This window comes from Sipha flava, unplaced genomic scaffold (assembly GCF_003268045.1).
Source record: "Sipha flava isolate LNK unplaced genomic scaffold, YSA_version1 65_pilon_pilon, whole genome shotgun sequence".
In the NCBI taxonomy this organism is placed as follows: Eukaryota; Metazoa; Arthropoda; class Insecta; order Hemiptera; family Aphididae; genus Sipha; species Sipha flava.
In genome coordinates this window covers 1625282-1697370 of record NW_020273605.1, presented here as the reverse complement: position 1 = coordinate 1697370, position 72089 = coordinate 1625282, and the positions used below count along the sequence as shown (strand labels likewise).

The 72089-nt window shown below is 29.7% G+C and overlaps 4 protein-coding genes across 5 annotated transcripts in view; 3 read left to right on the top strand and 1 right to left on the bottom strand.

Moving 5' to 3' along the window:
- Window positions 1-20826: 20826 nt before the first annotated feature.
- On the bottom strand, window positions 20827-30115 carry LOC112691635 (protein penguin). The gene is made up of 12 exons (XM_025565971.1): window positions 30007-30115; window positions 25975-26624; window positions 25694-25908; window positions 25392-25622; window positions 25110-25318; window positions 24077-24260; window positions 23886-24014; window positions 23650-23804; window positions 21940-22085; window positions 21221-21388; window positions 21062-21152; window positions 20827-20994 (listed from the first exon to the last, which is right to left on the bottom strand). The coding sequence occupies exons 2-12, from the start codon at window positions 26600-26602 to the stop codon at window positions 20865-20867; spliced, it is 2286 nt and encodes a 761-aa protein (XP_025421756.1). The 5' UTR covers window positions 26603-26624; window positions 30007-30115; the 3' UTR covers window positions 20827-20864.
- Window positions 30116-30281: 166 nt separating this feature from the next.
- On the top strand, window positions 30282-36636 carry LOC112691637 (small glutamine-rich tetratricopeptide repeat-containing protein alpha-like). 2 transcript variants are annotated; one of them, XM_025565973.1, is made up of 7 exons: window positions 30282-30552; window positions 31873-32091; window positions 32685-32806; window positions 34128-34277; window positions 34736-34984; window positions 35085-35147; window positions 36031-36636. In XM_025565973.1, the coding sequence occupies exons 1-7, from the start codon at window positions 30454-30456 to the stop codon at window positions 36167-36169; spliced, it is 1041 nt and encodes a 346-aa protein (XP_025421758.1). In that variant the 5' UTR covers window positions 30282-30453; the 3' UTR covers window positions 36170-36636. The 2 variants fall into 2 exon arrangements, with proteins under 2 accessions (XP_025421758.1, XP_025421759.1); XM_025565974.1 differs by lacking the exon at window positions 30282-30552 and adding an exon at window positions 30660-30869.
- A 5-nt stretch (window positions 36637-36641) lies between these two features.
- LOC112691636 (pickpocket protein 19-like) lies at window positions 36642-55153 on the top strand. The gene is made up of 10 exons (XM_025565972.1): window positions 36642-36753; window positions 36823-37026; window positions 38466-38625; window positions 39332-39474; window positions 41707-41863; window positions 44397-44688; window positions 45441-45494; window positions 45649-45784; window positions 52024-52145; window positions 54887-55153. Exons 1-10 carry the CDS (start codon window positions 36659-36661, stop codon window positions 55057-55059), a joined length of 1536 nt encoding a protein of 511 aa, XP_025421757.1. The 5' UTR covers window positions 36642-36658; the 3' UTR covers window positions 55060-55153.
- Window positions 55154-66214: 11061 nt separating this feature from the next.
- Window positions 66215-72089, top strand: part of LOC112691681 (sodium channel protein Nach-like) — an 8197-nt gene continuing 2322 nt past the window's right edge. Inside the window, exons 1-8 of the mRNA XM_025566032.1 lie at window positions 66215-66288; window positions 66411-66528; window positions 67046-67249; window positions 68331-68490; window positions 68573-68715; window positions 68799-68952; window positions 69205-69499; window positions 69566-69619. Of these exons, the coding sequence (XP_025421817.1) occupies window positions 66431-66528; window positions 67046-67249; window positions 68331-68490; window positions 68573-68715; window positions 68799-68952; window positions 69205-69499; window positions 69566-69619 (1108 nt within the window). The 5' untranslated portion in view covers window positions 66215-66288; window positions 66411-66430. The remainder of the gene's footprint in view (window positions 66289-66410; window positions 66529-67045; window positions 67250-68330; window positions 68491-68572; window positions 68716-68798; window positions 68953-69204; window positions 69500-69565; window positions 69620-72089) is intronic.

The window sequence follows — 72089 nt, the reverse complement described above, 5'->3', positions numbered from 1 at the left end:
ATAATAATGTATTTTGTATAGACGAATATTATATATATAATTTTAAAGTTAATTGTTACATTCATAAACTTATCTTATCGCACGTTTATGTGCTCGAAAAATAACCAGTAAATTTTTCGACCGAAACGCGTGATATAACGTAAAGTTTATATATATATATATATATATATATATATATTATAAAAAAAAAAGTGTTTTTATAAATGGATTTTAAAGCTATTAATAGTGATTAAGTTGAGAGACAGGATAGTTTTAAAGACCCAATAAACCCTAAGAAAAAGAAGAAGAAGATAGTCATAAAGAGGGCAATTTTAATTTTTTTTTTTTTATTTATATTTTAATTTTTTGAAAATAACGTCGGCAAAAAATTTTAGCCACAAACATTTTTATATATTTTTTTCAATTTTATATTTTAAATTTTTTAATGCCTATATACATTGTACCTCAATAAATTGTTTTTGAATAAATATGTAGTATTAATAATTATATATCATTATAAAATGTACGGTTTTTGATTACATGAATTTAAAAAAGTGTGCGGTTTTTGGAGTCGTCGGTGTAGGCCAATCGTGATTCACGTAGTGTAATCCACCGCGAAATAATTAATACGAATATTATATTTTATGTTTATTCTTTACTTCGATCCATGTGTTCGTTCACATATCTAGTACTTGTTATATTATTTTTCAAACCCACTCGTCCTATAACAACATTAGTAGAAAAACAAAAACAAATTAAAGTGCATTGTTTCATTCCGAAAAGACATTGTAGCGTTTTAGAGATGCGATTTTTAGTGAAAACCATTAACTACGTCAAAATGAGAAAAAAATGTCATTATATTTTTGCAGCGTGCTTCAGGGCGACTCGTAGAGTTTCAAAAAAATTACGAGACAACGCGTCTTTTGATAGAACGCCCACGATAGCGGAATCGATCGATTCGTCAAGTGGACGTTTAAGCCGACGCAACGAATACAGTATTATTACGAACAGTACCAATACAGCGTATATACGTCATAGGACGGTTATCGATCCGACGGAAACTAATGCGAAACAATAATAAAAAAATAAAAAAATTGTAAACAACACTCCGATCCGCACTTGACAGTACGATTGTCGACTACGTATACGCACTGTATGCGTATATTATCCGCTACTACGGTACTTCACACGAATACGATCGCGTATCGCACACGTGGACCGCGATCGAGTGTTCATCGCACAAACGTCATACTACATATTGTAAAACTGTTGTGTACGACTGTTAATCCGATACCGAGCACTTGCAGATAGAATGGTTATACGAGAGCAAAAAGCTGCGTAATAATTCGTTTAGACGAACGGTTCGTTTACAAAACTCTTACAACGCGTAGACGTACCCCAAATGTACATATGTATTATAATGGACATAAATGTATACAAATGTACAGAACGACATCTACGTTGGCATCGCGTTCTTCAACAGTAATCAAATCGAAATGTTACCGCGTGAAAACCCGATTCAAATACGTACTCAGCGGATGTTGGATGAACGAGCGTTCCAACAAAATTTACTGTCACATTACCACCCCCCCCCCTTTAGCCACCCATAATCCCGGAAAATCATTAATCCATATAATATAATATCTATTATAATAGATATATCTATGGCATAATCACGTACATTTGTTTATATTTCATAATACAATTTCTTATCACTATATTTTACGGTAAGGAATATTAACAATCAATTTATTTCTCGTAGTCGATACAAATGTACAAATATTATGGGCTAAAGGTTATAGGTATATTTTGTAACAGAAAAACTGATGTTTTACTGATGTGTTATGTTTTTAACGCCATCACGTTGCGGGCGTACGTATGTAATGCGTCACCGACGAGAACGGTCGTTCCACCTCGTGGATCCTCGGGGAGAAAAGGGAAAAATTCGATTAAAAACGCGCCTTGATAATTAATCGAGAAACGGTGTGCACCCATTACGGTGCATTTTGTACTGTCCGGTCGTGGACGTTTATTGTTTTCGGAGCGCTGAGAAAGCGGTGCGCTCTGAGGGTGAGATTTTTATCTCGCGTAAAACACCGAACATCGTATTGTATTCTCCGCACTTGCATTATTACCAACGCCGCGCGCGCAAGAATCGAACGAAAAAACGAAAATCATTACGGTCTCGGAACAGACGATAATATCGTAATCGAACCCGCGAGATGACTTTTACTTTTTTTCTTTCTCGTCGTCCCGCATTGCAAACGCGCGTTATTTTTGCGCGCACGTCGTCCGATCGATTAAAACCGAATACTACACTCCCGGATCGCGAAAAACCGACGGAGAACGCGACGCGTACGTACACGCGCAATGGCGTCGCGAACCATGATTTTCAGTAGCAGTTGCTTCTGGGACTTAGTGGCGTCGGGTGTGGTAGAATGTGACCGGGTCACTTATTGGCACGTCGGCAGTAAAATCCGTATGAACCTTAAGATTTAAGGTGTAGGATGAACGCTAATACTGAACCGATTGATGGGGTCGGGGCGGGTCATTAATGAATTGTTCGCTTCTATGTTCTTTGTACGGCACCGCGGAGATTCGCACGCACCGAAACCGTTTACGGGGGGGGGGGGGGGGGCACATGCGCGTGAATAAATTACACGCGGTCGTTAATCAACGGTAACAATAACGATTGTGATAGTAGCAACGAATTCAGTTCGATATGTTCAGTGATATATATGTACGATCGATTGAAACGTATCACCTGACTACACACGCGCACGTTAATAATATCTGCCGAGCGTACGTGGTGTGCGCGTGTGTAACATTATGTAGGTGGTGTAACTGCAGACCCGCGACGTTCCCACGCCGCGGACGACGGTCCGTGAAACGGTTCGCGCAGTAGTTTTAACCTTTTGGCAAAAAAAAAAAAAAATCGACGGTTTCCGTGAGAATATGGTGTATCGTTTTCGCGGCGGTTTTTGTCAATAACTTCGGGACACCGTTCGTCGACGGCGGCGGGGTAGCCGGCGCACAATAATGCACCGACTATTAAAATAACACAATGCGCTCGCGGTGTCGTGCCGTGAGATCCGCGTAGGGCGTGTGCGCGCGCGTAAGAGAGTGTTTGCACACGGACAAAACGGTACGAGAGCGACGGACAAACCCGTCCTGGATTCCCACACCCTCTGCGCGCGGTAAAAGGATAACACGGTTACGGTGCACGACGGTGCGCGTGTGTCTACACAATGCGTACACGGTGTAGCGTGTGTTCGGTACGCGTCGTGTGCACGCACTACACGTACCGTAGGAGTGCGGAGACCTTGCCGACCCGGGGGAGAGGGAGGGCAGTATATATGTATGACAATAAATTCATTTGGCCAGAATACAGTTTATACAGTTAATTTCAGATACAAATCGTGCGAGTACAAATCGATTGCCCGATTCGCCCCGATTAACCCGTATTAGTGAAATTGGAATCTTATCAAGTTGTACTGTTTAATTATTCGATAATTGTAATATCTAAAATAAGAACAAAAGTGGATGGTTATTTAATAATCATAAAATAAACGAAAAAATGAAAACAAACGAGTAGAGGAAAAAGAGAGAATTTCAATTAAATTATACAATTATTTGCATACCGAAAAACAAATAAATATTACATATACCTATATGAACATGTTAGAGATAAACAATATTGCGATAGTACACTTAACATTACATAATATATAGTTATATAATTTAGATATACATAATTATAGATGTATAAGTTTTGCTCCTTATTCAATTATATTATGGGTTGTACAAATATATTATTTCGGTTATTGGTCAGTTCAATTGGTTTTAACGATAAATGTAACTGCGTAAATCATTAGTTCAAACACAAATGATAATTGAAATTTCACGGGATATCTGTATTTTAATAATGTAATACTTGTACAAAAGTAGCAGAAAAAACACATCGTTTACAAGTTCTAAACGAAAATTGACCGTTTAGCTTTGCACAACGCCATTCTTCTTTCAGGGGGAGTTAATATTTACTGTTGATAAACCACCGTGACTGCCGCGTACCTATCCATGCGGATTCATTGTCACTACCAGTGACGTATACAGAAAATATTTTCGGGAGTGGCCACTATGGACAGAGTTAAATTACCACTGCTACCTAAGAATTACTAACAAGACACAGTAGGTACTTATTTACATTTTATTTACAGAATGTCCCAAAACGATTTGACCTTCTTGGTCTTTGATTGACAAATTCTAAATAAGCATAAAGCATCATTATAATATAACAAACGTTTAAAATAATTTTTAATTATTTTAAAACGTTTCGGGGGGAGGGGGCTTTAGCCCACTAGGTCCCCTCCCTATATACGCCACTGGTCACTGCGGTATCTCGTGGGGCGCACAATACGTGAAGATGGACAGCACGAAAACATCGTGGTACACGTAATGTTTACACATAGTACAAAAAATTATATTATAATTTTTTTTTTTAAACCGTGAAAGATAACAGCGTCGTCTCGTGTGCCTACGTCGAGTTCCCAGCGACAAACGTGATTGCGCTGCGCGGTCGATCGCCGTGCACAAAAAAAAAATTAAAAAAATACGTTATTTCTTGTTGCGCGCCCGCGAGAAATTATAATGCTGCGTTTTTATTACGCTTAAAACGTGCACGCAGGTGTTCGAAAATCTCATATTTTATGTAAAAATGTTTTCAGACGCCGAAAACGACGCGTTATCGGCTCGCGGTACATGTGCGTTCACCGCGATGCGAACAAACGTTATTATTACCCGAAACGCATACGAAATATTTAAATGGTTACCGTGCGTGTAATAATGCGTTGTTGAAATATTCGATTATTTTCGGTTCAACACGTGTATAGCTGCAGGCATACACGCACGTAAGGGCCGTGCGTGCACCGATGCGTCTCGTAGAGTGCCTCTATTTGAACAAAAGTAAAGGTGCCTGGAAACATTTTTTTCCCCCCATCGGTTCTGTAGAACTTCGAAGTCTTACGTAATCATTTCAACAGTATTCGAATAACGGAATCGGTATTCCGAACGAAATTAATTAGTGCTATTACGCAGCTTAAGAATATTGCACACGTTAAAATGTTGTTCTTTTGAAGTCTTATTACTGTAACAAGTATACGTTACATAATCGTACATAATTAGAAAACGTTAAAATCTATTGACGTAGGTTTGTTTCCGTAACTAATGATGAAAACCTTATTATAATATGACCTTTTTTTTTTTTTTTCAATGTAATATAGTTAAAACAGTTGTTAAGTATTTTAAATTCGAATATGCTAATGTTCTATTTTTATATAATTAACTGTTAAATATTTAATTGCATTATTAATTAGTAAAAATAATATTCAAATGCACTAGATTACACAATTTTTTCCTTTGAATACTTTTTATTTTTTATTTTTTTATTCGAATATATATTTTAGATATATTTAATTAAAATTATTATCTACAGGTCAGACTGCATACTCTAATCCTAGACCTAAAGGTTGTATATATTATAATAAAATCTAGTGTTTGTTGTGCTCTCGTTGTCACTCTAGTGTTTAGCTATTTTTTCTTCTTTTTATTTTATTTTTTTTTTCATACGCCCAATTATTTTGGATTAATTATAATAATAATTATTGTATCGTAAAAGAAAAATAAATGATATAAACGCAAAAAGTGTATATTTTTTCTTCTCCGATTACTCATGCAACGATGACGTGTATACAAATCAAAATGTATATAATTTAGTTTCACGCGACGCGTTTCAGTAATTGGATTTCGAGTAGAAATCGCAATCGAACAAATTCGTTTCGTCAACTTCCCTAACCTTAGATTACATCTCAGCTTCAGAACCTTGTTCCTCCTATATTAATTAATTTATAATTACCTCAAAAAAACCATGTTTCACTATAAATATCATTCAGATTTATAATATTTATATAAAAATAAATAAAATAAAACGAAGAAACAACAATAATAATATAATATTAGTTTAAAATTAAAAAATATATCAACAACAGTAACGATTTTTAACCTTTTTTCTTCGACGGGCCCACTTAAGTAAATAATTAATATTGAGTAGTCAAATAATCAAATAATATAAAAATGTATTCCAATGCAAATCGCAAATATTCCAACGAATGAAACTAAAAATCAGTTCATAGATCACGGATAGCTATTATGAGCACCCTCATTGGAACAACAAAATTCCAACTAAACATTGTAAACGAACAAGCGTGAACGCATGGGAGAATTAGGGGCTTGGATCCCTCGAAAAAGAAGCAAATATGTTATAGAAAAATGACCTGATCAACAAATTTAATATTAATTACAAAGTTTCCCAAGTGACTTGCAAATAAAATATATAAATATATATTTGTATAATGAATAATAAAGCTATTTATCAACATTTTAAATTTTACATATTTCCAACCTCCCGAAAAAACATTTTTTTTCTGCATTTGCCCCTGTAAGCGAACGAAATACATTCCCGAATTTCACACGTGTAGTACCTATAATACATAAGTATGTTAATATTTAACATGTATACAATTTAGATTTATTATTATTATTATTGTTTTATTTTTGAAGTATTTTATTTTAGAAATGTTTAACTAGTCACATAAAATACTTTCGCGGGTCACATGGATGATCACCACTAAACTACACGGATAAGCGCACAGGCGACTTATGGAAATGTGTGATGTTAATTTTTTTACCATTATAACACTTATGGATAGATGTTAGATTTTTTTTTCAAGTGTATCTGTTCGTTTATATGTTCATTATTACCTTTTTTTTTTGTCCATTTCGCAAAAATGTCAAGGACATCTATGGAATTATGCGACTCCTTATATTTCGGAATATATTACATTTACTCTGAATTCATCATTATGATTTTCGTTTTTACATATTCTTTATGCGACACAAAATCATAATTATAATATTTGTCATTTGAATTTTCAGACAATAATATCAACAACTTCGATCTTGAATAGATCTCGTCATACGTATACTTTTTAGTATTTACTCGATAGTTTGTGACTCACCAGAACATCGAAAAAATGTATTCTAAATTTACTTTACATTTTGATTGAAAAATATAATGTTTGCAGCGTATTCAATTCACCGCATTGCATAACATATAAATTATTATACGCGATACAACAAAAAATACTACCGATTATAAATTCATATCTAGATGGTCTAGCTATTTTAATTTTAAGTACTAACACATTTAATATATTTATTTTGATTATATAGTATGATATTATGTAAGGTTAATTAATGGCTTTAGTTAATAAGATACGAAAAATTAGGATACATAGTTTACGCTTGTTATCTAAAACATTTTTTTATTTTTATTCATATAAATACTTATACATAATTTAAATTAAATTATATTATATCTTTGAGCGAAAACATTTTTTTGTAAAATTGAATTATTATTAGTTCACACGTATTTGCATTGGTATCCGAAAGACAATATAATCTAACATTTTTTTTTATGCCAGCTGTACTCAGTGGTGGCTTTTTCTCGACTCACGTTTTTAATACTTTTACACCACCCACCATAACATTTTTTTTCTGTTCTCCAAAAGGTAAATTCATAATTTTTTAGTGGATAAGTATTGAGTATTTAATTAATGTATACAGTAAATATATAACCCCATATCACCCTTAAATCAATAATTCTTATATTTTATGACAAATCTATCCAATAAATTTAATTTACCTATTTTTGTGAATCTCGTGATTCAAATATACCTCCTTCAAGCCATCACTGGCTGTACTTTCTTGAATATGCCTAAAATTCAAAGGATCTACAGTTCAATAGAGTCAATTGATAAGCACGTAATACTTATAATAATAATGTAATAGTAATACTTATAATGTAATACGAATAATATATCATGCAAATATTATCGATCGTGTTTTATATGTATGTAAATGTACAACGTGATGTGATCAAATAAAAATTTTAAGTGTCGATTTAAAGTAAAAAAAAAAAAAAAAAAACACAACTGTACGGCTATTATTCTCATAAATATCTATAATGATATCAAATGAAATATAGTCATAGAAAAATTAAAATCTTTTGTTGTTTATTTAAAATTTAAGAATATTTTATCAGGTTTATTTCAGTACGCACGTTATAGTGATAATTATGTTACATACTTATTATTACTAATGACCTTCATAGTTCAATATCAATTCAAAAAAACGTATTTTAAATGTGGTACAACCCGTTTACACTTCAGTAAAAAATAAATATACGAAACCAAGTAATATCGATAAATTATTTAAAAGTATATAAATATAACCTGGGTTTTAATTAAAACGAAAACTTTACCTTGGGGAGGACATTATATTATTATATTTGATCAAGTGCTTTATCGAGACTTTACGATCAAATGTTCTTGTTGTCATTTTACATATTACACGATATATTCAATCATATACTTTTTAAAGTATATTTTTTCAATAGCGTATTGGGGGGAGGGGGGTCCTAAGTCTCGATCTCCCCTAGAAGAAGAAAAAAGTTCGAAAAACAATAAATGACTTACTACTAAGGTACAAAGAATAAGAACATTAATTAATATCGTGTGGTTGTCAATAACTCTTTATTAGTATTGATAATTATAGAATAATATAATAATTAATTCATACATTATATGTATTTTTTATATTATAAAATCACTTATTTTTTCGAAAAATATAACCTCCTCCCACAGAAAATTTGACATATACTTGTATGTCATTGTATTTTTTTATGTTTAAATAATAATAATATAACGTATTATTGTAAATTTTGGTTTAGATTCTTTATATTTATGTTTTCATAAATATTTCTACTATTTTTCCTCTAATAGTATTTATATGTATACAGTATATGTACTTCAAAATTTTTTCATCCCTATGGGTGTACACATCTACACGTACATTATATAATATGCATACAGCATATTTTCCAAAACATTCCTTCAAAAAATGAATGTATGAAAATCTTTATGAATCATTTTGCTGAAATATATTATACCTAGCAGTAAAAATTAAAAATAAGACGAGACAACAACTGATTCTTCTGAAACTCTAAATTCACAATATTTTATTTCAACAGACATGTTTCATCCGTGTAATTACTATACGTGTATGGTATAAACGTATAAGTACTGTATTATAGTTATTGCAAAATCTATTGGTGTATTTATACCGGGTTTCATGTGGGGTACTGAACCATCTGGAATTCTAGGCACCAAAAAACAAAAAAATAAATAAAAAGGATAACTTCAAACACTCTCATATATGTTGATTAATAAAGATGTGTAGTTATACACACAGACAATTGTAATCTATTGATAATTATTTTCTTTCGTTGGGTAACTTGTTGGAACTAATAAAATTATTTGACATCCACCCCATAAAATTCGCCACCGTTTACCTGATACTTAATAGTGTGACAGTTTATATCATATTTTAATACATACATAATATGTTTACGCTAATGATTGATTTTAATCGCTGGCCAATGCTCATATAAACAAATATCAATTCATCGTACATTCGTATTACAATGCCAGAAGAGCAGTATTATTACTATAATCGATCCATTGTTCTTTTGCAGAACCGATAGCTTTATTTCTCTAACGGTTCTTACGAATAATTATAATACTCACGTGCTCAATCTCGCATTTATACATATATTCGATTATGACTACTCGATCGCTATTCAAAACCACGACGCCTCGCTGTAAAGAAATCAACACACACTGGGATATGTCACGGTCGATTTAAATATTTAATTGACTTCCAAAACGAGTTCGTACGGTCGGTCGTTTTTAGTGGGACGGCTGATCCCCATAGTGAATCGTAATCCAGAATCCACTGGACCGAACAAGTCGTTACACAAAGTACATGTATGCAAGTGCATCTATCTGACATAATTTCCCGACGTGGGTAGAACGTGTGTTTTTATGATTATTCTGAAAAATAGTAATATAATAATGACATCATCACGATTTTATAACTATCGTTTGCCATTGCATACGTTACTGCGTTACACGTACGTGATCGTGGTGTTACGACAAAATGTAATAATTTCGTGCAAGACGGTGCAGGTCATAGACGAGTTAACGGGAAGGGCTGGGTAGGTACTACTGGGCTCTCCGGCGGAATGTGCCTCCAATAAAATACTGGCAGAATGAAAAAAAAAGTCGTGCGGTCTACACTTACAGTACCAGTAAATACAGAGGCGTGTGCTATTAATAGTTCCTTTCCAGGGTATACAAAAGACCGTCCACCACTATTGAACATTTTTTTAAGTGTTCAAAATTCTGGTAAAAATATACACGCAAATATCTAAATAACTGCCAAATTTAAAATTTGAATTTTTTCCGTAAAAAAAGTGACTGAACAGCTATTTCTTTCTTGTTATAACTGCCTTTGTAATTAAAATTTTAAATAAATTACGAAAAAAAATATAGGTATATATTATTTGAAGTGGTTTGAGTAATATATTTAAAGAGTGTAAGTAAACAAAGGCATAATCGTATACTTCAACGAAAAAACAAAATAAATAATTATAATTGAATAATTAGTACATAACATATAATTTGTATATAATTTGCAATAAAATAATAAAAATAAAATAAAAACCATTAAATGGTCAATAAATTAATAAATAAACGGTTTATACATAGAAATAAATTAATAAATAAATACTTGGCCTTGAGTATTATTATACTTATAACGTACGATTTTTTAGTTAGAAACCGGTCGTACATTACAAACATAATAATTATAATGCAATACAAAATCATATAACATATATTTTAAGAACAGATATGTGATGCTTTTTATTTATTTCTGGTATCTTTAGAAACGAGACTCTGTGTTCAGGGCACGCAACTGCATACCCTTGAATACCAATAAGTCAATAAGTATAGTACAGTAGCATTGTGTATGTGTTTTTGTTTGAGTTTTAAATGTATTGTCATTGTTCTGATACGCCAACGGTTATACTTTTTGGTCTTAATTGAAAAGTATTCCTACCATTGCGAACTTTATAACATAAAAAATAAATATTTCTTCACGTCTAGAGAAAAAAAATATTTAAAAAAAAATAGGTGTCGCGATGTAAAAAATTGTTATGCCTCATCGGACACCGAAGTCTGACACGCCTGTAGTGCAATTAACGCTGCAGCTGTACATCGTTCAAATCGAAATGAGGAACATGCGCGCACGCGCGTACGGTGTTCGTAAACCGGCGGCGATTATCGCGCGTAAGAAAGCGTTTGTTTTTTTTCCGCGTCGAACAGTACTATTTCGTTTTTAACGATTTATCGGTGCGCAGTGCCGAGAAGCAACGTCGAACGACTGCTCGCTCGTGCGTTGAGAAATAAACAAACTAAATGGAATAGAAACGATAAAGAAACAAAGTGGTTCGTCCGAAGATCGGATCGCGACGATGAACACGAAAACACGACGCCGACAAAATGTTGAGCCCCGGCGAACGCAGGTCCGCAAATCGTACCACACGCGGAAACGATCGAGTATTTGTGTACCGTGTGCGATCGAACGTTACGACGTGCCGAGGTTCGGTTCCTCCGGAGCATGAGGGGGGCATTGGCGCACGTACAATGGTGCCAGGAGGTGTTCAGCACCCCCAAGTTCTAAATTAGTACCCCCCAGTTTAGTTTTTTGGTAAAAATATTGTTTAAAGCTGATTGCTTTGCGTTTGTAAGAATGAGTAAACTTCGGTTTGCATTGGTAATGCACTAACGCCACGAACGTACAATGTACGTACATACGTTATGCATGCAGTAAGAATAATTGGGTACTTGTGTTACCTGTGCATGTGACACTGTGATGATGGTCGAGTTAATAAAAAAATGGAATACCATTTAGAATTTTGGTTTTGTTTACCATCTACAGGTTTGATCGCTTGTTGATAAAAAAAATAGTGATGTTTAGTTATAATATATATATATATATATATATAATCACTGCGTTTACAATTAAACGGTGAAACTAAAACATTTTGTGCCGAACAATCGTAGGGGGTTTATAGGGAGGGGGACTTTGCTCTCCACGGACTAACCTTGGGGTGGAAAGTTTTAGCATTCCCGAGTTTTGTACTGAACGGCTACGGATTCGGAAAGACACCGGCCCGAACGGTTTGCATTGTATTGCGTTGCAAAAAATTTTATTTTCTTTCCGGCGGTGTGCGAGTCGACACGCCCGCGAGTACCGGCGTGTCTGTGTTCGCGTCGTTGTGTTCGCAAACCGGCGGCGGGCCGCAACGATTCCACCCCCTCCGTTACCGTGACCCGTTGGATCGTCGTCTCACCCCGGTACCGGAACGCGCTCCTTTTGTTTTCCGCGATCAAATAACTCTTTTGTGCGACTCTTGGATCGGTTCGAGACCGTTTCCGCCGGGTCTTCGTCTTTTAGATTCAACGTTGAACGTCCGTTGACGGTCATGCGCGTTCTCGTATCCCAACACAGAACCGTTAGGCGTAAGAGAAGAATAAATCGCCATCGTCGTATATTTTCACTGAACACTTCAGATCGCTCGTAAAAAGAATTCAGTCGATTTCGCGATGGCCGTTCCTGCGTCACGTAATAAAATGTAAGCGAACACGTGCGCAAACAGAGAAGTGATAACTGCTTGAGACCGACGGAAGTTGTGTATTTTTCAACCACTAATCTACTACCAACTCCAAAATAAAACCGAAACTGTTGAGTTATCGTTTTGTATTTTCATTCGACCGTGTTCGATAATAACGCCTAGTCGTGTTTTCTACAGAAGTATTTGAATTGCACTGTAGTGTTTAGGTTATGTGATTCTTCTTAAAATAATTTAATAGCGAAACCGAAAAATTTACATATAATTACTAATTAAATGCGTGATGGCAATCGTAGCGTTCATATAGTTTCAATGGCCACGTAGCTGTACAATATGCAGCACGATGTTTGATAACCATTTTTTAAATTCACAATTTTGTTTGAACAATAAAAATGTCGTTTCCTAAAGTCAAAAATATATGAAATCACTTAAGACTCAAGAAGATATAAAATATTGGTACTTCTAAAGACTAAAGGTTTGAAAAAAATGTATAACTATTTCCTTATACAGCCACTCGATTAATTTGCTATAATGGTTCTATAGTAATTTTATAAACCTGTTCAGCGGTTTATTTTTTAACTTTGACTAAATCAAGTTTTTTTATTAAGGACTTGGTCATGTTTTTTTATTGACTCCTTGGGGCTCAAAAACATAATATTCTATTTTTTATATATACACACAGGTGCATTAAATCGATGGTTTTCAACAATCGCTGACACTGGAAATAAGAAGTAAACCCATAAAAAAATAAAAACTACTTAACCGTACTAATATGTAGTTCACGCGGAGCAATATTTTCGCGGTCAAATAACTCACGATTTATTAAAATATTACAAGTAAGTGTTTTAGTTTTTCGAGGTTTGGTATTTTTTAGTCGTAAGATTGACAAGCTCCATCATGAATATCATTAAATTAAATTAATCATGAATATAAGAAAAAAAAATACTAAAACAAATCAAACCATATACTGTATGGTGTAAAATGGTTATTAAAAAAATAATTTTAATTATAATAATTTCTCGAAGTTTTGTTGCCCCTTTGACTTGCCTACCGTACTAAATACGTGAATGCTTACAAGTAGTATAGCACCAGTATACTAGAACCTGTTTATTTCGTACATTGCATGTACAGAGTAGTTGATTCTAACTTCTAAGCATTACCGCTTACCCTAAAGCGTATTTATTATATCACGGTTATAAATGGTGCCCTGCAATTTAAGTTAAGAGTTAGGATCCCATATTTTAACTGATGTAGCTCAAATTAAATGTGATTTATTTTACTACGGTATAACAGCTGAAATTGACTGCAAATGTAAAAATCGTTAATAATTGAATCTGTCCGTGAAAAATAAGCGATATCCAAGGAAAACGTATTCGTTGGGACTAATACACCAAAACATTAAGCAAAATATAACAGTTATGTTTATTCAATTATCTATTCGTTATGATCTATTAAATATAGAGTACACGTTAAGATAGGGCTCAAAAGTATTGTTGGCATTCCCTGAAATACATGCTGGGCACTAACCTACTGTCATCGTCGTCGGCGATGACGGATAAAAATTAAAAACTCTTATACCAATTTATAATTCCCGTTCTCCGAGAACAGAGTTTAAAGATGAACTATAATCATATAGTTCAATGTCATGAAACATTTTACTCGCCTGCGTATTAAATACGCATTGATGTTCGAATACATTTTATTCGAACATCAATCGATTTTAACGAATTCGAACGCCGACATCGAGATGGATCTCGACGCAATTGCTCTCCGGACGTTGGTTCTGGGCGGAAACCGAGTTATCGGTTTGTACGCGGTTTCAATATTTTCTTTTTGAGAAAACCTGGTCGCGACCCGTTTGGATTCGCTGTTCGCGGTACGTTCTGGTCGGAAGGGCACGCGTACCGCCATCAGACACCCGCGTGGTTGGGTTACGAAAATAGTGCGTTGTTGCGAATCGATCGCGAAAGGCTTCGCTCGGCCGTCCCGAAAGATTTGTCGAACGCATATGGTTCACCGGAAACGGTCACGTGGGCAGAAACGCTGGATAATGTAAGACTGTGTACCGGCGGATTGATCACCACGTGCTGCCGCGATTACACGACGCATATATTATTTTTGTCGGCGTAACAATAATAACGATAATATTGTATAACCGTCCACGTTTCGCAGCGCCTTTGCACACGATATACGTGTACACCGTGTATATATTTATCATATCGACGTCGAACGAACATTGTGTTACGTATCCTTTGCGTGCGTTATGTTTGCCGTATGGACAAAACACGATTATTACGTCAACAATCGTATGACATTTTAATCTTATAATTATTGTTTTTTAATAAAATGTCCGGTGGTGTACGGCTAAAGTTTGTTTGGGACTGTGAGACCATAAGTTAGGACGGACGTATTATTGTAAAAATAATCACAATGTAAAAAATTGAAGGTTGGTGTAAAATAATAAGTGTATCCATCATACAGTTGAAATGTAAATTTAATTCACGAAATTAAATAATTCTACATCCTCGTAATTTTTTTTTTTTTGTTTTTTTTTATTATTATTCAAATCTGTGTACAATAAGCTAATATAAATTAGTGTAATTAACAAATAAATATGTATTACAGTCAACGTATTAATTTAGTTGAGTTCCAAATCTTGAGCACTGAATAATCATTTATTTATTCAAACAGCGTAAATTTTGTAAAAAAAAAAAAATAATAATAGTTACCTATTACATAGAGAAATTCGTAATTCGTTTATTTTATTCTGAAACTATCGCAATTCGAGTCAATAGTGGATAACGAATAGTACAATTGAATAGGATAAAAATTTAAATTAATAAATCGCGTATCGATTAATAGTATGTGCTTTTTGGCGTGATAAATATGCAACAAGTCAAAATCACGTGGAACAACTCGAATCGGATTCATGATCGATTATGAAGACGGACGTGATGTAAATGAGCTCTCGCGACCGTAGTCAATGGAAAACAATGGGAAACCGTAACAATGGGATTTTTTTCTATTTCCAGTTCAATCATCATCAACACAGTCGCGTATTACAATTTGTACAAGATAAGTGTTACGTCGGTTTACGAGTTGTCCTACGATATCGTCATTAGAATTATTTATTAACAGGATTCGGATCTTACTGCATTTGCTAATTGTTTTAGGATACAGATTAAAATCTAAAAATGAGATATCAGTTTGTTTCATGCATCAGGGACTCCAAAAATGAAATTATATTTTACTATTTTTTACATACTTGAACTGTTTTAGATTTTTAGTACCATTTTCGAAGTTTTTTAGTTAGTTTTTGTTAATATACATAACGATATAATGCTTTATTTTGTAGTTTTCATAAATATTATTTATATTGAATGAAAAATAGTATGCACTTATGTATAATGAAGAATAATTCCCACATTTTTGTTTATTACCCAACTAAATCCAGAGCAGGATCGATAGGAAGGCTAGGGGGCAATAGTCCCTGGCCGCAAGTTGAAAGAGGCTTCAATGTGTTGAATGGTTTTTTTTTCTTTTTTTTTATAAAAACGATATCAAATAATAAATAAAATAATTTTTTTTTCTATTTCATATGGCGAAAATATGTATATTATATAGTTTCTCGGTATTATCAAATATAGAGCACTGTTTTATCAATGAATCGTGACTTGGTATGCTAAAACAGACATGCGTACTATACTGGTTTCGATGAAAATTTATTACAAGCCACTAGATCCGAGTAAAAATAAATGAAATTGTTTCGGGCAAAAGGGCCTCGGCCAAAAGCAATAGCCCCAGTGGCGTAGTAAGAGTTCGGCAAACTGTGCCTACGCCAGGGGCGCAAATTGCAAAGGGGCGTAAAATTGTGCAAAAATCATATTTTTATCTTACAATCAAATCGAAATTTGTACCATTTGTACACACTACGTGAGAATTGAACGACGAGATTATAAGTAGCGCGAGGGCATTTAAATAAAAAATGTCGTATAAAGAAAAATTATCGATGAATTCGCTAGTCATTAAGCGAGAAAAGCAAATGTTCAAAGTTTAAAATCAACGCTGTAATAATAACCCATAAATATAAATTGTATACTTAAAAATATTAGTAAAAATTAAAGGTTAAAAAATGTATCTTGACATCAGATATGAATTGGTTAAAAAGCGTTTTTTCCAAGTTTGCTGGGTGCGCTAGCGAGTCTTCGTACGCCACTGAACAGCCCTATCGTAACCCTGTCCCGGATAGGTACGTAAAGAACGGTGGCTACGCGGTCAGGTGCACCCGTCGAAACTCAATCCGTGTGGTGTTTCGCAGTTTCCGGTGCGAAAGTGCGCGCGCGGGCGCCGCTCGGAAAGGGATGATCGCGAGGCGGTCCGGACGAGCGGTCCCTCCGGCAATAATCGGATGTATCCTTTGGGGAGCGCAAACAGCAAGCAGCTGCTGACCCGCGAGAAGTTATTATGCGCGTTCTCGGCAGCGAGACGAAATCACCGTTCGGTCCCGCGATCGCAACAACAACACGGCGTGTATTATTGTGTTTAGACAAACGCGCATCGACGATATTGTACAGAATTCCGTGTTGTACCCGCGTCTACCGTAAAACGGCTACCTGCGCGCGAGGGAATCGAAACACAGCGTTCACTGGGTGCGTTATTTCTTTATCCTTTTACCGAACAAATACACATGTGATGTACGGGTACAACGACGAAAATCGAAAACGGAAGAAGAACCGTGAACATTTTCCCACGACGAAACGCATCGGTCTTATTTGTTTATTTTCGTTTTTATCGACCCCGAGTCGAGTTGCAAAAACAGTATTTTGATCGCCGAAACCTTGGTCACCGGTCGGGTACGGTTGAAGTTTTCCAAGATCAGAAAAACGAGTTTCACTAGTAAACGTGCGAGATTCGATAAAAAATCTATCGGCTAAACCATCGTGTACAAAGTGCTCGGAGTCTAAACACTTGAATGTTTTTTATCGAATGGAATGCGTACGATGAATTATTTCACGAGACTTTGTTAATCAACGGACAAGGACATAAACGTCAAATAAAACAAACGGTACGCAACGCCGATAATTATATCAATAAACGCTGTGATGTAAAAATGATATCGAAGAAATTTCTTCGCGCACTCGTCTACGAGCTTTCCGCGTGCCCCAGGTTAAGAGTCGACAGATTAAACGCAATGGTCAGTTCTTGTGATTTGACTGCGAAAAAAGTACATGTTTAATGTGAATCGCAAATATTATTGTTTCGACATTCATCACGATCCGTATAGGTAACACTCGTAGTTCCGGTCAGTCGGGCTGGGAAGATGTCTATGCACAAACGTAAAAGGTAAAAGACGTTCGTAATTTGAAAGGACTGAAACGCGTGTCGAGCAGTGTCGCCGAAATAGTCCGGTAACGCGGCCGTATAATCAATAGCGCTCCGTAACGTTACGCTCCACCCACGGGACAAAGGAAATTGGTCGACCGCCACTAATATCGAGAACGAAATACCTCACCGACGAATAGATGGCTCCCGTGCACTAGAATACCTTATTTTAAACATTGAATCGGAAAATTTTAACGAGAAAAGTTGACTTGTTGGCAGGGCCGTGGCAAAGGGGTGGCGAGAGATGCCTATGCCCCGGGCGCAATTTCTGGGGGAGCGCAAAATGAAAATCTCGCATTTAATATTAAAAATTACAACGGTCAGTGTCGTATATTTTGTTTACAAAATCTTTAACATCCTTAATATTAATACATAAATATTAATATTATACATTTTCTCAATATCGCTTTCAATAGCGGTTGGCTTTTTTTTTTTTTTTTGAAAATAACATCATCACGATTCACGTCTGAAACCGAACAGCCATAAGTGTAAGTACCTAAGTCAATTAACGAACGGAATGGAAAAAAAACTGGAAAAATCGATATTCTGTACATTATTCAACGGAGGTGAACTTAAATGCAAATTGAAGAATACAAAAATAATTAAAAAAATTACATGGTTTTCGCACAAAATATCGTGCATCAAAAATAGTTGAAAAAATATAATTCAATTAAACCTTGATGTTCTTAGTTTTTCATAATAAGCACGTCAACAAGAGTCTAGATTTCAGTTTATAGCTGCTTGAAACGGATAAGCGCAAAGTAACCGTAATAGTAAAATTAGTGAATGTATTTTTAAAAGTACCTACAACAAAAACATATGGTATGCTATACCGGAATAAGAGCATCGGAATACCTTGAAAACTCATAAGTAGCGTTGGACCCAGGCAGTACAAATAAAATTAATATGTTATATTTTGAAAACACTATTCATTGAAAAACATTTTATGAAATCAGATTATGTCACCTAATTCCTAATTCTATTTCAATAAATAATTAAATCCAACGTACATAAACTTTCGACTACGATAACTAGGGCTCGGATGTTTGTGCACTTAAAATTACTGTAGTATGTAAGTATGCATTTATTTACTAAAAAAATACTAAATATGCAATCAAAATATGCACTTTTAGCAAAAAAAAAAAAAAAAACAGAAAAATAAGCACAATTTTTATAAGTTATTTTTGTTATTATAAATCATTATAAAATTTTTAATATATAATTTTTTTAATATAATATAGCGTTTTTATTACACTATTACATTGCTAGCGTTACACTATGACAAAATGCATCTGTTATCTTAAAGTAAATTTGTATATCATGGAAAACTTCGTTCTACATCTACTGATGTCATTGGAACCCTATTTGAGGAATGAAAGACCTTTAACCTTCAAATCTTTTTCTATTTCTTTCATAGTATTTACTTCACCGGAAAGTATTTTTAGAATCTCAATCAAAGTTTTAACTCAAACATTTTTTTTTTGGAATTGCGTTCTGAAACTGTTCATAAAATTGTTTTCCTATTTTTTCAATAGCCATCTTGAGGTTATGTTGTAACAACAGCCGTAAGGTCATATAGGGTCATGGCCCGACCTTACACATTAAAATATGATCATTTTTAACAAGCAGAAAAGTAATTCACCGTGGAAAAATTAAAACACCTAATTGATAATAATTACTACTTATAATAAGATACTAGGCTCTGTAATGTTATATGATAACACTACCCATAAACTAAATTCTCATATTATATTATCTATATCTATGATTAATAAATGTGATCTCAGTTTTTTGAGGCACGATCTGATAATTGTCGATCTAATAAAATATCCTAGCATCATCACCAGCAACAACTAATCAAAATACTAACTTAGATTTACGCCACTAACAAGTTAAATTTAAAAATTAATTACATTGTTGTGCAATTCTCATTAGTATTAATCAATAATAATTATAAGTTATTTTTTACACAAATTTAATAATAAAAAATTGTTTTTTAAAAATGTTTACACAAATCTGTATTTTATTTTCCACATGATTTGAACTGAAAATACATCACAGTCACAAAACAGTAAGATTACACTATTTAGTTTAGTATTTTTGGTGAAAAAATATTTTAAACCTATTAACTTGAAATATTTAAATTATTTTATAACAAATTTTCCATAACGTTCATACTTCAAATTAGATGTCAAGGTTTTATAAAAAATTCAATATTAATGCAGAACAATACTCAATAAAATTCACAATAATAAAATATATAATACAATTATTAAATAATAGTTACAATTCGTTCTTTAATAGAGATATGCTTAAATATTTTAAGATTTTTTTCATGAATTATAAGTTATCATTTTATTACCTATAGCATAATAATCTAATGAAACTATTTAAGATGCTTACAAATACGATAAATAAATAAAAACAAATATGACATTTAATATGCCAAAATGTTAAGTTTTACTTGTTAAAAAATATTACTAGTAAATTAATTCAGAAATGTATAGTGAAAACTATTGAAGTAAAAATATATAAGATAAGAAAGGTTTTTATATTTAAATTATCTTTAGATATAACAATAATGCTGGGAGTTTATTTTAAACGTAAATAAATATCCATCTACAAAATCTATGTGCTCATCAGTTTTGGAATATTTATTCTAATTTATCACAACCATGACTAATATTTTTGGTAAATAATAACATTTAATAACCTTCTACAAGCATATAAATTTAATTTCCATAGAGTATTATTCTATCTGTGGTTTATTCGAGGTTAACAAAGACTTATTAATAAATAAATATATAAGGAAATTTGTTAAAATAAATGTTTATTAAAAATCAAATATAGATTAAGATTTCAATTTGGTGGCTAAAACTTTTGCACCAGAAAATGTTTGCTTCTGTAATAGTTTCATCATATCTGTTCCAAAAAGTGATTTTAAGGTTTTTATTGCCAGCTGGACATTTGATTCCATCATTCTGAAATATAAAATGTACATTAATTATCAAATAATTAAATTTTTTAACAATGTTGATTATAACTTACGCCACAATCAAAAAACATGCACGGTTGCACTTAATCCAAGATTTTAATATATCTTTGTTAATGACTGCTGACAGAATCTCAGAAAATGTAGCTAAAACAATCATATTTAATCAATAAATCAATTTAAAAAAAAATTTTAAGAAATAAAATTTGTCTTACTTTCATTGTTTTTTTCTAGAATTTGATCATGACCAATAATCTTTCGAAATACCATATGAAGACCAGCATGCTCATACACAGCAATTTTTTCATCTTTTTCCAATACTGTATTATCAGGATCAACTAAGTAATTAGCTACTGATGTCATTGCACCTTTTAATTTTTCTCCTGTAAATAAAATATTCAGCATTAAAAAAAAGATCTTATTTCCGTAATATAAACAAATGTTTATGATTTGTTCAAAAAAAATTTGGCTTATAATTTTAATTTATATAAACTCAACAAATAAAATTTAAAGTATCAACTTTGTAAAATATCATATTTAAAGAATTTTTTTTTACATACATATTGATTTTAAAACAAAAATAAATTATAAAAAATATTTAATTTTTAGAATAAAAAAAATGTAATTTAATAATTTATAATACTAAATTTAATAATGAATTCAGGTCAGAGTACATTGAATATAAATAATATGTAAGAAAATTTATATATATATTATTATATCATTATAATAATAATATATTTATATATATTTAAAAATATAAATTTAAATTTTATAAAAGAACTTCATTACGTTATAGCATACATAAAATATGCAAATTTCAAAATATTTGGTACCTACAATCATACTTAATACAGTAACAACTATACAGGAATATATATATATTATATCTACCTATACTATTTCTATAGTTCATATAAGATGAAATAATTACCACTGCCAGATTTTAAAATTCCAAGTAATAACATGGCAACTGACCCATTGCTTAACCAGAATTTAGGATTTTCTTGTATGTGTTGAAGAAAATGGTCAGAAACTGCATTTATAAGTTCTTTTACACGTAAATCATCATCTTTTTTACTGTAAATAATTTTAAAAAATTAGATTAATACAATTATTAAATTTAAGTATTAAATATAAATATTCATATTATTTATAGATTCCACCAGTCCTAAATAATTTCAATATATCATATTAGGCAAACCCAAAGGGATAAATAAAAATTAAATTATAATTCTTCAGTATAACAGAATTGAAATAAATATATATAAATATTATTATTATTTTATAATAATATAGGCCATCTTTTATTTTTATTTCAATTGTTTTAATTTAAAAACTGGATATGCAAACAAACAACAAAATTTAAAAATTTTTAACACAAATTATTTAACATCAATGTTTAAAAATGTATGTAATAAGTAAACTTGAGACACAGTCCTTTCGCAGTTCAATGAATTAAAAAAAGTAAAACAGTGATATTTCTAAATAGCAGAGAAAATATTTAGAATGGACAATTTAAACAAATTAAACATGAACCAAACCATTTTCTGGAAATAAAAAAAATTAACTATAAATACTATAATAATTTAAATCAGTGCTTCTCAATCTTTTTCAAACTGTCACCCCCCTAAGAAGCAATATTTTTCAACGCCCATCTTATTAAAAATAAAATTGTATGTATGAAATGATTATAATTGAATACTAAGTAATATAGATAAAAATGTAAACATAATAAAAATAAAATGTAAAATTTATGTTTAAGTATAATTTAAAAGAATAATTTATATGTTTTGAAATGTTTTGATCAGTGAAATGCTTGGTGATTCAAAGCCAATTAATTTATTGTTTGGTTCAAAATTTGGGAGATGAAACCATAAGTCTCCTCTTTTGACAATGTCTAGTTGATTTCTTTTTTTCATTATTAGATAATAACGCACTGCCTTTGATATATGTAGCTTATATTTCATAATCACGAATTTATTTTAAAAATCGATAAAAGGAAAACAATTATAAATAAAACTTGGTACATTGCATTGATCGGAAAAAAGTTCACCGCCCCTCGGTACTTCTTCATCACCCACTGGGGGCAATATCACCTCCATTGGAAGCATTGATTTTAATGAATACTTATATTATTTGCCACAATGTAAACACTTAAGAACCAAAAAAATTTAAGTTTGTTCAATTAAATAAAAATAAATTAAAAGAAAAATCTAAGGAGTTCTATATTATTAAACACTAAAATACGTGTAATAATGTTTAAGAATTTTACTTATAATTCCTATTAGTAAAAAATATAAATATGTTACAATGAGTTTTAATAATTTATTATTTATAAATTAAGACATACCTAATATATTATATTATATACATCATAAAAATAATGAATTTCATATTTATATAAATTTTATTATTATTTTTAATCAGCCAATATTTTACATTATTTTATGTACTCATATATAACTTTAGAAATGTTAGATCTATTTATTTGGATATTTTCTATTAATATAATTGTATCTACTTGTATTTAAAAAAAAAATGTATAGTTAAGTCTTAGGCAATTCAAACTTTTTAACAATTTAAAATTTAACAAGAAATTTACAGTTTTATTATATAAGCCATATTTATAATCAAATACTACCATTCTTTAATTAAATCTCCTTTTTTCAGCAAATCAATATCTTGAGGATGAAAATATGAAGAATCTCTCCATGCTACCAAGTATAATATAACCCTACGGCCATATTCATCTATTGCAATTGTATCCATATTATTTATTATTTCAGGAATGATTATCTGAAATAATTATATGCATATAAATATGTCAACACTTATTAGTTTCAGTAAAAAAAAAATTAAAAACATCAAATCACTCACTTTTTTAATGAGTACTGTATCATCAACACAATCAAAAAGTGATAGTAAAATCAAGTATCCATATTCTGATGTAGCCAAATCACGTGTAGAACTTGTGGTCTTGATTTGTTTTAATATTGACTTTTTCTCCTAGTTAAAAACATAACAGAGAATTTTAAATCATAATAAAGGTAAAATTAAATTAATGTTACCTTAGGTGTTGAAGACCATATTATGTACATAGCAAGAAGGCAGCCACTTTTAGATGTATAAAATAATTCTATTGGGAATTCTTTGAGAGATGCGAATAGTTCATCACAATCTTTTCCACCGGTATATAAAACATATTCATAAATTAAATTATGAACCAAAGTGGTTTGCATGGAACTCTTTTGTCTACAATTAAATACACGTAGCAAATTAAAATTTAGATAATCTACGCATTATATATTAATGTATATGAAATTAATCTTTCATCATTTGCATTAAATTATTAAGAATAAATAATTGGTGAGAACTTTAATAATAATATCACTCTAAAAATATATTAATCTTAAGCAATTTTTAGTTATACTTTCAAATCAAATTTTTTCCAAGGAAAAGTAGGATTCTTTGACTGCCATTCATGATTCTATTTATATAGAGCAAAAAAAAAAAAAAAATATGAGACTTTTAATAATTAAACTTTCAATAAACAAAAATGATTATATGATATGGATACATAATAAAACAATTCTAAGGAATATTTAATACTTTAGTGAATTTATTTTTTAATGAATCAGAATTATTACTATGAAAATGAGCAATTAAATTATATTCTTAATTAATTTTATTGTTAAAAATAAAGAAAGATTTTTAAAAGTAAAATTATGTTGAATTGCCTAACAAACCCAAATCAAATAGTTGTACTTATTCAATATTTAAATAATTTCTTTTAGACAAAAGCATCTAGTAGTCAATAAGAATTTCTGAAGATGGGCTGTATATTTTGTTTTTTACAGTATTACAATACATATATTTTTGAGTTTTGTAATAATTAAGTTAACAAAAAAAAAAAAAAAAAATAAAATAAAATAATTTTATTTTAAAAATTATATTAGTTATATCTATAATAACTTGAAAATATTTACAGGTCATGAAAAAAATATCTATAACCCTATTAATTGATAATATTTACATACATTGTTTTTAAATTTAAAAGGTATTGGAAAGAATGCTCTTATACCATTTATATTTAATATTTACTTTAAAACAAATTTTTTGATGTGATCTTTTGTCTTAGCCAATATAATATCTTTTGTATTGGGTGAATTCTTCAAAACGTCAGCAAATGATAGTATATTAGCTGAATCACATAAAATACTAGATGCCCCATATAATTCATGCATCATATTATTTTGCTGCTCTGGAGTCGCATAAGTTGTGTAAATTAAATCCATAATCTTAGCAGCATTCTAAAAAATATTTAAGATTTTAAAATTTAGTATATCTTAAGAAAATTAAACCACATAATTTTATAATATTTACTGAATGTATAGTCAGAGCATAAAATTTTCCCTTTAAGGAATTGATAATTATTTTGCGTTGTTCTGCGTCACCTTGTTTTAGCATATTTTTTACACATAAACATGCATACTTAGAAAGTAACATTTTAGGTACATGTTTCATAAGTTCATTTATTACTTGCGAACGGATTTCTGGAGTGCCTAGTTTTAACATCCATTGAACTATACGAGCGGTATCATGTGAGTATACCATCTATTTAAAACAGAAAAAATAATTTTAAGCACATAATCAAAATTAAAAAAAAAAAAAAAGGAAAATATTACCGTTTCTAGATGAGGTTTTGAAAATTTAAAGAGATCATTCAATAAAACGTCTTTGTTTTCCTTCGGACAATCATCACGACGCACCTTTTCCCAAAGTTGTTTTGACTTTAAAACAGTTTCATAAAATTTACATTTATGTTGTTTGCGCTTGATTCGAAGCTCTTGTTTTTCTTTCTTAAACTCTTTCCAATTGGGTTTTTCTGTAGCCTTAATATCTATAAATTAAAAAAAGACAATAAATATTAAAAATTTAAATTTATAAAAACTGTATTGAAATATACCATTAGTAGAATTCGATTTTCCTTTAGTTTTCTTTAATAAATTATTTTCAGAATCAGTAGAAAGTGATTTGTTTTGTAAACTTTTTGCTTTTTTTGTACCAACATTTTTTTCAGGTTTTTCAACCAATTTCATTTTTCCTCTGTTAATATTTTCATTCAACTTGGACAGTTTTAAATCATTAGACTTTTGAGCCATCTTTATTTTATCAGGTTTGTGAACTAATTCTAGTTCGTCATCTGATCCAATCATTTCTAAATCATCAGTTAGTGATTTAGTATAATCGGTTGCTTCTTCGGTATTATCTAATTTTGGTTTTTTTCTTAAGATACTTTTGGGTTTTTTCACACCTTTATTATTTTCTAGTTTTTCTGCCAATTTTATGTTTTTTCTAGTTTTGTTAAATGAATTTTCATTCAATTCAGTCAATTTCGATAGCTTTAAGTCATTAGACTTTTTAGCAGTCTTTAATTTATCAGGTTTTTGAGCAAATTCTTGCTCGTCACCTGACCCAATCATTTCTAAATCATGAGTCTGTGATTTAGTATAATCATTTGTTTCTTCGGTGTTTAATTTTGGTTTTTTTTTTAAGTTACCTTTTTTGGCAGATGAACTACGTTTCAGAGTCATTGTTTCGTAAAACTTGATATAACTAAAAAATAATAATATAATTTTTAAAAAACAAATATCAATATGTTAGGACAATTTTTTTTTAAATTATATAATAGTTTGTTAAAATGTATTTTAATATCAAAATAGTACATAAGCGATTCTCAATATTAATTATCTAAAGAAATCTTGTAATCAAATTATAGTATTGGTTACATAAAAATTTCACATAATAATGTATATAAAATAAATAAAAAATATATTTTGTTTTAATTAATGTTTAATAATCAATTGATCTTAGATCAGTATTACTCAGTCTGTTTAACACTTATGAGTAAGCACAGATGTTGATAAATAAAAACTGGTTGTGGTGTAAGCGATTTTAATTTAATATTCAAAATTATTTTAAGTCTATTTAATGTAAACTGTTAAAATTATTTTAAGTATTTTGATAAAATATATTCTTATGAAATATTCTAAGTCCAAATAATTTAAAACTGATGAAAGTCTTATTCCAGACCATGGCATACACTGGTGTGAAGGTACTCAGTGCTACATAGCTAGAACTCGTCTGATTTGCCATGTTTCTGGTATCTTTATGTACCCAATGTCTATAGTAATTGACACAAGTGTTTGTGCTGTCCCCTGTCCTACTTATGGCTACTGACGTAGAGATCTAGGATGTGGTTTAATGTTATTTTAATAATTATTTCTTTATTTGATTTTTGTGTATGAATATGTATAAAATTATAATGTGTATGACGTGTGTGTCCCTAGTTGTGGTCCAATAAGTACATGTGTGATACGTTGATCTAGTTTTAATTTATCTACAGATGTGGTTTTTGAGAATTTGTTTATTATAAACAAATTAATCTCTGTATTTCTGTATGCGTATGCGCTGTTGCACACTCATGTGAGAATATGTTATGCAGGGTGATTATAATACTTATTCCAAACTATTATTATCTAACTACACAGGACATGACATTATCATAAAACAAAAAAAAAAAAAAATAAATATGTATAGAATTCAATTTGCAACCTTTTTTTTTTTTAAAATTATTAACTAGACTTCATCAGTTTTTAAAGAAGTAAAAATTACTTCCTATTTGAGTTTTACCATCTTTGATAATTTTTAGCATTTTTTTTAAATTAAAAATAAATTTATTTAGAAAATATTTTAAAAAAAGAACAAAAAAAAAAGAAAAAATGAAAAACTAAAACATAAAAAAAAAAAATTATTACAATGGGCATTATTTTTCAGAAAAATAATTTTTTACTTCAAACTTTAATTTTAAAAGTACTTGAAAAATATACTAAGTCGCTCATACGTGGCAGTTAACAAAATCTGAGCTAGCTTTAAAAATAAGATCATTTTTGGCTGTCTTTCAATAAAAAAATTAATTTTTGCCTTATTAAAAGAATTTATTGATGATAATATTGAAAAATTTGAATGAAATTGAACAATATTTAAAAATATATTTTTGAAAGTTAAGATATACTATATATTCTTTGTACAAAAAGCAATATTACTATTGATTAAATATACATATAAAATATATACAATATATTATTATATATTGTATATTCAATAAATAGTATTACTAACAAATATCAATATTTGGATTAAAAAATAGTACTATAATAGATACTATATATAAAACTAAATTTTCATCATATGCATCAACAAAAATAAAATGTTGCAATAAATTAGATACTGATGCATATATCTAACTCACTCCAATTCAGCCAAATATTGGTCGATGAAAAAAAGAACATCATGGATCATATTAAAGTAAATAAATATTAAAATTTATAAATTACTTAAGTAAAATATTCTTTTTTCTACGAAATAAATTAAATACTTTTTATATATATTACACACACACACATATATATATATTTATGTATTTTGCATTCCTGATTTTTGGAGTGCCCTACATTTTTTAGAAACATAAGAACTTTCACAAAGAAAAAACTTTGAAAATTGATTTATAAATATTATATTATATTATATATAAACTATAAAATACTTCTTCTATTTTGATACTTTTAAATAGTTATTTTTTTGCAAATAATTCAGTTTTAGTGATGAGTAGTATTCATATTTTAAAAACAAAAAATAATGTTCTAATTTCATAAATAATAGAACAAATTTGATTTTTAACTACTGTATTTTTATTTTATTTTTAATAATTTTACTTATTATATATTGTTTACCCTAACTGAGACATACACTGCTCTAAAAAGTAACTTAATTTTGTAACAGTCAACAATTAATAAATTGCATTTGACATGGTTCATAATAATCATAAAAACAAAATACAAGTATTACAGTAAAAGGCGATGGAACATTAACAATTCTACTTGGTTCACTCTTCTATCCGAATAATAAGAAAGACGAGGCAGAAAATCAATTGTGCTGGAAAGGTAGTCCATCAAGAATAAACAATTAAAGATTAGATTAGGTTAAGGAGTGTTTAGCCGTGTATTAACATAGCAAACAATTGACTCATCGCCCAAATTTTTAACACATGAATATAACCATCATTCGTTTTGTCTTGTATGATTGTTAATATGATACACACAAGTTATTCACATTCACTTATTTTATTAAAATCTATATCCATCTGTAATATGGCAGTAACCATTACATATTTCGATGACTAATGACAGACATAATGGATTGTTTAAAACATTCACCTCCACAAGTATATTTCTAAAACAGTGCCACATACCACATAATTGTTGACAACAATGGCCATAGTCTGCTTATCAAGTCAAAATGTTTTATAAAATATCTAGCAGCTCAGTGTCGGATAATACATGTGTTCCTATTTATAAAAGGACTCAGAAAGCGATTAACTCTTGATTACTTTGCAGTATAATATAAAGTAAATAGATGATAAATTATAGAATACTAATTATAAAATGAAAAATAAGTCTAAAAAAACAACGGTAAAAAGCGCAGAGTACTATACAAGTATTATATTTTCTAATCGAGATTACATAGGAAACTAAAACAGAATGCAGCACATTGTTTATAAATACCATAGACACAATATAAATATAAAAGAAGTGTCTCTATGGCCGATTTAGTTATAAAAACTTTTGTATTCGTGAGGACGATCCGTGATCGGTGACGGTGGACGTGTTAATAGAAACCGTTTTACATTTACTTTGTGAACCGCTTGATATTAAATCCGAAAAACGTCGATGAGCAGTACGCTGAGACAATTTGTTTGGAAAATCGAGGACGAACGGCAATCGAAACAAATCCGACGGTAAATTTTAACGAGGGCGAGGAATTTTTTTTCTCCTAAACACGTGTTTATCATGTACAGATCGATACACGGTTGAGCGAACCGAAACAAAATCGAACGACAACGAGAAAAACGAACAATAAGCAGCGAAGTTGTACTCACTTGACTCACAGAAGTCGACCGCGTGCTTGCGCCGAACGCTAGGTGAAAAGGAACATCGTGAAACACGGGACGGCAATGGACATCGTTGGTTATCAACGTAACAATGCATGCGAAAGGATGATGCACGTTTTCCGCGACGTCGAGCCCGCGATGATAACGAGCACGATGCAATGCTGCTCGGTGGCGACCGTGGTCCTGATACTGAGTACATCGCGACGGTGATAGTACAATCTCCTTGAATTTTTCGTCGTCGGCACCGTCCGCCGGAGCGAATGTGTCTCACTCGTTGTTCGTGCGAGAGCTATTCGTCGTGTTCGCAGCTGTCATCGCCGCCAAACGAGATCCGTTCGCTCTGTCGACCGTTTTCCGAGCAACCGCCGAGTCGAATTGGATCGAAGCCGTTTGTCGCACGGCGCACCAGGTCGGTGTCAACAGCAGCGTTGGTGAATGCGAACGGTAGCGTTTCAGATGAATCAAGCGGACGGAAGGGAAAAGGGAAAAGTCGATAGCGGATCGAGTGAAACGCAGGCACCGGGTAGATTGAAGGTACGTGAATAAGTATCGACGTTCGTTCTACCGCGGCCAGCGGTTGTCCGCCATCCCTACTCCATCGGCTCGATCATTGTTTTCACGCGCGCTCGTTATCGCGCCGTCGACGTAACATCATTATTCCCGTTTCCCGAACGGACCCGTCATCGTTCGTAAGCGAACCATTATCGCCGTCGTTGTTTCCCCCCGCGGACTTCGCGCGAACATCTCTTCACGGCTGTCTCGTCGTTCGCTGTTCGCGGCCGATAATCGTCGCGTTTATCATTTTTCGGAACTCGGCAAAGCCTCGCGCGCAATACGCTCTGCCGAACGAGGTATGTGTGCCCAACGTTGGTCGATATTACCCTAAAATGACGTTTAGTTATACACGTTGCCTTTGTCATGGCGGAAGTGGTGACAGTGCCGTCGTTATCTTTTTGTCATGTCATGTTCTTATTGTTAATTGAATTGCATTTTAATTTTTTTTTTTTTTATTTGCATTTTCATTCGAATGTCAATACGACAAGAAAATTTTTAATTTTTTAATAACACTATAATTAACGTAAAGTAATACACAATTCTGTGTACTCTTTATTCCATGTGGCACAATTGTCCAAGAGTAAAAACCCAGAACCCACCGATTTAGCCTTAGAAAATGTTGAGTTATTCCATTCATGAAATTTATTTATGGATATTAATAAGATTTTATTCACATTTTTCACAGCAATAGTTCTGTTTAGACTTAATGTAAACCATGTAATAACTCTAAATTGTTCATGATAGCTATATACCTATAGGGTATTTTTATTTTATCGCTGGTCGAAATGCATTTCTATTGTCAGTTGAATTTTTTAATACTATATAAAATACTATATATACTATTTCATATAATATGATTTGTTTGATTTCATTTTTTTTTTATCTTCTGTAATATTATAAATATGTCTATATACTTTTTTATAATATTTATTATATATTTAAAATTATACAACTACTATTTAATGTTTAATCCTTTCTGTAGAACTATATCAAAATAAATTAAAGTCATTAAAATAGTTAACTAAATAGTTTATAAAAAATAGTATTTCATACTTAAAAAATCAAAAATGCATTATATATACCTAGATCAAATCATTAATGAAAGTTATTTCTGATCAATATTTTGCATTAATTGTATTGTTATAGATTATAATCATACCAACTTATAACAATTTAAAAATGTTTAGAAACCAAATTACTCATGAATTCACATTTTGTATTAATAAAATTCTTAAAATTAAGTTAAAAAAATACTTTATTTTATGTTTTAATATTTATATGTTTGTATCATTTTACTAGATGGACGATAGAAGGAGAATTGCTATAATTATTGTTAACCATCTGAAAAACGAACTAAAATCTGGTAATTTCTCTGAAGATTCCGTGGAGAGCTTGGAAGTAGCAGTTCAATGTCTTGAATCGGCATACAGTTTAAATCCACCAGATTCAGATCGTGTACATATCAATTTGGAAAATATCATAAAAGAATTTTATTTAAAGGCTAGTTCTGGACCCAAGGTACAAATCATTTATTCTCAAACCAATGAATTAACATTAATTAATATTTATAAATAAAATATAAATTGAGACTAGCCAATTTTTTTAAAAAAAAATATAAAAATATATTATGATCCATTTGTTTTCTTTCTATATGTATGAGTATTATAGTACATATTTAATATTTAGATTACTGATCCATGTTATGATATAGCGTACAACACTTATGATAATGTTACAGCAATTATGCATGTAATGCATAAAATATTTTATTTAGTGTGTAGAAATGCCTTAAATATTAATTTTGAAAAAGTTCTAAGAAAAATATTTAGAATAATTTTCAAAAAATGTTTTCATATTAGAATGTTGGTATTCAATTTTTTGTACTCATGTATATGAATATAAAGCTATTTATGGCAGTAGTTGATTAATAAAAATTTTATATAAAAAAATAAAAGTATTTACATACTTCAATATACCATTTATATATTAATATATTCATGAACTAAAATGTCATAGATTTATTATTATATTGAAAACATCATTTTTTTTTAAAAGCTAGTAATAATATTTTGATTCAATTTACTTAATATAATTTACTTGTTCATTTTTAGCCAAACAATAAGAAATCTGAAATAAGTCAAGCTGATAAGGATGAAGCTGAATGGCATAAGCAATTTGGGAATGATCACATGAGAAACCAAAATAATGAAAAAGCTATTGAAGCATATTCTGCGTAAGTTAAAAAAAAATTATTTAGTTTCATAAATTTTTTATATGATTTATTTTTATTTATAAAAAATATATTATATATTTATTTATAATTTATTTTTCTCCTCCGAGTACTCATATTTTAAAATAAATGAACAAAATTAAAAGTTGTCTATTTAATAATACAAAATATTTTCAATTTATATTCATAAAATTATTTATTTTTATTTTAATTTTAATACATTATAATAATTAGTCCATACTATATATTTCTTTTATGATAAAATAGTAGTACAGTTAATGCATTTTTTTCTAATGAAAGCTGTAAAAAACTTTATTTTTGTTATTTCTAACAAAACTTAAACATTCACAATGTATTAAATTTATTGTAATTATTATTATTATTATTATTATATTTTTAAATGTATATTTTAGGTAAAAAATAACAATCTTATTATAAACATATTTCCCAAACAGAATTGTTAACCTTTTCAGTGCTACTGTCGCGTATACGCGACAACAGTCTGTTTCTCGGTTGTACTACTGTTGCATATACGCTTTTGTTTTATCATAAAATAAGGTGTAATTACTACATTAACAAAATATACAGTGCTATCTAGGGAAGAAAGTAAAAAATCAATTGAAAAAAAAAAATTGTTTCCGTTCAATTCTCAAGATATTATGAATGAATTTATATTTTATCATTTCCAGTAATTACCAAAAAATAATTATGATACTGCATCATTGGCAATGATAATAATTTTTGTTGTTTTTGACAGTTATCTACAAATAAAAGTGTTCTTACTTCTAGGTAAATTTTTACTGTTTGTCCTACAAAAAAAAGAAATATTATAAATAATATCATACGTATATGGTAATATTTGAACAGTTTATACGGATTTGAGAACTACTGGTTTAGGAAAATAAAAAATTGAAAAATTCTGTCAAAAATTAATTATTTTTGTTAAAAAATTATTCCGATGAATATATGTTAATTAAACTTTTTGTAAGGAGAATATAAAATTCTTGGAAAATTTAAAATTTATTCAGCACAGCACGCATTATAGAGAAATTTATTTCTACATTGATAGGGTTAAATAATCATATTTTAAATAAACATTGAATAAAAACTATACTTACATAATATTTTGATAAATTTAATGTGCAGTTATTAGTTTTTTTTTAAATAAGTATTTTAAAAAATTTAATTTTGATTTTCATGACTTCTTTATTTTATTTACTTATTTATTGCCTTTAAATATAAAATTAGATTATAAAAGACAATTTCAATATATATTATTAATAGATTTAAAACATTTATAACAATTAAAGATTTTTATTTTCAGATCCATTTCTTTAAATCCTACGAATCCGATTTATTATTGCAACAGAGCTGCTGCCTATAATGCAATTGGCAAGTATAATGATGCCATTGAGGACTGTCAAAAAGCAATTGAGCTTGACTCAACATACTGCAAAGCATACTGCCGTTTAGGGTAATTATAACTGTCTTAGAATATTTTGAAGTAGGTTGAATTAACATAAAAAAATATTTTTTGTACATAATATAAAATAAGAACATCATTGAATCAAAAGTTTAGTTCCAATTGCTTTAAATTACTGTAATAAAAATATTAAAGTTTTATAGTTTTAATCAATTTAATATTATTTTCTATATAAAAAAAATAAGTTAATACTTTTGACAGTATATTTGTAATTTTATAAATAAATGTGGCTTATCTAGAAAAACTAAATTAAATTGTTTTAATTCTATACATATAAACCCTACTACGAAACATAAATTATAATTAATGAGTGAAATATTTGATTTTGAAGTGTACTGACCATTCAATTAAACATGATTTTTGTTATAATATATATATATATATATATATATATATATATATATATATATATATATATATGCCACTAAAAATATTTATTTATTTTTCAGCTTGGCTTTTACTTGCTTAAAAGATTACCAAAAGGCTGTGTCATGTTATAAAAAAGCATGTGAATTAGATCCAGAAAATTTAGGTTATCAGAGAAATTATCAACTAACTTTAAATAATTTGCAAACAGTTACTGAACAAGAAATACCACAAGATGATTCTTCTCCCACCACCGCTAACAGCGCCATGGGTTCTCCAAATTTAATGGAAACTGCTGCACGCCTGATGAATGATCCAGAAGTTAACACAGTGTTCGTAATTTTAGTAACATTAAATTTTATAAATTAATCAGACATTAAACTTAAAATTTAAGTGATTTTTATAGCAATTTTTATATAAATTATTGTTTAGGTTAAACACCATTTTGGGAGATGTTGAACAATCTTCTGGTGGATTAGATAGACTTATGCAAGTGTAAGTATATTTTCGATTAATATAAATGTGTATGATTTTAATATTTTATATTCTTTAAATTGGTTTTTAATTTTTAAATTTGTACATTTAAATCATTCAATATATTTAAAAATATTTTATTGCAAAAAATTCTAAAACCATCAATATTTATTTATATAACAATTTAATCTGTTAAATTATATTTTGATAATTTAATTGTTCAAAACAAGTTTTTCATGACTTAGTATTTAATATTTAAATAATATCCTAAAGTTGCTTTTTTTTTCTGAACATAATTCCTTTTTGTTCGTTTCTTTATTCATATATCAATTTCTTAAACATGAATCTTACATTTAATACATCAATTAAATAATGACAAATTTTTAATCAGCTACTTAAAAATTGATAATTGTTCATTGCATACATACATGTATAGTAAAATTGATCAAGAATGTAATAAAAACGGTGGGTTAGCCAATTTCATTGATTATTTTTATTGTAAAAACTATTTAAGAGCTTTTACCTTTCAACTGTGAAACTTTGTTTCAATATTTATGGTATTTCTGTTGGTATAGTTGCTTAAAATTGTTTATTGTTATCCACTTGAATTATTTTAAATTTTTAAATCATTTTCTAAATATATATATAGTTAATTTCAAAACATATATCTGCAGATATAACATTTTTAATCAATTTAAATTAATATAAATTTAATTAATTTAAATTAATTTTTAATTTCTTCAATATTAAAAATGTTGCTTTGTACAACATCAAATATTTTATACAAATATATTAAATTGATAATTATACATAATATAGCTCTTTGCTATATCTCACTGGTGATGAACATAATTTATATTTATTATCCTTAATAATATTCATAATTTCTTGGTTTTTTTTTTAGTGGACAAACTATAGTCACTCGTCTACAAACATCTAATCCCAATATATTAGATGGGTTACGAATGCAATTCCAGAGTGCTCATAATGAAGAACAATCATCACCACAAAACGGATATCCTGATGAAGAAAATACTCCTTGAATCTATGAAACATACAAGAAATTCCTTAATTTTTTTTAATTAATGATTATCCATGATATTTTAAAATTAATTATTATTGGTGTTATTCTTTATCATTTAGTTAAAAAATATCTTCAAAATATTGTATCTATTCTATGATAAATATTGGCCATAGTTATTATGATAAAGAAATACTAAGTATAAGTTATAAGTAATAATACCTAAACATATTATATTACTATACTTCTTTAGTTGTTCCCTTTTTTTTTTAACAACGCCCATTTCTTTATGCTTATATCAAGATGTCAGACTTAATTTGATTTCTTATCAAAAAGTGTCATCACCCCTTAAATATTTTATTATTGATAAGTAGGAGTTCCACTTATTTTTTTTTTTTTTTTTTTTGAATTTCCCAGTATATTTATCACTTGTTCAGTGTTAGTGTTAGAAATACCTTTTACATTAAAATAAAACAAATTTATACGTAATTAAAGTTATTTTACATTCTCAATGTCTCTGAAAATGATTTGGATTGACTACTGCGAAAATGGTTCAATACATGGTTTGAGACATGTTGTACAAAAAAATGGAAGATCATGGGAGAGGTATCAAACTACCAAAAGATTTATTTAAATTTTAGCAATCAAACTGTAATAAACTTTGCATTAAAACAGGTTCCTGTGGATTTTGTTGTTGATTATTGCTAGCATCATAATTATAGTTTTAGTATCATCATCATGGGAAAAGTATTCTTATTCTTTAATGGAAGTCGTCATTGATAATCCTCGCTATCCACTCAACTACATTGATTTTCCTGCAGTTACTATTTGCCCAATCAACAAAATAATGTATTCCAAGGCTCTCAGCTTAGTGCTCAAGTATATAAAATTAATTTAACTAGATATTATTTGTAACAGTAGAAACTATCACATTATCTACTAACAATACATTTGAATTGACCAAGCATAAACACATTTTAATATTATTATTATATTTTTATATTATTAACAATTTTTAACGTTTTACATATTTTAAATGTTTATAATAGCAAACTATGTCATGTGGTGTTTGGATGGTTTAAATAACTTAAATTTTAATATTCTTATATTAACGGTTATATTATTCATAAGATCTTACTATTGATTAAAATAATTTAATATAATATGAAAGTAATTACTTAATTTCAACTTTTGTATAATTCAATATTTTTTTTTTAAAAATAATTAATCGATGTATGATATATTTATACTGAATAACTTATGAATCATGAATTGCTTATTGTTCAGTTCATTCTAAACACCAGTTGATATAATGTTTAGAAAGTAATTTAATAGTATTTATTATTTCAATTTAATGAGCTTCTTCGCTCTACCTCTAGTAGATAACTAATCCAAAACTATTATAAATGTTACTACCTACATGTTTACGGATTTAAGTACAAAAGGAGCATTAATATTTTAATTTTTAAAACAACTGCTGTTGTGCGTTAAAAGCTATATCATATAATATTTCTTTGAGCTATTCATTTCGCCGTTTTATAATTTGGCTAATGCACCAATATCAAAAAAAATTATTTTCACCAACAACATTCATATCGGTGAAATGTACACTAGTTTTTTTTAAGTGTTAACAGTCATATTATTTCCAATACAATTCAATTTCCTTTCGACTGGGTTTGTTGTCGACGTACAATATTCTTGATCGGACGTCAATGAGCCGTTACGAGTAGTGGGCGTTTTTCGTTCATTTGTGGTCATGGAAAACGAATTCCTTGTATTGTTGATTGATACGGGAAAACCTGCCACCCCGTCGATTATTTTTATTATGCGAATATGTAAATAACACATAAAAACGGTAAACATTGAAATTGATTCTCCGGTCTCGGGAATCGACGACTGCGATAAAATCGCGTCGGGAGGCGAAAAAACTAAATATCACCAGAACTTAATGTACATACACACGTTTAAGTTTCAGTCGTGGGTTGTGCGTTAGATGTCAGATAAATCGAAAACTCCGCGCTCCCAACCGACCAAAAACCATAACGCCACTCCCCACCGTACCGATATCGATGGCAATCGATGTGTAGCGTTCAACCCTCCCACAAGAACTTGCCGAGAAGAACGGCGAGTTCCTAAATTTAATATTGGCAATTATTTTTGAGGAATTAAAAAAAAAATTAATCGATTTCCAGCCGATCTCACGTACCTGTCACAACGACGTGCTGAATCACGTCCACTGGGCGAAATTGATTCCGTTTTCAACGTTATCATATACTCGTATGTTGTTGTTGGGTTTCAATTTTTTTTTTTTTTTTTAGTAAATATTCTAACGATTCGGACATGAAAACCAAATGGTCGAACTCCCTTCAAGTTTTCGGAAGGATGAGATTCCCGCAAAACACGAATCTACATTTTTTTCTACAGAACAGGTCCGTGGTGCACATACCGCTGGACGATATATCCGACATCATGTTGAAAGTGAGTTGTGCGACCAGAACTAACGTTTAATTGTTATTGCACTGCAGTTGCCGTAATCGCCGCCCGAATGAACGATGTTATTGGTATCGGTACGCGCGCGTTAGGTACATTATAACCTGATTGGGTAAAACATAATTTTTCCGTGAATAAATAAAACATTAAAACCGAGATCAGCGGTGTTCTTTAACAACTACGCGGGTATTTAGAACTATTCAATACGGGACGTGTTTTGTGTATCATAAAATAGTATGACAATGAGGTCTATAAAAATAAAAAGTTGAAACGTCGAAACATTTTCTAAACAATAAACTCTTTGTGCGCGTTTAAAATCTCAACATATTTTGAAAATAATAAAACACAACTTGGTTATATCTGGCAGATGATATAGCAATAGATACATTATTATGAGAGGTCCGATATAGATGCTTTGAAAGCATAAAAAAATGCATTTTCGAAATTCGTCGCCGAACGCCAGATCGTCCAATAGTGTGCCGTTAATCGGTCAAGCGCGGCGCGATTTCCATGTCACTCTTATCGATGTCGATTCCAACCGAGTAACCGCATTGCGAAGTCTATAGCTTAGATCATACTACTATACATAACTATAAAATATACTATATATATATATATATAAGTGAAAAATACATTTTTCACCTCGCACTTTTGGTCTTTTTTTTTTTTTTTTTCGTTGTTTACGAAATTACAGTTGGCTCCGACCATCGAGGATATATTTCACAAGTGTTTTTGGCGAGGTATAGCGTACAGATGTGTTGATATCCTGCGGTTTCAACGCACCGAAGAAGGATTTTGTTATTCGTTCAACAGCAAGACGGCCAAGAGGAATATCAAGTACCTATATGGTGTTATTTTAAATAAAGAAGTAGAAACAAATAATCGTACATTTTGTTTGTTACAATATTCATTAACGGTGTGCATTATCGGTCTTGAAACCTATAATACGTATCGCGGACGGGACATTTATTGTTTTTTTTGAAAAGAGCTATACATTTGCTTTAACGATGTATAACATTTAACTGCAGTGTAGTTTTGATAATGGTCCTGCGAATCCTATTATCCGGATCCTATTTTGGTTTGATGCTCATTTATTCTACTTCAAAGTTGACCTCGAGCTGTTTCGTACATTCATTCTAACACGTTTATGTTTCGATTTTATGATGCAACCAGTGGCGACCACGTAGAGTACCAAGTGGTGCAATTGCACTGATTTCTCGTGGGTCCCAGGGCCTACATAAATTTGAGGGTTCCACTCTGATCTCTGGAGCAAACACTGTAAATGCATAATTATTCATCTGGATCTTTAGATCGCTGAATAAAAGGTAAAGTGTTGGCAGTGCCAAATATGCAAACAAATATAAATATATAATGATTAATATAGATAACTACGAGTGTAATAACGTTAATTGTGTTTGTAGTTTGTGTCAGGGCTCAGGAAGCCACCCCAAGATTTATATGCTATGTAACTACTATATAGACAGGGCCTCACGCTTAAAATTTTCATTGAAAATAATTTTGTACGGAAATATCATAAAATAAAACGTGAAATGTGTGGATCGCCTGGCGATTTCTAGAGAAATCCGTTGACGTGTAATAAAAAAAACAACAAAACAACAAAATTATATTACAATTAACATGTCATGTATGCACCAACGTCGACCCGTACGGCACGCGACACTGTGTGGAATACTGATGAGATACCTACATAGAAAATTTATTTTATCGCATTTCTTACATTTAATCAGTCATTATCTGATATCGGGTGCAGCTGTAACCTAACCAATAAAAATATAAAATAGTATGTTTTATTTCAATCAAACGAATATAGTTGTTTGGATGTAGACCAAAATAAATTTGGGAGCCCTATAATTATAATTGCATTGGTTCATGGAAAACTTGTGGGCGTCACTGAATGCAAGTATAATATATTTATATTTCATATTAACTCAATTAACACCTAGCGACCAGGTGAGGCATATAACAATTAAATATTTTTATATTTTATATTCACTCCTTTAATCCGAAATTGTAGACGTGGAAGATGTACCTACATCGTGTAATCATCGATGTAAAATATTTTCATATTTTATTTTATTTTATTTACATTTTATTTTTATTATATGAGTACTACGTGAACAAAATTAATACGTCGTTGTAAATAGCGAAATGCGGATTTCATAAGGTGCTGTACGTAAGGTTATTTACAAAACCACTGAGAAACTCATTTTTAGTATGAATATGATGCTTGTGTATCCATTAAAATTTAGACAAGCAAATGACTTTGCTACAGAACTTTAGATATTGCTGTAGAATTGTTCGTTTGGTTATCAAATTATCAGGATACCAATTAATCTTTCCAAAGGTGGGCAAATTGTTTATTATAATTTTGAAAATTAGATCTTTCTAAAGAACGCAGCCACTTCTTTTGTGATCTACATACTAATTAAAAAAAGTAGATTAACTTTTTTTAAACTGAGTTAAGTTAATATTTTTCTTTATTATCTTTTAACTTGGCGAGTTAAATTTATGAATTGTTACCTGTTAACTTTTAACTTATCGATTTTGTATTCTCTTACCTTTAATTAACTCGACTTAATTATTTTTATTAACTTGCTCACCTTTGAATGTTTCTATGTCAGCAAATAAATAATGAACTTTTATCTTCGTTAAGTGTTTCATGTATTTCCTTAAAAATCCTATCAACAATTTGAAACTTGTTCCAACGACTATAGTGCACTTCGTAGTTAAATCGTGCTGAGTCAAACTATTATAGGCTCAGGCACACAGAACGCAGTCTGGTATCGCGGCGGTTAGCGATCTGATGATGGCACACAGGCAGCGATAATTTGTGAGCTGTCTGCTACAACTGTCATAATCTAGTAATCTAGAACACAGTTGCTTATAATATGTCCACTTCATTTCAATTTTTAATAATCGTCATTTTACGATAACGTCTTCTAATATTATAACGTATTCTAATATATTAACGTCTTCTAATAATTAGTAGAATTTTTATACGAGTATTTCAAATAATAGTATAATATTATAGTGTTTTTCGTGACATAGAGTCGACAATATTATCAACCCTCCGTTTATCGGGAAAGAAGGAGAACTTTTTCCAATAAGAAACAACGCCGCAGGTGAAAGGACGGGACTAAAACTTGTCATGTACAATATGAGCAACGAGTTCTTTCCCGATGACGAGCGCAGGAGGGGATACAATGTGAGTATTCATACATGTAGGTACACTTATAACTATGCACTCTACAGTTGTGAGTCAAAATCATGAACCACTTCAAACATTTTTCACAGGCAATATACAGTTGTCTTGTAAAGTATTCGAATAAAAATATTTAAATCCTTTTTTTCATTTGGTTACGATATTAAAAAATATATTACAATACGTATTCTGAATACGTTTTTTTAGTATTTTTATTTTATAATTAAATTCTTGATTAGGAAAAAAAATGATTTGTGTTTATAAATTTACGTTCCAGTTTATGATGGCGATGTTAAAAATATTATTTATGTTAATAAATTATTAAGATTATTTAATAAAGTAGGGAGATTGGTGATGACTAGACTTAGGGACTTCTAGCATTAGCATACTTTTTTAAATTATTATTAAATATAGCAGAGTACGGAATAAATTTGTTTCTCGGTGCTATGATATCAGATCTAATATTTGAATGTTCATATTTTTGCATATTTGATAGATTTTGCAGGAGAGTGCATATTTTGACAAATTTTTCAAATTTAAAATTAAAAACTATAGATACTCGTACATACAACTAAATATACATATTTCAACCAGTCGAAAAAAAATATACTAAGAGTACTAAGTCCTCATAGTTATAATTTTTAATAAGTTATAATTTTTGTGTAAGTATAAATAATACTATAAACCTGTATCGACCGTATAACCCACTGGATATCGATCGAATGTCGATAAAGATAATAGTCGATTAGAGTAATAAATTATTTGTTTAGTAAACTAGGTATGGCATACAATTTGAGTCTATTGCTAAAAATTAATTTGAGAAAAAATTTGGATATGAAGTAGCTCCAGCAGGATTGTTTGTTGACCCTCATCTTCCATTTCAAGCAGCAACGCCAGATGGTCTTACTGGGGATGATTCAATTATAGAAAATAAATGCCAATTTTTTATAAAAGATTTAACTCCTCTTGATGCATAAAAATAGAAAAAGTTGAACTTTATGTATGTACAATCGAGTAACCTATTTTTAAAAAAAACTCATTCTTATTACTACCAGACACAAGGACAGTTGCGTATAATAGACCGAAAATATTGCTACTTTGTTATATGGACACCAAAAGGTATACATTTTACTGAACGTGCTATTTATTATTATTTCATTATTGTAATTTTTTTTAAAATTATTTTTGTAAGGAATTTGTGTGGATAAAATTGAACGCGATGATGATTTCTGGCGTAATAGAATGGAGCTGATTTTATCAGAATTCTATATTGAATACATGGTACCAGAAATAGTGAATCCTCGATATTTAAAAAATAAATATAAAACATATACAACGTACCAATGATTTGTTTATTTTAAAGTTATTAATTTTCGAAAAGAAGAAAATATATTTAGTAGATATAATAGTCGGGTAAATTATATTAAATTGTATGTACAACGAAATCATGTAGGCCAACGCGATTACAGAATATAGATAAACATTTTTATTTCAAATTATTTTATTTATAAACAGTATTGCGATAACAATGCGACTAGTCGATTATTATTGTTTTTGCGTTTCGCAACCACGCAACGTCGAATCATATGTAAAACGTCGTACGAGTATATTTTGTAACATTATGTAATGACAAAATACTATAGTCTACGAGTAGCCGACCAATTTGGGATTGGTGATTTTTTACGGTTTATAGACGGGTTACGGGTTTGTAGTTAGTGAAGTTGTACTCTAATTCGGTTAATGCTTCATAAATTTCTACTTCAGTAATCGAGATCGGTAGATTTTTGGATTATCACAGAAAGGATTCTATCTTCCGGGAGTTGATATGTACCTTTGATACTTAATTTTGATCTCGGAAAGATATTTTGTAACAGTAACGATAGACGGCCGATAAGTTTATTCATAAAAAAATATTTTTCTTATGAATGTTGACGTTTTCGATTATTATTGGTGAGATTTTTTTTATAAAATCAGTACAGTCGTTAATATCGTAAATATATAATGATTAATTTTTTGCTTTACCTGCAAAATATCCATATCGATAACTTCCGAATTGGCACCGTTTGAATCATCGTTAAGATTCTAGAGTAGTGCACATCTGTTATTGTTTTCAAGTCGCGGAGAGAGCGCGTTCCTGCTAGTGCCTTTACCAGGGAAGTACTGGTATTTGGCATGGTCGAACCGTGCGATGAACTTTGAATTTGCGCACGGCGGTATTAGACGAACGAGCGATTAACATAAGCACAACCTGTTACAATAACGTCGTCGCGCGAAGGAATGGACACAGCAGTGACAGTGTTCCAACGATGCCGCGGCTGTTGTTTAAGGTTTTTTAAACGAGGGGACTGGACCGGGCCGGACGGACCGCGGTAAACTGAAAAACCAAAAGTCCAGACCATGGTCCGATCCGGACCGGTTTTGACCAGACCATGCAGACCTCTATCGCGCGCACGGTTCGTCGCTGGCGTGCGTCGCTGTCGTTACGTCATGGATTTTCTGATCCGTCTGATTCTTTTTCACCCACCCTGCAAAACAGGTGATGGTGCACACGCCCGAAACGTTCCCGGACGTGTCGACCGGTTACAAGTTGCACGCGGCGCACGATCGCATCTATCGGATATCGGTGAGCGTGGCCCAGGTGAAGGCGGACGATTCGCTAAACCGCCTCAGCAAGCACAACCGATACTGTTACATGTACGGCGCGAAAACGATGGACGACCTTCCGGAGTTCGCGAGCGAAAACGAGGACACGTGTTACAGCGATTGCCGACTGAAGACCGTCTACGACAAGTGCAACTGCACGCAGTACTTTTTCGAACCGTACAAAGGTAAGTACGGATTAACGGTTCGGCCCTGAATTTCAGCATCGCGGTACATTAAAAGATAAACGTAACTGATCTAGATCTAGATGCTGACTCAGAGCCGGCCCGAGCAAAAAATAGTGCACTAGGCAAAATTAAATTTTATCCCCTCTAAAAAAAAAATTGAGCTCTCATTTAACTTAGCCTCTCCTCCTATGTTTTATGTGACATATCTACATAAAAAAATATTTAAATTTTTTTTTTATATATGTACAAAGACTTAAAAATGATTTATATAATTATTACTCAAAACCCATCACTATTGCTATCGTGACTTTAAATATCACCACATTATTAATAGTGAAGCATGTTTTCCTTATAATTCATAAATGAAACGAGTTTAAATTAGTAAAAATAACTGTTCTATATTTTAAACACGATTTTTAATCAATTTGGTAGTTTATCTAATCAACCCTCCTAAATGCTGCAGCTCCAAATTAATTGAAAATAAATTTGTTTATGGATGTGTCTCTGATCCAATCGCGCGATAATGTGCCATATGAGTTTATATTAGAAATAACAAATACATGTTGACATTTTTTTAATAACATAAAAATAAAGTTATAATCATATAACCGAATAAAACATAGCAACACTTACGATTGTATTTATTGAAATTAAAGTTCCTTCGGTAATTTATTATGCATTTAAAATCTAAAAATCCTATTATCTATTATATGTATTATAACATCTAAGTTTGTATTTCTTTTCTTATGTAGGCCTTGGAACTCATTGTGGAATTCAACACATACCGTGTTTGATTGTTAACGATGGTAATATCGAACGTTCTCAATATCTTTTTTTCTATTTATAAAGCTATCAGTAAAATGTCTATACGACACACAAATGTCTTTTTCTGACGTCGTGTTTTGTAACATCGTATTGCACGAATCTGCATGTACCTATACATATTTTCATTACCTTTAGTAATTCAACGGAACCCAACGGCTCCGATAGATGAACCAGGGTTTTTCGAATGGAGCATACCAGTGTCCATGAACTGCAGTTGCCCATCACCGTGTTCGTTTATCGAGTATACAACCGAGCTTCAACATGACGTAAGGTAAGCACGTATGTACGCGTGGAACTTGGTAATTTTTTTTTTTTTTTTGTAGGCAGGCCAAAAATTTTGTTTTATTCAAAAGTAATGTAGTAGAGTTGTAATTATGATTACTGATTGTTGTAGCCCATCGAATTTTAGGATTGATTTAAAATATTTAATTCAGATCATAAATTACTATAGTTTCGGTAGGATATAAAATATAAAACTAATCGCAGTATGAAAAAACTAGATATTTAATATTAAAACATGATTAGCTGGGCTCAAAGTTGTCGGGAAGCGCGTCCGATGTAGAACGCACAAAACAACACAATATGATGATCGATGGAAATTAAATAACCATGATGTCCGATGGTATAACAGTGTTTATTATGCTAAACCGAATAGAGACAAATGGACGTAGCCGTTTGGATGTAAAAAAAAATGTATAAATAAAATAAATAATATTATTATTATAATAGATCATCGTTAAAATGATAAGACAAATTAAAAAAAATTAAAAATCAATAGTTATGGTTTAATTATAGGTGTTTATACATTATAAAATCTTTGATATTATTTACTCATAATATAATTAATGGTATTGTATCATATTTAACTTAATCGATTGTTATTGAATATTTCGTAGGTATTACCTAAGATTGAATTTTATCGTTTTAAGAATAGGTAACTCGTATAATAACATATGAATATCAACCTCCTAGTTTGTGAAAAATACAAGCCGGACGATTTGTATTTTACAGCCAAATTGAAGCAGATAAGAGTCCCTGCCCAAAATAAATTTATTGATGCGGACAGACGTGTTTTAAGAATTGTTCAAACTCATGAAAGTAAAGCTAAAATATCATTTTTACGCGGAATCGCTCACAATATTTCTCTGCATTAATGCAAAATATTGATAAATTTTTAATATTATAAGATAATACAGTTAATATAAATAGTAAATTTATTTTATTTAATGATTTATAATTTTATTTTTTTTAATTAATTTTTTTGACCTCCAATTGTCCCCACGTCCAAACGGATTCGTTCATTTGTTCCATATCGATAATAATAAAATCAGGCGCTTGAGCCAGTTGCATGAATTAATACAATCTATACACGATACACAAATGACAAAAATTATGGTTTTCGGTGGACGGTCCATGACGCGTATGATCATGGTTTTTCAATCGCGGAACACACGCATAGACTCGGTGGCAGTGGACGTCGTCGCGATAGTTCTAGGTACCAGTGGCGTGCGGTAATATTTTATCTTGGGTAAGCGCTAAAATAAAATTTCAAATTAAAATAAAAAAAAAGGTATTTTATTAATAAAAAATAAAAATTACAATCTAAAATTTATTTATAGATAAAATCCATTCGCCTTTCATGTCTTAAAAATTCGTTAATAACTTTATCATAAAATTCTGGATGATTTTTTTCTTTGTGCAGGAGTTCCTTTTCGATTGAAATTAATGATAATGAACTAAGTCTTTCTTGCCCTTGTGTAGATCTTTGATACGATTTAATTCGTTTTAATACCGAAAAAGAACGTTCAACTGAACCTGTTGTACTAGGAATAGTTAAAATTAATTGACTGAGTTTAAATACTTCTTGGGACGTAGATATTAAATCATTTATCTTAATTTTTTTGACTAAATCATATGGATTAATATTTAAAAATTCTTCAGATGTGTATAATACAATTAATTCGTTTCGTAATCTAATAAAATCAAATATTTCTCCGAAAATTGACTCTCGCAAGTTTTCTAGATCAGAGTTTTGAAATTCGTTACATTACTTGAGTCAACTAATGACAAAAATTCAAATTTATTTAAAGAACCAAATCGCGCTTGCAAATTTGTCAATATGATATCAATTATTTCATTAAAAAGTACTTTTTAAAATGTTTTCTGGTCACGAATTTTACGCTGTAGCTCAAAATCGCCTTTAATAAAACTGTTTCCCATAATTTTTCAAATAGATTTAACCAATAATTTTGTAGTTGACATTTAGTTTCTTCAATTTTTTTCTCACGATATAAAATATCTAAACGTTTAGTTTGTAACACTTCATATAAAATATCAGTCAAACTAAATATTATACTAAATACTATTAGCAAAAAGTATGTTTGTCGACTATCCAAAAAGTTGATGAACCCTTGAGATAATACTATCGCTTCATTACCCCAATCATTGGAATTATCTAATACGTGTTGAAATATGAATTGTATTCATGAACCGTATTTACTAAGCTAGAAGAAAAATTCCATCTAGTCGGCGCATTTTTTGGCATTTTTTTTCTTGTAAAATTAAATAAAACATGTGTACGTTTAGAAGATTCAGTAAAAAATGATGCCATACCAGTAAGTGTTTGAAAAAAAATCTTACAGTCTTTTATATTTGATGCTGATTGTGAAAATACAAGATTTAATGAATGACTAAAACAATGGACAAATAATGCTTTTGGGTAGGGCTCCTTTACTTTAACTTGTAGTCTTCCAACATGACCACTCATAACGGACGCTCCGTCTTAAGTTTGAGCTACTAATTTATGTTTTAATTCATACCTATTAACTATATCAACTACGTGTTTTAATAAACCGTCTGCTGCTCTATCAACATTAACGTCGACAAATGAGGTAAAACGTTCACGTGCTTCCCCAGTTTCATGCTGGACATACCTTAAAGTTGTTGATACTTGAGACAGATTTGTTATGTCTGAAGTTTCATCTAATAATATTGCAACAAAATTAGAATTTTTTATTTCTGATTCAATGGACGTTGATATGATGTTGCTAATTGAGCAAATAAGATCATTTTGAATTCTATTGGATGTACCACGGAATATTTTTGATGTTTCTAAATGCACGTTTAAAATAGAATCATAAGATGATAATAAATTTAAACAACCGAGGAAATTTCCTTGATTGAAAGAATCAACTCTTTCATTGTGACCATTAAATGGTAATTCATGGATCGCCAAAAAACAAACACAATCAATAAAACGTTTTAAAACGTCTCTATTTTTTTTTTTACCAATTCATTATAGCGTATTACATCTAAACGTTTTTGTTCATCAAGCTGCAAATCAATTCTAGATTTTCCAAACTTTTTTAATTTTAAAACTGAAGAAATATGTGTTTGAGATCTTTCATGTTTTTGAATACCATTTATTAAATTATTGAAGTTAACAAAACCACTATGAGACCAAACATTTTTTTCCCTGGTGAATAAAACACAAGGCCAATAGAACATTTTATTTAATTTTGCACTACCAGCCAACCATAAAGTATTAAAATAATTAGAAATATTAAAATAACAAACGTAAACTTTGTTTTTTTCTTTAAGATAAGATGTCAATTTTGGAATTTTTGGACATGGTCGACCATTTTTTACAATTGTTAATTTTTCATCAACATTTTTTAAATTAAATTCATTTTCCAAAAGATGCTTGATTAAGCAATTGTTTGAATAAGTATTCATTATCTATAAAAACAAATATAAACAACGAATATAATTTGATTCCTCTTAATTATAATAATTTTATTTATTTAAATATTAATTATCTATACTAATTCCATAAAATTATGCAATAGGAATTTAATATACTTACATTAAAAATTTTTGTTCAACAAAATTTAACTATGAAGACTTGTGGACACGTTGACGGTTGACGGTTGACGACAAAATAATTTATTTATCATAAGTATAGTATAGTATAATATAAGTAGTATAGTTATAACTTATAATATGTATATTGAAAACAAAAATAATCCGATATGCATTGTAAGAATATTGGAATTTCGTTTTTAAAAATATCGATAAGCGCTCGGCATAGCCATCACGTAAAAACGTGTATATCCCCTTCTACCACAACTGGTCATTCCTATAAATAACTATATAAGAAAGGCAATCTAAAATACTAACGCTTCTGTAGAGAAATTGCCTATAAAAAAAAAATCATTTAATTTTTTTCAAAATCTGATACATTTTTTTAAATTGAACACAAAAATAAGAATTAATAAATATTTGTAATTTTAATGTTTTAATGTAAATAAATTGTCATTTAACATCAGAAATATTAATCTTTTTATTTTTTTATTTTTGGCTGGGCATGCGCCGCTTACCTAGCTTGTCCTGACCGCACGCCACTGCTAGGTACCCCTCCTGTGATAGATGGGAAATCGGGTGTCGCGTTGACGCGTATATCACGTATGTTGCGCTGCTTCCAACCCCCATATGAAAAAATATAGACATTTTGTATGCCATCAATTAGCACGTAATTAGCATGAATATGAAAGGAGTGATCGATATGTAGGTTACTGAAACCTGATAAGTTTGATTAGTTGAAAAGTTATAAAGATCGAATCACCCACTTTATTTGAAAATACTACGTATATTGGCCTTCCAATACCTGTGCAAGTGTGTATGTATAAAATAATATTGTAATCAGTGACGTTTACTCTGGGTAAGCAAGTTGTGTTACATTTAAGCGTAATAATTACGTATGATGTTATATATATATACACATTATTTATGTATAATATTTATTAAATTATTCGTCATAGAGGGGGGGGGGGGCGGATGAAATGTTATTCCAACCGTCTATACTTGTTCATATGGGGGAGGGGGGGGGCAGCGCAGCGTAAGTACGTATATCGATTCCGCCGATTTTGTATCGACTCCGCCGACTATTGTTATAATACTACTATAATATCAAAATATATTCATTAGCTTTTTACTATACACATTTTCAAGAACGGACATTATTTTTAACTCGTATACTTTTTACTACAAGACAAATGTAAAGACACATATGCTCGATGATTTGAATATGTCGTGGAAAAATGTTCAGACACAAATTTATTATTCACTCCATAAAAAAATAGTTTCTGTTTTTGAAGAATCTGTATATATTGGTGCAAAAACAATATGGTCTGAAATACAGGCATTTGGATATAGATTTCATTTGACACAAAATTGGTGGAAACTTATTCAAAGTCTTGGTAAATATATATTTGAATACACATACAATTATATTATTGTTATATTGAAGTAAACGGTTACTATAATTTTATAAAATTTAGACATTTTATCTAATACTACAAGGGGGGTAGGGGGCGAACAGCGTACGGCGGAATCGATATAAACCTTTTTCCCAAGCATGTAGTTTCGGCGAAATCAATAAACTCCCACCACGTTGATGGACGCGCCCCGCGAACTTGTGGTGGATCAGAAAAGATAGACACGGCCGTCGACAACCGTTGTCATGACGACTGCTGCGCGGTCCACGTCAAAGTTAGCCCGAGTAGGTATCTATTAATATGTTATTGACATGGTATTTCTTGTAGTCAGTTGCATAAATTGAGAAATGCTGTGAATGTGACTGCATTAGGAGAGAGCCTTTTTCCATTTCTGGAGTAATATTTCTTCTTTTTTCGTCTCTTTTTACAAATATTTACGAGTTGAAAATTGAAAAATTCTTGGAACAAATTAGCCATTGCTTTCGAAAAACAATTACTAGTGAAATAATTCGGGTAGATCGTTTCATATTTCTAAAAATGGTTGTTACAAAAGAACTACATTAATTAATATGATAGGTCGAACTTTCAAACTGTGTTTTATATTTTGCACAAAAGAAAAAAGGTATCTTTTAACACTTATAACACTTTTAACATCTTATAACACTTGGGCAAATGTAAAATGTCTGTAAGCAGCACACATTTCATTAATTCGAAATTACAAAACAACTTTAAAATGCGAACATAATTATTCAGTAAATGTTTCGTGTCGCTACAATTAAAATTTATAAAATAACAACTATATAACTAATGTTGTTTAATGGAAACTCGATGAAATATCCGATTCCGAAGATAGTAAAACTGTTGTTTAATGAAGATATAAATTATTTATAGTTCTATTTACAGATATTTCCTTATTTAATATAATATAAACTATTAAGGACATTTAATTAGTTTTATTATTTTTCCTTTAGACCTAATATAGAATATTAATAATAATAATAATAATAATAATTTAGAATTTAAGCCTTTATGTTTTTCAAATTTGGGCTAAATATTTAAAATTATGATTATGCCACTGCCAACAACTAGTGTCAATTTTACTAATATTATGTTAGTACGATATCCCAATGAAAACAACAAAAATTTAAAAAAAAACTGTTACCCATTCCCGAAATAAAGCATTTAGAAATTCTATGAATATAATGGTGTGAATTATGATTTTATATTTCTACAGATCATTTATTAACACAAAAGTTTTGTCTACGAGATACATGGTTGACGTGGAAGTGAATTATAGAGAATTGTTTGCTACGAGCTACCGACGGTCCATGAAATACAATACGCAAGACTTGTTAGGTATTGAAATCAAAATGATGTGTTTATATTTTAATATATTTATTATTTTATGTTTTATAGCTTATATTTTTTAATTTTTTTTAGTTTATACTAATTAAAAAAGGCAACTAAATATTATACATGATAGATGTACAGTAGTGTTAGGTCATAAATTTGGATTCTCCAAAAAATTCGACTTTCAGATTCCGAAAACAGGATTTTCAAACTTCGGCTAGTTAGATTTTTTCTTATTATTAGTATTCACGAAGGGACAATTATTAATAACTAGTTTTCTTTAAAATCTACTTAATAATTTGTGCAATTTAATAAGGTATATAGTATAATATATTGAAGTATAATAATTATTATGGGACATGAACGCATAAAACAATTTTTAATAGTTACGCGCATAACAATGGGTATCATGTGACGATCTATTTTTTTTATTCTACTTAAACACTGTGTCCTACTTTTCGTTCAATATCCTCATAAATTATTAATTATAATGAACGGTAAATGGCAGAAAGACGAAGTTAGCAAAAATTGTACAATAGACAACCAAGCATTCAGTACAACTGAAACGCGAACAATGTATAATTTATGTGCTTTAGATGTAATGAATGTTTGATTTCCTATTGTCAAATTTATTAAACAATTTATTATTCTGTTAAATAAGATTAAGTTCATATAATATTATTCCTTACAAAACTTTAAAAGCATTACATTTTTAAACCAATATAATAAATATATACTTTGTAAGAAATACACGATATCATTAAACTCTTTGTATTTGATATTTAAATCCAATTTATTATAAAACATAATTAAAAATAATATAACCTCAGTGACAAACTATATGTAATATCAATACTTTCTTTGTATAAAATATAAAAAACAATGTATGCAGTTATTGATATGCCTTGTTGTTGCACCGTAATAAAAACCGGACATCTCCATTTGTATAAAATCTCTGTATTTAATGATCGGATTCGTCTGATTGTTGTATCAATCGACGAAAAATATTTTTTTGTAACTATAAAAGCTGAAAAAACGATTTTTTCAAAAAGAGTGAAATGTGTAATTGTTGCTACGTGGTCTTCAGTTAATCAGGTGCACACATCGGTTGAACTCCAAACGACCATAGATTACTAACCGACGTGTCTACGCACGTAGCTATTGTAAGGCCCTCTGGAACAGTAGCGGCTCGTAGTAAATATTCTGAGAAGACTTAAATTATTTAACATAAACTTCATGCAACTACGAACATGAAAAACCCTTTTATTGAAAAATGAATTACACTTAATATTTAATTTAATATTTAGTTAATATTTTTAACTTAATTTGATTGTAATTTTTTTATAAACTAATTTAGTTCTGCAATACTTTTTATCTGCGAATGTACGGTGTACAATGACTAACGACGGCGCGATGGTACGGAAATTATTGTTGTGAACCCAGTTTCAATAAAGTCTATAAATACGTAAATTATTCTCCCCGGCTCCCACCGACTAACAAGCCAAACCATTACATGTTACGATTGAACCTGTCGGACATCAGTTACACTGAAACGGTGACCGTCGTCGAAAGTACTAAAATAGTTTTTCCATCGAAATAACTATTTATAGATCTTATATTTATTTGGCTTTAAATTTATAATATTAAATATAGAAAACGCAGGGCCATATTTAGGAATTTGACACCAGGGGGCAACAATTAAAAACGCTTCATTATACCAAATACAAATTTCTGCGAGTTTAAAAAGATGTTTCTGAAGAACAATTCGTTGCTGGTGTACACAAAAACATTCTAAGTGCAATGTCAACATAAGGATAGATTGTTTATAAATCTTTGGATCTATCGACAGTACTCAACCGTTATCGAGTTTGTGTGTGTGTGTGTGTGTGTGTGTGTCGTAACGCCGTGCAATTGGCGATATATATTTTTTTTTAGATACACTTTTTATTTTGTAAAGCGGTTTCACTTCAAAAATATTAGATCATTAAATATTGAAAATATAGAAAAATTAGCCACCTTCTCATATTCAGCCGCCCGGGGCAACAGCATCTTGTAGCTCTCCCCTAAATACGGCCCTGATAAAACGCTATAACATATTTTCAATAAAAATAAAAATATTTTTATACATTTTTAAATAGTAATTATTTACAAGTAGCTGTTTTTTTTTTAAGGGGAGACACAGTTTCAGTCTCCCCTGACGAGCCGCCCTTGTCCTGAAGCACAACGAATGTGTGGTCCGTTAATTATTTAATCGCTAATATTTATACTTCTCAACACGTAAAGCTGCGAAAACTTTTTTTTTTAACAAACATTTTTGAATGATTACAAACTATATGCATAATAACCGATTATAATTTATTATAGGAAACTAAAAAAATGTTACATAATTGTTTTTAGTGGTTCATGTGTTTCTGTGCACCATAGCATAAACCGTCACTGTATATACGTTAGACGCCTACTTTTGAGTTTATAAATTCAGAATGATCGTCCAAGTGAATCGTTTCTTAATTTTTTCTATGGTGTATTTTCTACCTAAACATTTATTCTTGATCAAATATGAATGATATATTGTATTTTTCTTAGTATAACTTTGACAAATTTTAATTTTTTTGATCAATAATAAACTATGCTCACTTGGTAAAAATTACATTGCAATACATTATAAATTATATTACTACATAAATAATTTTATATCTTTGTCGGTCACCTTCTATAATTATGTCATTGTCGATTTCATATTTTACCAGTATCGTTTGGAGGAGTAGCCAGTCTGTTTCTCGGTTGTAGTCTAGTCAGCATAGTGGAAATCTTTTACGTAATCTACAAAACTTCTGTGGAGCTCTTGCAGAAACACTGCTGTGAAACGTGTTACATGGAAGAATCAGACTCTGAGACGCCGCAACATCCATTTACCAATTAAACTGTTTTCCATAATCTTTCCGCCTTTAAATTGTAGATCTAGAGTTATAAAATGTTTGTCATAAGATGCGTATTTTAGTTTATGTAGCGATGTAAAGAAGGTAATAGATATTTATACAATGATGGATTTTTATTATTTAAATATATAATTAGTATGTAAATTATATCTCACATCATAAATTCTCTAGTTTATGATAATAATTGTATTTTATTTATATAATATGGAATTTTAATTTTTTTAATTAATAAACTTTGGTGCAACATTAATTGCTTGATAACAGAATAATATTGTTATTAATTTTTATATTTGTTTTTATCTTTTTTTCGCTGAGTAACATTGTGTTAGCATTGATTAAATATACATGTACATATATATGTATATTTAATCTATGGTGTTAGTTACATATAATTTCCCTGACCGTTATAGGTATGGGTAGGTTAGAGTGGTATAAGCGGCGTAAACGTGATTCATTCGTATAATCAACCGAAACTCATCTACAAGACGGTGCCGAAATGCAGTTACGATTTCTAGTCTCCTGGTACTAAATTTTCTCTGAATCTCGATTTCTCCTAATTAATATACTCTCTCTCACTTGACCTTCAGTTTCAAATACCCAAGTTTTCGTTATTACACGAGACCAAATAACTTTCTCCGTGGTAAAACATTTCCGTTTTTTTTTTTTTTTTTAACACAACGACAATGATAAAAACGTTGTATAATAAATTATTTATTATATTTTATTTATTTTTTATAATAAATGAATATTTGACACCTTTGGAAAAATTAACCAATATCTTAATAATATTTTAAAAAATTAAGACATAAATAATAAAGAAACGAGTTTAAAAAAAATATATGTTGTTAATTTTGTTAAGATACAACTGTAATCTAAGTTGAATAAAATAAAATAATAATACCAAATTAAATAAAATATTCTATTTTTTTCATTAATCATAATAAATCTTATTTAAAATTATGTAATTAATGCATTTAAGTAATTAGTGGTGGATCCTTTTGGGGGGGAGGTTTTGAAAAATATTTTTCCTTGATAATGAAAATTATTGATTTTCAATACATATTGTTCATGATTTGGGGGGAGGTTAACCCCTAAACCCCCTGGATCCGCCACTGTAAGTAAGATATGTAGGACGATCCAGTTAATTTATTTCCGCATTCCGCCAGTTGCCCACTGCTGCCCTATTATATTGAGTATGTTCATAGGCCATAACCATTAAGATTAATTATTCCATGCGAAAAGATTTTTTGGTAATAATAGCAGAAGTTAATAACTATGTTAATACAAACTAATATAAATGATAGTAGATAATATTATTAACAGTGAACAATGATGAATACGAACAAAGATGGAGAAGTTAATGAAAACCTGAATATGTATATACCTATATATAATATATATGCATATTAAATAATAATAACTTAAGAAAAAATCAAGTGGACTGCTCACTTTGTAAGTTGCCTTTAGACACAGTATACTTATCAATACCATAGATTAAATATACTAATATGTACTTATATATCAATACGGAGTACATATCTAGTAATTCGAATTGGAATGATTAATTTGGGTATAATATACAACTATCAGATTTTATATTTCGGTATTATATTTAAAGTCGAGTTGAATATAATTTGAATATTTATGAATACAGATGGAAATTTATTATGTGAAACGTATCATGCAATACGGACAGACATATGTTTTTTTAGATCTCTAGTTATAGTTTAATAAAGTTATTTAAACTGAATAAAATGTTGACTAATAATTAATGTTTTAATTTAATAAGTTATAAATTAATTTGCCTCATCCGGGAGATATTTTATTATCAATTTTAGATTGAAATAATACGACAGTTACAGCTTTGATGTGAAGAAAATTATAGTTTGAAAAATGCAAAAATCTTTGTATATTCTAATTATATTTATTTATTTATAATTATACCCAAGCATTGTCCTAAATTATGACCTGCCGTGTTTTTTTTTTTTTTAAAAATCTTACACACTGAACATGTTAACTTTGTGTAACCAGTTTCAGATTTGTGTAATCCAAAATCAGCTATTGTTTTTAGGAATTTTAAAAATTACACCAAAAAATGGGCTTTAATATTTTAAAAGGTTTTTAAAAGATTCAACATTTATACTTATGAGTTTACCATATGCTTGATGATTAATTTTCACTAATAATAAATCATTTATTATTATTTCAATGGGAAAACTAAGTGTTTATTTAAATCTGAAATATTTGATTCCTTAGTAAATTATTTATAGCTAGTTGACGAATAAAATAAAAAAATTAATTTACAAATAATAATGTTGAAGTAGTAAATAGTAATTGGTTCAATTTTTATTTTTGGTTAAAAATAGTTCAGACCTATAAATTAATATAACTAATTATTTTAATTTATTTTTTATTTTTGTAAGAGAATATTTAACTGGATAGTATTTTATATACTACAATTATATGGAACATACTCGTATCCAACATTCAAATTCAAATTTCAAAGTAAAAAATATGCATACAATAGAATACACCAGTACATTGTTTATCAAATATATACTCGTGAGTGTGATTTAAAAAATAAATTGTTCAAAAACGCTTTCATAAATCGTAATACATATTTTAATAAAAAAAGAAAATTATCCATGCACATTTAGGTCCAGGAAAAAATATTGTTCTTTAAATTATTTATCGATTGTAGTATTATATTTCTTTCGTTCCGTAAACGTTACTAGGAAATTATTTTCCCGTTATTTTTAAGGGTAAAAATATAAAAATCTCAAACAAAATTTTTTAAATTATTCAAGGTTAAAAATCCTATACAGTAATGATCTATAAATGTACCATAATACAGTTTAGGAAAATAACGCAAATTCGCCGTTTCGTAAACCGTTCATACGTTTGCGGATACTATCTAGACATTTGTCAATTGGTCTCCTATGAAAACAAAACACTACAATCCGAAATAAAAAAATTTTAACTCGTTCACTAGATAGGTATTTCTGAAAACAAGAAATATCGGACATGATCCGTAAAGGAAGGTAAACCAAAACCAATGTTTATGGTATTGATTTAGTCGTGACAAAAACGAAAAAACATAAAGCTAACAATACTTAAAGTTAGGGTGGCGGTGGGGTGTTGGGGGTAGTGCAGCGTAATAATACATTTAAATAATATTTATACATAAATGTATAAATATCGATGATTGAAAATCACTACTTCAAAACATGTAGTACGTTACCCTATACAAGGTGGAAAAAGCTCGTCACAACCGTTGTTTATGCAAGAGCGTTTCAAAATATGACATAAATAAAATATTATAAATATATAATATTTATTTTTTTTTTGTTATTTCATCTTGTAATCGTCAACAGAAATTCCAAGTATAAGAACAGAATAAACTAACTAATGCAACTAAATAACTAAAATATGTCATGAATATTGATATCGTCCCTAGAATTCATGGAAGAATGTTATTAATTAAAAATAATATCATATACAAAAAAAGAAATCTATGATACGTAAGTAATAAAAATAGAGGTCTTTTGAGTCAATTTTTAAATCATTTTCAAATTATGTAAAATTGACTCAGGAGTTCCATTCAGACTTGTGTAAAATACTTTTTAAAAGTATTTAGAATAAATACTCAAATACTTATAAAAAATAGTATTCCGAATATGTATTCAAATACTTTATACAAAGTGTATTCCGAATACATTATTTAGAATACTTTAAAAGTATTCTGAATACTTTTAAAATACTTCTAGATTTCATACTATAAAAATAATAAATGTCTACTCAACAGAAATATTTGAAATTGTATGCTAAATATATGTTATTTTAATGTATTTTATTATTAAATAACTGTTATAGTTTATGGTTTACAACAATAATAAATACCTGATATTAAATTATACAAGATAGGGTATAGTTAAAAGTAAGTTAATAGTAATAAAATTATTTAAAAAAGAGATGATATAATGGTATTCGAAATACAGTATTCAGAATACTCGTTATAAGTATTCATAATACTTTATTGAATACTTTCAAAAAAAGTATTTAAAAAGTATTCTGAATACAGTATTCCGAATATTGTATTCGGAATACTACTCAAGTCTAGTTCCCTTTATATAATTTTAAAATTATTTAGAAATTAACTCAGAAGCCACCTTCGTATAATTTTAAAATTATTTAAATATGGACTCAGAAGCCCTCTTTATGTGATACTTACGTAAAACTGATGGCCATAATTATCTAAAAATATTTATTTTTTGAGCCATATATTGCATTTACATTATACTTGATCACTTGAATTTTCGACATTATATTTTTCGATCAAAAATGTGTTCGACATTTCGAAACTAATTTAAATCTTTTAGAATAAATTTCGCCAAAAAAAGTGAACTACATTTTACAAATATATTGTGGTGGGAGAGGAAGGTCTGTCAAATGTTGTTGCCCTAGGCCCTAGAACGTTATCGGTTGTTAGGACGGCACTGGTTGCTTAGAAGCCGGTAAATGATTAAATTATAAAAAATCATAAAAATAATAATAACAATAATATTGATTGTGTGTAAATTACATATCATCGTTATTCTTATTAACGTAATATTATTATTACATAATAGCTATTGGGTTTGTAAACGAAACGCCGCGGCGAATGACTAGCACGTGACCTTGAAACGCATTCGATAAGCGCGCGGAACCGATTATCGGGTACCAGGATCGCAGCAAGGCGACCGGTTGCTCCGACCATGCGCGTTCGTCCGCGGCCCATACGGTTATGTCGGTGACACGCTCGGCTCCCACGTCGATTTCCGTCGCTCCTACCACGTCGTTCGTACGTCCGCCGTTCCCGACGTTGCCGATCGGTCTACGTTGATTCGATAACCAAGGACCGGCTCTAGATCTGCGCGGCTCTACCCGATCGAAAACAGTAAATAGTAACATTCGCCAGCGGCTTCTATATTTTAAACTATACTACATTATATTTTAAATACTATGATCGAATCACATAATTAAGTGGTGATTAAATGGTATTTTTGATTAATCAAGAGGAAATATTAACTGAAAACGTAAATAATAATCCTGCACTTAAAGGCTTGTCAAAATCAAGCCACAAGGACATAATTCTGTTTCAAGGTGGTTTGGTTAGTTCAAACTTAACTAAGAATAATAAATAATCGATCTGTTGAAAATTAACTCGAAAAAAACTCGCGAAATTTTGTTTCATTATTTAATAAATATCTTTCAATTAAAGTGTCAAAAAAACCTTCATCAGTCTAATTTATATGTAGTTTTGGACCAAATACTTTTTTTGGAGTATTATAAAATATCTTATCTAATATCCACCTCAAATATTAAAACTTATTCCAATTACTATTGATGATTAATTTTTCTTCATTCCTCTTGATATTTTTAATTTATACTCATGTATTATGTATAAAATTAGCATACATAATCATAACATTTACATTGAGTTTTAACGGAATAATATATTGGTAGAATTAACGATTACTTACAAACCATTCCCTGTCACGTTGGCTTTCTCTCGTGAATTCTTGAAGTAAATCATAAACAGTTTCTTCGCGCATCACTTTGGTGGATATTTCTAAGCGGAGTAATAGTCCACTATCAAACATCCCAATTGTTGTCTCATAACCAGGCCAAACTTGGAGTCGTAATTTTTCTATGCAAATATAAAATTAAGAATATATTAGGAACATATAAAATAATAAGTATAATCAAAAATATTTTTTAAATATCACATAAAAAATATTATAATCACTTTAGAGAAATATGCATACAAGGAAAAATATAATGACAAACCGCAATTTGTCAACTCTTAGATTAAATAAAGACCATTTTTAACTTATATAGACTTTGATGATCTTTGATAAAATGTCCATAATTACTTTAGCCACTGGATTAGTTTCTTCCAATTAATTTTAACTCTAAATGTCTAAGACAATTTCGCAATAATAAATTGAAAACTTGGATATTTGAATAATCACCAGGTTCCAATACAGAAGTATATGTTACAGTTATAATAAATATTTGTCTGTCTGAATTACGTTTTGATGTCAGCTCAAATTTCTAAAAAAAAAAAATTGAACATACATTAAGCACAAATTATTTTAATTTATTCTCAACTTGAATTAACTAGTCATATAATTATAATCACTCATATATATATATATATATTAATAATAATTTACAAATATTAAAAAGACTTACATCTAACTTATATTTTTTACTACTAAAAAACATAGTAAAGCTTATAAGTAAGCTCCAAAAAAATCTTTATGATCTTTATGATCTTTAACAGATCTCGTCGAACCATGACTTTTTCTTCCTCGGGACTACATTCAACACGATATTGATATAGGGTCCAATTCGTATAAGTTTTGATTGGAAATAATTGTTTCGTTTAGTGTGCTATGGCAACTATAGCAGTAATATAAAAGTGATCACAAACGTGATAATTATTTAAAATCTCATTTATATTTCACTTTCCAAAATATACTATTGCCTAATTTGTAGAAGGACTTTTCTGGTGAAATGGTCTGCTACAACCGTCATAGTCTATTAATCTAGTAATGTAGTATACAGTTGCTTATAATTGTCCACTTGATTTCATTTTTTAATAATCGCCATTTTACTATAATGTCAAGTTCTGACGAGGAACAACTTCTTTTATTAAGTACTTGTCCTTAAAAATAAAAGGAAAAACTTGATACATAAAGACTATAAATATAGAATTCTATTATATTTATAAATCTATTATATTTTACTATATGTTACTATTTCTAGTTTCTACTATAAAGTATATACTTACCAGTTATACCCAGTTCTTCGGATATTTTATTCCATGCTTCGGCTTTTTTTACTACATTTTTATACTTCTTATGAGATGTGTCGAATAAGTACACATACACTCTTACTTGCTCGATGAGCATTTCAGTTTCTTCAGCCATTTTAAAAATATAATATAATTACTTTATAACAGAATATAAAAAAACAACGGTCTCACCGGACCCGATCCCGTTGTCAACGGACAACGAAATAAAACACATTTTCCGGTCGCTATAGGCTGTAGGTGTGTCGCAATAGTATTGAAAAGAAATGAAATAAACGAAAAACAATGACGGTTTCTACCGGCGGTAAGCAATTCAATCACCGGTGGACCGTCTGCGTCATGTCTCGTTCAAACGCGTCAACTTCATTATGACAAAAAAATTTCTTAACGATTTATAAAACATAAGACCAACCGATTTAACGCATTTAATTGGCAAGATAAATTCTATTTGTTGTATTAATATTATTAATAAAATTAATATGATATATTATTAAAAAAAATTATAATATAATGTAATATCATATCAGCCACATTAAATATTTAAATCATAGTAAAAATATAATCAATAATCGCTATTCCTAATAATCCAAACATATATAGTTATGTCATATATTTAAACTATAATAAAGTGATACAATTTTTAAATAATCTAAGTCTTGTATTAGGTACTCCATTAGTGTACCTATTTACTTAATATATGCCATTTAGTTTTATATAATAATGAATCCCACATTTTACTTTTTAAATGATTTACAAATAATAATAAAATACTATTGAAAAAGCGTTTGCTCTGCTAGTATCATCAGCACAAAGCGCGTTTCCCCGCGCCAAAAATCAATTATTTATATAATAAATTTCGACTCGTGATTGAGGCCGTTTTCACACGAGGCAACTCCAGGTGACGTGACGGATACTCGAGTATCGACTGTTTAAGTTGCGTGTTATTAGTTATAATAAACAGTAAATAGAACGTAATTGGTCAACCGTTGAGAAACACATCGATTACTGAAATTTGTATACGTCCAATGTCGGCAACAGACGTCGTGGCTCGTCTGGATATTTTGTGCGATGAACAATATTCTCTCATCTGTCTATAAATAAAATCAATAACCTTACAATCAATCTAACCGGCACTCTCGAGATGTGTTTCTAGGAAAAACGTCTGGTAAAGTCAACAAACATGTTCATATTGTGATCAAAATTTAAAATAATTTTAAATTCAATGTTATTTTGGTTGTATAAATAAATAAAAACGTCGACGAAAAACTTATGATAAAATGATAAATTATTTTTAAATATTCGGCTAAAAATATAAAATGGATGAATTAACCATAAAAACCAAAAAAATTCAAAATATGTATTTATATGCACATGCAATTTCAAAACTAGCTTGGTGGAAACATGAGACGTATTTGTTTCGTACTCTGCTATTTTTGTGACTGTGCAAAAAAAAAAATATGCAAATGCTACAAATCCTCTGCGCTGTTAATAACAAGTAACTTATACAATTTTACAGCACAAGAATAGTTTGTGGAGGAAACTGTTCACTAACAACACTTAAGAATATACTTATTTATAATTAATTACCTAATTAATGGACTATATGAAAGACTGAAAATGATTTATCGATTAAAGTCTCCCCTGTCTTAAAGTTGTTGACTTTTCATGGGTTTCAGTTACCCGGTTATAAACGGGTTTTATGTTTTCTCGGATTTTGGTTAACGGGTTAAAACCGGGTTTTATTTATTTTTGATTCTCATGATAAGATACACCGTAATGTTGTTAAAGAGGAATGGTTTCAAGAAGTTTTCTCTAAAGCCTCAGTTACTATTTCTTTTGCAGAAAATACAAGTAAGTACCATAGTTTGTTTTTAACTAAATTAATTTAACTGTAGAAGTATTACATATTACATAATTTTTATTTTCATTTTCTAGTCATAAACTCATGTAAGGTTGTAATATTATAATATAAATACTATTTAATATATGATTAAATAATTATTAATTTTCAACTTTGTTTTTTAAGTTCTAACTAGCTATAGTTTTACAAAAAAAAAAAAAGACTAATTTAATGAATACACTAAAAAGTACACTATAAAATATAATGAACCTAAGAAGATAATAAGTTAAAAGAATGTAATATTAAAATTGTTGTTTGTATATTACATTTTATTAACATAATACTTTCTAGAATGATCAAAGAAAAATTTCCGGAAGATTCATAAAGATTAATTTAATAATTGGTAATTGGCTAATTAAGGGTTAATAACCGTCCTACATTGGACAGGAATGTCCTACATTTGTTTAATTTGTCTTACGTTTAACAATACTATAAACTATTTATAAGACAATCATACATTTTACAAAAATACCTATTTATATTTTATTATTATTATTCTTTTAATTTTATCAATTTATTATTTAATTAAAGTAGTAAACATCCAAGTGTTATAATTAATTAGTTAACTTAATAAAAGTAATATAAATAAAAGAAAAAAAAATAATAGACTCCTCTCTTCTGAAAGAAAAATTTTAAGAAGAATTTTCGGACCGGTAAAGGACAGTGTAATTAATGAATGGAAGATAAGGAAAAACGAGGAATTAGAATCACTATACCAAAAACAAATTTGTCGAAGCAATAAAAACTAAGACTACAATGAGCAGGACATGCCTGGAGAAACAAAAACCCATTAATTCGTACAATACTGGAAAAGAAACCAACGGGAAAAGATCCATAGGAAGATCGAAAATGAGATGGGAGGATGTAGTGAAGAAGGACGTGGAACAACTAGGAAGAGAAAATAATTGGAAGGCACGAACAGCAGACCGAGAAAGATGGAAAGCTGGATGTATGACGGCATGGTCCTGGAGGCCACAAACACCCAAAAAAAAAAAAAAATTTAAATAAAATGTATTAGATATTTTTCTTAGTTATCATTATAATATTATGTAGTATATAATATATAATATTATATATATAACATATACTGTTGGTTGTAGTTAGATAGAGACAATGGGCCATTCCCCCCTCCCCCATAGGCCATATTGTTTATACATAAAACCTGTATAAATAACCATAGTGATGGTATTTTTTTTTTACTTTGCACCCCTCCCCACCACCTCTATAATCCTGAATACGCTGCTGAAACATGATATAAATTGGATATGAAAAAAATTGTCCAACATTAAACAATTCGAAAGTTGGAAACCCTAGGCTAATTGATCATTTTCTAAGTATTACTGTCTACTGGCATCGTCGGCGCATGGATGGATGGAAATTAAAAATACACATTTCATTTCTGATTTCCGTTCCTCAAAAATAAAGTAAAGATGAACACATTATTTTCTTATTTTTTTGTGGCAGATTAGTTCATGGTTTAATATTTTAAATTTAATTTCAATATTCATTTTTTGAACCCCGGTTTTTGTGTTGAAACTGGGTTTGATTTTTCTCCACGTTTGGGTTTCGGATAAAAACCGGGTTCATATATTGGCCGGGTTTCGGTTTACAGTTCATACCCGGTTTCAGATTTTTTCGAGGTACCCCGGGTTTCAAAATCAGGTCGTAACCGGCTTGGATTCCTTGCGTCAAACCTTGGTAATAAACAATAGAATATTATTAGGCATGTCATTATAAAATTACCTAATGTTCATTATGTAATTATATTAGCCTTTCTTCAGTTATAGATTTTTAAATAATAATGTTTAATACATTTTAATAATAAGGAGAAATATAAAGGGAACGTATTAGGCGAAAACGATTGCGGCGGTGTGACGTGAAAGGTATTCCAACAGCCGTAGGGTTGCGAGAACGTATACAATAGTTCGACATAAACAGTTCAATTCTAACTCAGTGTATTATAATTTATTTTCAAAATGTAAAGAGAGGTTATGATAGATATATGTGTTTTATACGCCGTGACATGGCAAATTACTTGGGTATAGATGAATAACGTCGATCAAATATTTTATTAATTCATTCTTTTATAATTATCGTACACTTACACCCACATACTGACAGCATACTGTCAAAACAAAAATTTATATTACTTACAGAAATCAAGATGAATAGAAAAAATAAAATAGACACTAAATAGTTGCCACATTATGTGTTTAATAATTCATGGGTCCGTATAAAAAATAAATATAATTCTACAGACCGTATAAGGTTATAAATGTTTACTACTTTTTCTTTTTTTTATAATATTTGATACTTAGACTTCCTGTCTATAGCTAAGGTAATCAACGGAATTTAAATATTTAATAGCCTGCGATCAATTCATTTTACGATTAAAATCATTTAAGTACAGCCCTTGAAAGAATTACAAGGAAAATTGTTCGAGTCGAATAATAGGTGATTTTCCAATAGTAACTGTTTCAGTTTCTTTAAAAAACTAAAAATTTATTTTATGATTTTCTCTATTCTTTTTAAAATTCAGTTATAAAATAAGAAAATGTATTTTAATTAATGTACAGTTATTTTGGTTTATCACGTGATGGCGATTATAAAAACTTTCTGGATTAACTACTGTGAAAATAGTTCTTTGCACGGTCTACGATACGTCGTCAAAAGTGAAGCTAAGCCTTGGGAAAGGTATAAATAAATCTTTAAACATTCTTCATCAATGTTATGTATTTTATTTATTATTTTCAATTTTTAATATTTACTTCAGTTCAATGCACATTACAAATTTAGTTTATTTTTCACATAACTATCTATTGGTAATAAAATAATAGCTGCCAAACAGAAAAATACTTAAACATTTAAAGGTCAACATTTGTTTTTCGTGATTGATATTACGGTACAAACTTAATTACTTAAAAAAAACCTTTGTAACGATTTTTTAAACGCGTATTATACAGTATGAGACAAAAAAAATTATATCAGCAATATTTTATTATTGCATAGTAGGCAATCTAACATTCATCATAATAGATTATGTTATAAAAGAAGTGAATTTTGTTTGCCTATCATACATATTTGAGGTCTTAGCCTTTTTGTCTCGCATTGTATAAGCATATATTCACAATATTTCGGGAAAAAAATAAATAAATTAAAATCTACAATTTCGTTTTAATCAACTTAAATGAATTTTTTTTTATTTCTATAGACTTATGTGGGCGGCCTTGATGGTAGTCGCTATTGCCACTATTATTGTTAATCTTTTCGCTTCATGGGAAACTTTTTCGTATTCATCCATACAGATCATTTTGGATAACCCTCGATATGAACTTAGCAAAATTGACTTCCCAGCAATAACCATATGTTCCATTAACAAAATTTTATACTCGAAAGCTAAAAAATTGATTTTAAAGTATGTTATTTTTATTTGTTCATTGACTACTAATTATAATACAATTATTTATTTATTAATTTGAAATTGATCAGTAATTTTATAATTTAATTGTTTCAAAGTATTACATTTAGGTTAAGAATTAAATAACTTTTTTTAAATATTTTTATGAACAATTTTAATCTGCAATAAAATAATAAAAATTAAATTAAAATTAAATATTTAACACTCGTAAATTATTATATAAATAAATAAACAAATATATAAAATATATTTATAGAAATAAATAAATAAATAAAAGCTTAGCCTGGAGTATTATTATATTTGTAAAGTACGACATGTTTTAAATTAAAAGTTCATTGTCAGGTATGTTTTCGTATATAAAAAGTCGATAAAATCGCATTATGCATAATAAATATGAAAAAAATAAAATCACGATTGAGTATGAAAAATAAAGGAAGGAATACATCGAAAAAAATAAGAGATAATTTAAAGCTAAACTTTTATTTATTTATTTATTTCTATACATAAAATATTTGTTTATGCATAATATACATTGTATATATATACATATATAATAAAAATTTTGTCGAAATAAAGTATGATTTAATGAAATGTTCAAGAATGAAAATTATGGTTATTATAGATTTAAATTTAAGAACTATTCCTTTTGCATCTGAATTACTTATTCAACAAATTGATTGATTAATTAATTAATTCGTTAATTCTTATAAATAAAAATGAAATAAAATGATTGTAATATTGAAAATATTAATAATAAATATATATTTAAACAATAAAATTAATTAATTTTATAATTCGTTATTGGAATAAAAATATACTTCTTAATACACTGAGATAAAAAATAAAATATTCAGTAAAAAATCAAAACTACTACAATAATAATTCATCTGAAAAATATTGTTTAAAATGATTACATAACTATTTTCAATAAAAAATACTTCTAGATATAATGGAATATTGAATATACCGAATAGTGCTTGGTGAGAGATAGAGGATAATGTAAATGGATACTATACTTATTATAGATATAAGGAATTAAATTATGAAGTGTATATAAATACGTTTGTTGTTTTCTTAGTAAGTACAAAGATGATCCAGAACAGTGGAAAAAATACGAAAATTCGTTATATGCTATGGGAATGTTACAATATCCACACTATAAAGATTTGTCGATTTTCGTAAAAAATAATCCTGTGATTGATTTGCCTTTAGAGAACATATCCAATATTATGTTGAATGTAATATCCAAACATTTACCTTCATAATGACAAACCGTATAGAAATTACATTAAAATGGTCCATGAATTATACTCATTTCAGCTGATGCCAACGGTTGACCAGATGTTCAATAAATGTTTTTGGAGAGGCTATAGATATAATTGTTCGGATATTATTCGACTGCAGCGCACTGAAGAAGGATTTTGCTATTCTTTCAACAGCAAAACATCAGAAAGAACAGCTAAGTAATATACAGCTTTATCATTTACCATACATATTTATTTTTTTATCAATACAGACAGACACGTCATGTAAAGTTTACTTTCAGCGATAGCAAGTTTAATCCTCCAATAGCAGGATTAAACGACATATTAATTCCACTGAGAAATAACGCCGCGGGCAAGATGACTGGGTTTGAGGTAATCCTGAATAGTTTGATTACTGAATATTTTCCGATCGACCGGCGGTACAAAGGATTTAACGTAAGGATACATTGAAAATCGTTACTAGATTGTAGAGAAGAAGGGAAAATGATGCTTTTGTAAACTACAAATATATAGCTTAAAAAGTTATGAACAATATATATATATTAGATATAGAATTTCTGTTAGAAAATGTATAGTAGACCGTTATATTAACTATGCTTTTACAATTTACTAGTCATTGATAATTGCAATGCAATGTTACACATCGTATACAATTTTATGTTAAATGTGAGGTGAAACTCCGGACAGATAATGATACACACGCCCGAAGATTTCCCGGACATTTCGAGTAGCTACAAGATTTACAGCGACCTCAACCAGTCATCGCGAATATCGGTCAGCGTCAAAACCATTCGGGCAGACTCGTCACTTCACCGGCTTAGCGAAGAAGACCGCAAGTGTTTTCTACACCAGAAAAGGACGATGCATCACAAGAACTTCCCGTCCAGAAGGAGTAATGCCGAAAACAATTGTTACAGCAAATGCAGACTGCTGACTACATACAAACGTTGCAATTGTGTACCTTACTACTTCAACGTGAACAGTAATACAGTGCATTACATCGAGCTCCAATAAAGAAATAATTATTCTATTTCTTCGGTTTTCACAGAGCTCGGGCATTGCTGTGGAATTGAACATTTACAATGTTTAGGAGAAATGGACGGTACGATTTATCACATACGTACTAGTATCACTATCGTTCTATGGTAGACCTTTTCGTGGTACTTTTCACGTCGCCATATTAGATTTTGCATGGAACGTAGAATGCTTTAGATCTACCGTGATGTGACTTTTATTATTTTTTTTTTTTTTGTGTTCATCTACGCGATTTTGACCAGTAAGATTGTTTCTAATATCAAAAGAAGAGATGGTCAATGATAGTGAATCCTGTCTAATTGGTGCATTCGAGTGATACGGTTTTTAATTCTCTATCAGTTTTCCGTACAATTGGGAAAAACTGACAAAAAATATATTTAAAAACAGCAAAAAAACAAATTTAATATTTCTTTAACCTGAACTCAAAAGACAATAATTATAAAACTAGGAATATTTACTGAACAACAGTATTACCGTTCTTTAAAAATGGTATAATTTTTCATACGATTTTGACTTTTTCGTACAATTTATAAATTTAGAAATGTTCGTGTTTTCATAATTTTTTTTTTTTCGTAATATGTTAACATAATAATTTAGGTTCCATAAAAATATCCTGAAAATTGAATACTAAACTCCTAGTACAATTTTCACACTTGTGAAGAAAATTATTGAATATCGAAAGTTACAATTTTTTTTAAAAAAACCGTTAAAAATCAATTATTTCAACGAGATTGGATTTAATCATATTAATTATTTTGTTGTTCAAAAATATTTGTCGTAGGGACTTGAAACATAAACTATACAGTTAGTAGAGCTCTGCACGGTCCGGTCTAGACCGGTCCGAACCAGACCGGATCGGACCGTAGTCCGGTCTTTTTCGGTCTTTGCGTATTATAATTTTATGTGGTTCGGTCCGGTCCCGTGATCTTTACTTTATATAATTTTATATATTTATATGATGTAGTAAAATAAAAAATAATTTTATAATATTATATTATTTTAATTTAGCTTAAAACGTTTAGGGGATACAAAAATAGCTCATCGCGTTTTTATAATAATTATTATAGTCTTGTTGTTGACATAATATTCACCCATTATACAGATCTACAAATATAACGCTGGTACACGAGATAATTAATTTACCTGCATTATGTTTTCAGTATTTTTTCCAAATGTATACGAATAAGAAAAAAAACCAAGCAATTATCACTATCGGTTAATAATCTATGGACATTTATATATACCAATTCTGTGGAAATGATAACGACGAAATAATATGAGATAATTATGTCTATATTTCTAGAAATTCGAATCCCACATCATTCATATAACCCCGGAATATCAATTTTATTTTATCGGTCCGGTCCGGTCCTGGTCTTTGTTAAAATGTATCGGTCCAGTCCGGTCTAAAAAAAAACGGACCGTGCAGAGCTCTAACAGTTAGGTTAGCAATACATCCGTACTATAATAATTTTTGTTAATATAAAATTAATTTTAAAAAATCAATCCAAAAATTATACTTATGTGTGGTTTATTTTCCGTAAAAGTTGTATCACAACCTGTGTCACAGTACTTAACAAACTCTTTTGTCGCGAGACCCACTGGTGTATTGGAGGGTATACGCGGGTATACGCCGTATACCTGGATCTCTGTTTTTGGATTTATGTGTATACTTTTAAGAAAATTCGTCATATCATGGGTATACGCTAACTAATCATTCGTTCATAATGGGTATACGCAAGCTTCTAATTTTTCATCACCGTAAAGCATACATTATACAACAACAGTATATAATTTATTATTATTATTATTATATACTATACCCACTATCCAAAAATAGCCTCGTGCCCGCATAAACTTCGATTAAATTTTCCCCGATTTCGGGTATTTGCGAAAACGGTTGGAAACTGCCGAGCGGATATTATAATTGTTAAAAATAGATCAACAGTCAAAAAGTTCTGTTTATAAATTTATCAAAATATTAACCGATCTGTCTACGATGTTTTGGATAGATTGTGATTATTAATTATTATATTGTTGTCAGTTTGTCACTTAGTATTTATTTGTTGCATGTTTGTGCAAATTATTTTAAATTAATACTAAAATATTATTACACATAATAAAACATTCGGTTTCATATATGATATATACCTATGAGTTAATTAAAAATAAGTTTAAAATATAGACTTCCATATCAGGCGTGGATCCAAGGGGACTAAGGGGGCGCGCGCCCACTTCAAATCTCCCAAAAATACTTTTGTTGAAATTTTGTACACCCCCTTCTTAGGAAAAAAGTCTGGCGAGGGTATATTCCACATCACCATCATATTATGTAATTTTGAGTTTAGGTAGGCAGAAAAATTTTTTTTAAGGGGTTTAGCCCAGCGGTTCTTAACCATAGGGTCACGACCCAATTTTGAGTCGCCAAAAATTTTAAATGGGTCGGATAAAAATTTAAAACGTTAGTATAATATTTTTATTTTTTAGTCTTATAAATTATAAATGAAACCTCATGTACGTTGGTTATCATGGAGAAA

Bases quoted from the DNA above. Each gene is read 5' to 3' on its own strand.
- LOC112691635 (XM_025565971.1), bottom strand. From the start codon at position 26,602: ATGACTCTGAAACGTAGTTCATCTGCCAAAAAAGGTAACTTAAAAAAA. The intron at 23,805-23,885 runs GTGAGTGATTTG...TAATTATTTCAG, and splicing joins ATACAGTACTCATTAAAAAA to ATAATCATTCCTGAAATAAT. The intron at 20,995-21,061 runs GTAAGTTATAAT...TTTATATTTCAG, and splicing joins GCATGTTTTTTGATTGTGGC to AATGATGGAATCAAATGTCC.
- LOC112691637 (XM_025565973.1), top strand. From the start codon at position 30,454: ATGCGAACGGTAGCGTTTCAGATGAATCAAGCGGACGGAAGGGAAAAG. The intron at 30,553-31,872 runs GTACGTGAATAA...TCATTTTACTAG, and splicing joins AGGCACCGGGTAGATTGAAG to ATGGACGATAGAAGGAGAAT. The intron at 32,807-34,127 runs GTAAGTTAAAAA...TTTTATTTTCAG, and splicing joins GCTATTGAAGCATATTCTGC to ATCCATTTCTTTAAATCCTA.
- LOC112691636 (XM_025565972.1), top strand. From the start codon at position 36,659: ATGTCTCTGAAAATGATTTGGATTGACTACTGCGAAAATGGTTCAATA. The intron at 39,475-41,706 runs GTACCTATATGG...TTCGTGACATAG, and splicing joins ACGGCCAAGAGGAATATCAA to AGTCGACAATATTATCAACC. The intron at 52,146-54,886 runs GTATTGAAATCA...ATATTTTACCAG, and splicing joins CAATACGCAAGACTTGTTAG to TATCGTTTGGAGGAGTAGCC.